General features: G+C 39.0%; 1 protein-coding gene and 1 long non-coding RNA gene across 2 annotated transcripts; both read right to left on the bottom strand.

Moving 5' to 3' along the window:
- Nucleotides 1–26,683: 26,683 nt before the first annotated feature.
- On the bottom strand, nucleotides 26,684–30,502 carry LOC108644351. The gene is made up of 3 exons (XR_001923218.2): nucleotides 30,360–30,502; nucleotides 29,815–29,954; nucleotides 26,684–27,753 (listed from the first exon to the last, which is right to left on the bottom strand). It is a non-coding gene; the product is annotated as an uncharacterized LOC108644351 (long non-coding RNA).
- A 24,802-nt stretch (nucleotides 30,503–55,304) lies between these two features.
- TMEM18 (transmembrane protein 18) lies at nucleotides 55,305–59,713 on the bottom strand. Its single transcript, XM_029965783.1, has 5 exons — nucleotides 59,368–59,713; nucleotides 58,978–59,214; nucleotides 56,841–56,895; nucleotides 55,835–55,928; nucleotides 55,305–55,760 (listed from the first exon to the last, which is right to left on the bottom strand). The coding sequence occupies exons 1-5, from the start codon at nucleotides 59,711–59,713 to the stop codon at nucleotides 55,671–55,673; spliced, it is 822 nt and encodes a 273-aa protein (XP_029821643.1). The 3' UTR covers nucleotides 55,305–55,670.
- Nucleotides 59,714–72,089: the final 12,376 nt, after the last annotated feature.

The raw sequence follows: 72,089 nt of genomic DNA, 5'->3' as shown, positions 1-72,089 counted from the left end.
AGGAAGGTAAAGGCAGGTTATGTACTCTCTTTGGGCTTATTTCCTCACTTATGACATAAGAAAAATTATGCTAATACTATCAGGAGTGACAGGAGGTTAAACTAATATTGCTAAACAAGATTGAATTGCAGTATGTAAATAAAAGTATTACTATCATTCCATAAACAGAAAATCTTCTGGGTTATGAAATATTTTTGTATGTTCCTCTCTCTTACGCCCTGCCAACTAGTACTTCATGACATTGTGAGAGTTCTAAGGTCACGCTATACTTCTTTGCTCCCCAGTGAGGAAGAGTGCAGTGAGCATAGGCTGGAAGTCATTTTATGATCTTGTAGGAACATTTATGGAAAAAGCCATTCTTAGTGCTCCAAAGAATTAAAAAAACCAAACACCAAACCCCAAAACCCGGCAGCCTAGAAATAGTCTACTGATACAAAGTAAATTAATAGTCTGACTTTTTAAAATTTATATTTTTAAGATAGTGATCCAAATGCAACCCTCCTGCTCAGAAAGTCTCTAAAACTGGGAGATGTATCAAGGAAAAATCAATCTATACTTGCTCTTATAATGCTTATTCCTTGAGCATTTCCTGTTGATCTGTATTAAAAAGTGGTCTTGTTGAGGATAAATGACCTCCTAGAGTCTGGAGAGGGAAGCACTAAAATCATATGACAAATTAATTTGGGATATAACCCATTACAAAAGTAATTAGCAAACCTTAGCTTTTAAATAAGGAATCCAAAATAGTCACTAGAGGTATTCAGGTAGTTGGTGTATACTCCCAGCATGTAACTATGGGAAACTTGACTGCTTACCTCATGGTGCTAACCTGTACCAGAAACAGGGTATTAGACCAGCTGGATCTTTGGATCATTTGCCATTAGAGCTTTTTTCCTGATTCAGGAAGAAACTGAACAAATCTGACCTCTGGTTGATCGATGACTCGGGGTAGCTGCCTGTGGCAGCGTGAGTCACATAAAGCCCCAGTGACAAATGTCAGAATGAAGAAGAACTTACCCCAAATGCATCTGGAGGCATGATATAGACCTGCTACCACTTACAAGTCATTTGGGTATTTTACTAGCCACAGTCCTACTCTCTTTCCTCTGGTGTGGAGAGAGTTTGTGTGGATGCCAGCTCTTCCCTGTGCAAGTCTGTCCTGGTCAGCCATCCTTTGCATGGTACAGTGCCAGTATCCACTATATACCCGAGACAGTCTGCATCTGATACAAGAGTGTTTCACCCATTATGAATCTATTAGATATTTCACCACCAGGTGTCATAAAAACTATGTAAAATATCACAATGGGTTGCAGATATTTTGATACATTTTTAAGAATATTCAAATACCTAGTGTTCCTAGTTATCAACTTTGCATATTATTTTTTTAAAAGTAGCTAATAGCTTTTAAAGTTCTTTAATTCACAATTTATCCCATAAGGAAGAGCCTAGAACAACATAAATTAATTAGCTTTCTTAATGACATTGTATCATATTCTTATTCAGGTTTTGTTCATGTCAAAACCAAATAACTTCATGGATGGAAAGGAAGAGATTATGTTATATTGATTTGCCTAGAAACACAAGCAACCATTTTAAGAAGTAAGTTAAAAATCAACTATTTTCCATAGTTGAAAACACATTTTATGAAACTATCTCTAAGCTATAATATAACTTCCAATGTAATGACAGAAATTTGCTCAATTTTGTGAAATCAGTTCCTGTATTCTTACACAGGAAAACAGCTTTTTGGTGCAACAGAAAGGCCAGTAACACTTGTATTGACAAATGTTATTGGCAAGAAAACAGAGGGCCTGAGATGGCAGACATAAATTCTGCTATGAATATAGAGATTTTCCTACAATGAGATTCTTGACATAATTCTTCCTTGTAGATTTGTGGGGTCTTTCCCACCTTGCTTTCGTGGGCTGGATGTAAGTATTGCATACAAATTACCACAATGACACTTATAGTAGGCCATACTGTATTATATTCTTTTTGCAGACTTCCCTAGCTTTTGCTCTTTTTCCTGCTTCTTCCTTTTTTCCACATCTGGGGGTCCCCTAAACTCTTATTTCATCATTTTGACTATAGGTTTAAATTATGCACTGAGAAGTCAGAACTTTTCTTTTTAACTTCCTTTTCTTCCTTGAATTCCTTCCATAACTTACTTCTTTTCCCTAGTTTTGAGCTTCCATTCTTTTCATGATCTTGTCCTGACACTGTGGCTATTCCTGTAGTATCTTATTTGGTGCTCTCTATTTTCCCCTACCTCTTTAGCACTCTTTTCCTTTAATTTCTTTTTAAAGTTCTTTTCTCTTTTATTTTCCAATATTAATTTTTTATTTATTTTATGCTCTTCTATCATTTCTGCTACAAGTTGTTTAATCCATTCAACTTTTGACTCACTTTCATATTCCTGTATAAACAACAACTGAACTTCTCACCTTCCCCCATGGCCCCCTCCTCATCCTCTCTTCTCTGTCACTATTAAGAATTTGTAACAGATTAGTTTAATCCATCCATGATTCATGTCTGATACACTGTTGGATTAATGTAAAAAAAGTATTTTATGAAAATTGCTTGCAACTTTATAAGTGGAATGAACTGTTTTGAGGCTGACACCTTCAGTCTAGACCAATAGCAGAGAAAAATACAATATATGGTTAATGATTTAGAATACGCTGGTTTTCCTAAGGTTAAGTTAATCCAAATGAAGATAGAAAGACATCCTGGGTGATATATATTGTCTATATTCAATTCCAGGAAAATCCATTTGCAGACTTTTCTGTCTGCAAGAACCAAAATAATAGTTCTGAAGGCATAGAGGTCTCAGAGAGCTCATAGTTCCTGCAAGACTCAAAAGGATTTAATGGGGCATCACAGAAGCAAGTGCGGTCACAAAGGTGCCTTACAACAGGGGAACATATCTCTACTTGTCTTGCTTCCAATGGAGCTGTCATAGTTTGAATATACAGAATGGGACATGCAAGGGAAATATGGTTCCTGTTATTGCTCTACTTTAATATAAAGTCCAGGAGGAGATCTCCTAACTCAGTTTTGAATAAGCACAAGATTAGGCATGTTCTCTTTTGATATATTTCTCCCAATAAGAGTTGTTTTACTCAGCTATTGGAGTTCTGTATTGATAGGAAAATTTTAGGTAGACAGAAAATGGAAATGAGCTTCAGTTCTTAAGAAGAGATGGTAAAAGAAAGGAGCTGATTGGAACTGCTCAAAGATAGGATTGCAACAAGTCCCAGTATAGGTGTACAGTGGACTCAGAGGTACTGGCTAGTTTCCATTGACAAGAACAACATTTTAACAGCCCTAAGAGATATAGCACCACTGCTTTCCATGCCTCTCTCTCTCAAAAAAAAAAAAAATAAATTATATCAATGACTTTTTTTTGGTCAGAAATAAAAGCAATGGAATATTCCTACTACCTGAGTGAATTAATTAATTGAATATCTGCATTAAGAGAACTCTTAAAATTCTAAGCCATATTTTGTAAGCAACATCAAAGGTTGATAAAATGGTGTATGACAAATTCCTTATGCATGAAAGGCCTTCACCTTTTCTGTGCTAAAGCATCTTCCAGCCAAAATCTTCCAAAGCTCAGTTCCTTGCATTTAATCAAAAAACAAAAATAAATTTACAATCTTATTTGATTAATTGATAAAAGTTGGGATTTTTTCACTTCAGAATTCCTTTGTTACATTTCCTTGCATTCTATGCAATTTCAAATGCTTGATGTAATGTTTTGAAATAATTTGAAAAAGCACTCAGGCAGGAGCTATTTTTTTTTCCGTAAGCTAATAAGACTATATTCATTTGTTATGCACAGAGTGCCTTCTCTTTCCACAGCTTATCTGACACCAATATAGTTCAATGTCAGTTCTCTCACTTTCGGCTAGATACTATAGGCAAAGTCAGATCATTTGCTGTTAACATTGTAAAACAGTGTGCACGCTTAAGACATTGTACAAATAACAATGTTGATTCATCAAGTATCTGGAAACACTCTCAGAAGTGATTCTTCTTTTTATTTGCTTATTCTTTTTATTTTATTAGATCATTGGGATCAATAAAAGCAAGTGCTTTGTCAGAGCTAAGCACACAAAAAAAATGACAATCATTTCTTTCATATTCCTTCATATTCAAACTTCAATGAGGAACTTGGACACACTAAAGGGACTGTCATCACATAAAACAGATCTGGTAAGACCTCCATACAATGTGCAGTCACATTTACATTACTCACTGATAACATTTTACTCATATCTCTATATGTCACAGCGTAAACAAGACTGCATGAAAGTATTGCATCAGAAAATCAGTTCTTCAGATTTCATGTTCTGAGCACTAAAAACGTAAAAGAAATGGGAATTGGAAGTTGTACTGTGTTACAGGTAGTTTTCCACAGTATACTACTATGATGTTCAGGACAGTTTTCCTCAGCCGATGGCAACAGGAGCATGACAAATAAGTTCATGCTGGAAGATTTAAGTCTGGTTGTATGTGAAGAAGATGTTAGCTCTAAATAAGCCAGCACTGACACTAGAAGCTGTGAAAGTGAGTCAGGGCAATAGGCATTAGCTCAAAGACAGGTCTAATATCTTCAGAACAGACCTGCATTGATGCACCTGCACCATCTAGAAAGTCTGAACTGCCACACAGGGAGTAGGTAGAAGGATAGCACTGCTTGCTGCTGGCTCAGGTACCTTCAATTCCAGGGCATTCAAAGACTCTAAAGAGCTGTTTTTGCCATTGTTATGCTATGCTCAAATCTTTTACCCCACTCTAACCCCAAACTTTTTACTAGACAACCTGCACTTTTACTATTCCTGTTTTACACATATTAAATATCAACCATTTGCATTAAAAAGCAGTTAAAGGCAGTTTAAACGTATTTTGGTCAGTTATGTTTTCTCCTTGGAGACAGGCCTCCTCTTCGCTTTTATGTGTCAAGTCTTTTTGTCTGCCTGTGTCGTATATTTGGTGAAAGAAAAGTCAGAATTTAAAATTTATGTCTCTTAGACCTTAACAGTGAAGAAAACGATATATTTAAAGAGTTTTGAAGAGAATTGCTTCCTAGTACTAATTTTTGTTTATGTACAAGCCAATGCTCAGCACAAAAATTTTTTTATCATATTTCATATTTTCTATGCATCTTTCACAAAGCCACTCAGCTGAGTGGTGAAACAGATGATGTAATAAAATTTTGAGGTATTACAGCTTTGTGAAACAAGTTGACACCTGATAGCTGAACAGCTATAACTTACTGTGTCCTCTTCCAGGTCTGTCTGTGGGCAGCTCACACCTTCAGACAGCTTAAGCTGCTGCCTGCACTTCACAGCTAGAGGAAGGTGAATAGGAATCCCTGCCTCGGACTCAGTTCCAGGCACAGGAACTCAGAATAAGATGTCTCAGCGGTCTTGAGCAGGTGCTAACAGCCAGGAAGTAGTTGTATCCACAACAGAGGCCATGTGACTGTACTTGTCTCTGTCAAAGCAGGGGTATTTTGCAACAATGATCCCTTTGCAAAAAAGGTTCGAAAGCAAAAATAGCCACAACTTTGAGAAGAGTGCCTGTTGTTAATAAGGGTTGAAAGAGAGATCAGAGGAGGGGGAACCAGAGAAGAATCTTCATTAAACTCCCTTCTGCCCACTAAAATGGGTGACATGAACTTCTCAAAATTGATATCCCTATTTACTGTGGATTTTCCTTTCTAGAAGGAAATAAGACAACTAAAACTTGTATTTTATCCCTTGCATCTTTGTTTTAGCTTCTGATGGTCTATTTTACTCTTATAGATACTTTTTCCCTTCACTCAGAATAATTTTGGTGTAGGTCCTACACTTCAATGGCATGGTGGTTTTTTCCATATCGTTAATAGTGTCCATCTAATTTCCAAGGAAGGGCTTCTTTCCATAGTTTCTAACAGCCAATATTTTTATAGTACAAGGAGCTTTGCTTACACTGACCCTTAGAAATGAATCCTTCTAAATATCTTATATACCAAGATTTGAAACAGCCAAGTTGTGTCAGTTACTTTGCTTCATGTAAAAGTGTTAGTATCTACAATGCATTTAGAAATTTTAAACTCGGTTCTAGAGAAAAAAGCTTTGCTTTTCTACTCTAACCTAATTTGGAAAAGTTCATAAAGCTTTTGAAAAAGTAACTTAAGTGCCAAGTCCTAAAAATTTTTATTAAGAATATAATACTGAATGGAATTCAAGTAAACATAGAAATATTTCTCTCAGTAAAATGTGAAAAATATTTTGGATGTATTTTAAGCAGTCATACAGGCACATATGACTGTAACACCAGAAGACACCATTGTAATCAGTCAGTCAACTTTGATGTAGAACATGTGGCAGTACTTTTCACAATATGTGCATAAAAGTCATAATTACTGTTTGACTTACTAACTTTTTAGCCAGAGCACTTCAGGTTTTTTATTTTTTGTTTAACATGGATCTCCAGTGTTGTAGTGGTTTGGACTTTGTTTTCCCCCAGAGGCTAAGAAAAGTGGTAGACCCCAAGGGGTGGAAACCCCTGGAAGTTTTGAAGTTCTGCCCAATGGGCGCTCCTGCAAAAATGTCAACATCCCACAAGCTCACCGGAAGAGATGAGTTGTAGTTTGGTTGTTGTAGGAGAGGTGGCCATGTTGTAGAGCCACGAGGTAGGGGCTCTGAGCCCCTTGGGGCCTCTGGGCCCCCCAGCCCCCGGCTGGGGGGGACTGCAAAGACTTGAAACAGTGCTAGACTGGACTAAGTGCCTGTAGTTATGCCGGGAGATGTTTTCTCCATGGGCGCAGAGCAGCAGCCGGCACTGACCAGAGAAACGGTGGCAGAGAGCCAGAGATAAGACCTGAACTGAAGGAGCAGCAGAAGCAACATGCAGCACCAGAGAAAGGACTCCTGGAAGGAGAGCCGAGGAAAAGAGAACCAGCAGCCTGAGAGACAGAGTTCTGGGGGTAAGACTGTACCAGCCCCCCAAAACTCCTTTGAGACCTCCTGGAAGGAGGAAGATGATGGACTCTTACTTGAAAGAGCCTTGAAGTGCGACATGCACTGCAGAAAGGAGCTAGAGAGCTCCGAGAGGAATGCAGAGGGGGTGACCTTGGCTCCCCCCTCGCACTGCTGCCACGGTGGTAGCCTGAAGACAGGGCACAGAGGCCCTGCAAGAAACTTGAGACTCCTGGAGATACCAGACCGTCACGAAGACCCCCCTGTGTCTTCGTGATATGACGTGGTGATACGACCTTGTCTGGGGTTACGAAGCCCACGGAAGACCCCTCGGTTGGAGACGATGGGGCCGAGAGAGAGGTTGGATACCTCCCTCGTGAGTGCTGGCAGAAATCCAGCTATCAGCTGCTGCATGTGAAGAAGATAGACTGCTGCCTCAGAAGATGCTGCTGCTTAAGGACTGGAAGGGATCTGTCCTTCTTTCCCTCCTGGACTTTTATTTGGAGGGGAGAAGAGATCTGATCTATTGTAAATACTGTATGTCATGGTAGAGATAGCTGTGATCATGTGTATAATGTGATATGGTATTTATTTGTACAGTCATTGTAATATATTCCCTTTCCCTCACTTTGGTGTGTTTTGTCTGGAAAAACCCATCTCACATTAGGTTGAGATGTGGGAGGGGGAATGGAGCTAGGGAATTGGATTTTGGGGCTATCTCAAACCATGACAAGTACTTAAATAATTACCAGTAAAAACTCTCATCCTGTCAATGAACAGTTGGTTTATTCTGACAGTTGCTGTTGAGCATCCTGCCTACTTGCTCATAGGGAAAATTCCCTACTATGATGACTATCAGTCATCAATCACTGCAAATTTTTTTCTTTCCTTCCCCCTTTTTGGTTTTTTTTTTTTTTTTTCCCTTGAGTTTGCTTTCTTTCACAAACTGTTATTTTAACTGAAGAAACTTCCCCATGTGATTGTCACCTTGCATCATCATCGGGCTGAGACAACTTTCTCTCTCAGACAGAAAGCAACGTACCATTCTGCCCCTGTCAAAAGCAACTCCGTCAGTGGTACGGCTCCTGCCTCCTCAGGGTCACCTAAGTGACCCCAGAGCTGCATCATGCCTTGGACAGCCTTCCATGGTTGGTTAGAGGAGTCCAGGCTGGTCACACTGCTCTTACAGTACACACCTGTTAGACACCCTATGTGGTGCAGGGAAGTGGCTGCATATTCAGAGTCATGTGCACTTGAGAAAAGAAGATTTGCGCATGGAAAAAGATGCTATCCATCCTGTCTCTTGAGATTGCTTTTCCACAACTGCTAAGCAAAATGGAGAATAACCACTGAGTCAGAGAATGATATCTGTTCTAGGAATTGCCTTCTAGAAATGCTTTTTGTCTTTCTATTAAGTCTCATTAGTGGTCTTGAACTACATCTTTTTCTTTAAGATGCTAAAAGTACAGGAAAAAAATGCCATCAAAATGTGTCATATTTCTGGCAGGGAAGGTGAACAAAAAAGCATTGTGATACACTATAAGAAAATATCCCTTGCTTTCCAGCTGTCAGGGGCAGATTATTTAACTGCAAGAAATTTTAATTTTAATTTTAATTGTTTGCTATAACTTCTTCAAGGAATGCATTCCCCAGGCTGACCAACTATATTTCAATTATCTGAAATGCATCCCAAATTTTGTAATTATTTACTCAATGTAATTAGCATTTGAAAAGAATTCATTGCTTTTGAAAACTGGAAGCAAAAATTAGAATATGAAAAAAATTTATGAAATACTATAGGACGAATCTCTGTAGAGCAGCATTACCCTCTGAAAAGCAAATAGTAAACAGAATTTCCCCTTAGAAGCATACATGCTTCAGAAAATACCTACCTACCTGATGAGAAAATTTCTTCATAACTTTCAAGTTACAAAATCTTTCAATATCACCTCTCAATAAAAAACACTGAAATTAAACCATTTTACAATTCTTCTAAAGTTTCTCAGCTGTATTTTGTAGTTGTAGCTGAAAATCTTCCAACAATTTCTGTAGTTTTCTATTAACGGGTCTCTCAGCATGTAATCATTTCATGGCCAGCTTTTCCTTAATTCTGCTGTTAAGCACAATAGAAGTGGACTTTTAATTGCTATAACGCAAAGAAAAAAATATTCTTTGAGCAGTCTGGTTATCACATAAACAAAAAAGAAGACGTATTTGGCTGGTACAATCAGGAGGAATGTAAAGATCCCACGCCTGCCTTCAGTAATTGATGAAGTGGGTCAGTGACATTTTACAGGGCTGTGATTGAATTGGACCCTTGAGGATAAATAGCACATAAACCTTTTCCATCAGCTCTTTGGTAAGTTAATATTGGCAATTCCAATTTAACGCTTATGAATGAAAGTATCGCAGGCTAAGAGAAATAAAGGAACAGCCACAACTATTGTCTAGGGCTGGTGTTCTTCCCTACAAGCACTACTTAATGCAATGAAAATCAGAGACCTCATCTGTCAAAGAAATACATGGGACTGGGCTGGTTCTGGGTAGAAGGGAGTGTTCTGGAAGACTTTAGAATTTGTTGTAGAACTAAAAATGCATATTTTTAGCAAAAATGTCTGTCATTAGCCCATTTGGGAAATAGACTTGTTGATTTCTTGGTGAGATGGTACATTGAATGGTTGTGAGGTTTCAGGTGCATGTTAGTGTTAAAAAATTCTATTAATAATTTACAGTAAAAGGAAATATTTTATTAATGTCATCTGAAATCAATGCACAAAATTAAAATGAAGCACTCCCAATTGCTTAACTAAGCTATGGGACATGGTTGGAGAAAACAGGTATTTAATTTTTAGAACACATTGGTCATTTATTTTTAAACATTTCATTTAGGCATAAAGGAAATTCTTTCATGCTGTCATCATGAATATTTAATGTCTTCAATGTCACATATAACTTTTATATAAACACACACATAATTAGCTTTTAGCTTCAACTGAATGAATCTGAAGCTTACTCACAAATCTGCATAGGTGTGTACAAGTAAACTGGGCATTCTTGGTGGTATTGGAGAACAGAGATGAAGCTTAAGCTCAGTTGCTGGGTCCTCTGGTTTAATGCTGGTGCACTACTTCATATAATTTTGTTCCATGGCAGGTATCATTTTCCCAGAGTGCTGGGGTTCAGCCTGTGGGTAGCCTGGTACTGTTCCAGCAGGGTGTGTGAACGGTGCTGCCCTGCTGTGGGGAAGATAAGGTTTTAGTTGTACGGATGCAAACTATACCATGTCACTTGTCCTCAGGGTCAGAGAACCCATTCTATTTACTAGCAAAAGTGTAGATGTATCCCTGTATCCTTGCAGCTTTAAGAGCTGCAGATTCATTTGCAAGAATGGCTATGCACCTGTGGCATGTCGTTAACCAGAGTGGAGCTCCATGGATCTCTGCTGATGGATGTCATGGTGAAGCTGCTGTCCCAAAACTCGGTTTAAGAAACACTGTAAGGTTTAATGCAAAGCTTTGGGGACATAAGACCAACTTCTATAAAAATAAATCAGGCAAAACCTCGACTGAATTCAAGAGAACTTTTGCCTCAGTAAGGTTTGGGGATTAGCTCTGTAGCCATTGAAAATATAAAGCTTAAAGTTTAGGGAATGGGGTATCCTCACAAATGACTGAACATCCACTTGCTTTCCCTGCAGCAAACCACTGTGCTTTGTGTGAACACCGAGGGGCCATTTCCACACTCCTCTGGGAGTGTCCCTCCACAAGGGCTTGAATATAATGATGGATTTACCAGAACAGTCACAATATATACCTTGTAGGCAGGGCATATGCTCAGTGTCACATTCAGATCTGCTGTCACCACCGTGGCTGCATCCAGCCTGGGGAGCCTGTGCCTTTCCTGCACATATGGTCAGAGCTGAATCCCAGGAGTTCATAATCATGGGATGTATGCTTTCTTAAAGGGATGAACAGTTTTACTGGGAAGCAGTTTAATCAGTCCGATGAAAACTTTCCTGACTGGAAAGCTTAAAACTTGATAATAAAACTGAAACTGTAAGTTCATTTGTGAAAAATGTTTTGTTTCTGTGGATGTTCGAAAATATAATAAATGGGAAAGAATCTTATTAGATTTTAAATTCACTGTGTGGGAGCAGACCCAGCTACCTAAGCCTTCTATGTGTAAGCATCTGGTATCACCCTTTATGTGATTGACATATTAATTAAGCTAGTTGGGACTTTAGGAAAATTACTGTGGGATTTCTAAATTTAAAAAGACTCATTCCATGCTCATCCATGCTTTGCACATGCTAATCCACTTCTATAAATCTTACAGCCTAGAGATTTTTTGAATTCAGCACAAGACAAGCAGTAGGTAAAGAAAGCCCCCCCATTATCACAGCGTTTGTTGATGGTATTGGAAGTATAGGAGGATCCATTACCATATGGGACTGTAGCTTCTTTTTTTTTTTTTTTTTTTTGCATTTTGAAGAAATTTTCACTCTGGGACACAATGAAAAATCACGTCAGAACCTTTGGGTTTTATGTGTGCTGGTTTGTGTGAAAAAAATCTTGGTTTTGCAGACAGTAAAACGGAATCTTTGTAATCCTGCTTTTGGAATGAGAGTCCTACCTGATACCACTACTTCAGGCCTGTCACCTTTCTGGAATGCTTTGCAGGGGCAGGAAAGATTGGCTGAAGGCAACTGTTCAGTAGTTCACTTACATAGCAAATGTTCTATAAAGAACCTTCTCAGATTTTCACCATTCCCCTTAAACTATGGGGTGCTATGAAGTCCTGCACTGTACTCTTTCTACACAATATTCCTTGTCTGAACTATACTGAAATTGATATTTATTTCATTTTAAAGGGAATTTGGATTTCATGTACTTTGAAACATTATGCACAGAAGTTATGAAACCTAAAATTTCCCAGGCATAGTTGATCACTATTTGGCAAAGAAATACCTTTGGGTATCTAAAACATCCCTGTTGTAAGAGCTAACTGAGCTGCTCTGAGTGCCTTTGACAGCCCTCTCAGATGCTTTTCCCAGTAAGGCTGATGGCAATATCTTCACCAAGCTCAACAGTTCAATTTGAATGGAGTCAATATCTTGATTGTTGCTAGCTGTGTTAGCTAACATTAAATTCTGTAACCTATAAAGAAAGACTTTTATACCTATGAAGTAACCCATACAGAATTCAGGGTAAGGCTGGAATTGTAGTCTGGCCAACAATACCTCTAGTATGGTGAGAAAATGAGTATCAGTTATTCTTTTATTTCCAGGAACGTGAAGTGACAATTCCTGTGCTTGAAAATCTTACACTATTATGTATAAGCAAAGTATAACTACTATTTAAAACTGTTTAAGTTAGGAATTCCACATGAATTATATTTATTTATATTTTTAAATTTTTGATGTGCAAAAGTGGAACAAGTTCAGACAGAGCTGATGCTGCCGGACAGCAGGAATATGGCATAGATGATTTCTTTGGGTCATTTCCACACTATGTTTTCTATATATTTGTGATTTCATAAGGTTATTCATTTATCTCCTTCCATCAAGTCTACTACCAGAATTAAATGGAGGTATATTAAGACAAGTAGACATAAGAATTGTAGTACTGAATATCTGTATAGACATCAGAGTGAGTCCCCAAGGAATGCAGCAGAGGTGAATATTTGAAAGATAAGTCTAGCAGATAGCAAGATGACAGCAAAGCACACTTTAATAAATACATAACAGCAAATTAATATGGTACAACTTCAAAATCCTAACAAGAAGTTGAGAATCTTGTGAAATTTAGCAGCAATTGAGCCCTATCATATCTGTGACACATACTGTGCTGCATTACCCATAGTGTGTCCTTTAAATGATGAATGTGTTTGTCCCTCACAGTCTCACAAGCATAATGATTTGTTTACTTTTCTTCACTTTCACTGCTAATCCATATTAGAAAGTTTAACCTAGTAAACAAAACAAAATCCAATCAAACAAAGAGGTAATAAGTGTCTAGAAGCCTGAAGCTAGGCTGGCTAACTAGACTGCTAAGCCAAACAAATTGTCAGAGGTGCAACTGTTGGTTAAAAGATTAGTATCACATGCAAAAAAATATAAAATTCCTCCAGTCAGTCATTCCACTTAATAAAAGATCATATTTCAATAACACTGTTGCTATAAACTGTTAAGGTGATACAAAATTTAGCAGAAAAATACCTTGAAATTGTTCTGATTTATCAGAGGCCTAATCAGTTTTGAAAACTGTTTAGTGATGTGTACTGCAGTGATTTAATCTTGAAAGGAAATGCTTTTGGTTTTCAAGTACTGGTAGTACATCTTCAGAATGCCTGATGTACTGAAATTCACTCAAGAAGAGGAGATGCAATGCACTAGTTCCCAAACTGAGTGGAAAGAAAGTTTGATTTATTAGCACTTGATCCTGTGAATCATGTACCCACCTACAGCTTCATAGATCAGGTGTTTGCAGCTCTAGGTTTGAGCTGTAAATTTAATGAAACAGGATTTGATGAATTCTATAATTTTTTTTTCTCTATCTGGAAATTAAGTTTCTATGCATACTTATGGGAATAAAAGGATTTAATTTCCAGTTAACTCTCTTGCCATTTTTCTTTGTAATGCTTAGATTCTAAAAAGTAAAGAGTGAAACAGAGACACCAAAATCTATGATAACACTAATTTTTAAAAAAAGCAAAGGACATAGGAATATTTTGTCCTTATGCTTGTCTCCATATCTTCAAGCAAGCTGAAGAAAAATGTGTTTATCTGTTTTCTTTTTTTCACTGTGATGGAACTACTGTTATATATACCATAAATAAAAGTTTAATGAGTGTGCTTGTATTTATTTATATTAGTAGTTTATTACATTTCATATTGAAATGTGTCCAAAAATGATATAATAAATCCTGTGATATTATTTTTGTATTTAATATTTCTACATTAATAATATAATAACACTTTAGTGATCTTCTAAGCACCCACTTCATTGGTCACACAGCAATTGTCATTTTTCTCATTAAAATAGAAAGAGAGAGTGTGTTACTTAGGTATGTATGGGGGATCAGGAACTTTTTTGCAATGGTACTTAAAAATATTTTTCAAGAAAGATGCAAACATTGTAGTATTCTGTTAAGGACATAAATAAAAGATTGACACACAAAATTTTTTAATTAGGACACTTAAATATGTGATAATAATTTCTCAGAGCTGGAAAACTTAAAGCTACACAAAATTTAAGAGGAAACTGCAGAACTGGGATTGAAAAGTATTGACAGAAAGGAGCAATGAGAATCAGGCAGGGTCTAAGAGTACAATATGTGAATTACTTCATGCTAAGTTAATAATTACTCCATTTGATTTGTTTACAGAAAAAGTGAGAAGAGTGAGAAATCAGATCAGACACATTTGTCTACTGACTAAGAGTGCAGGCTGCAGTAGACTCTGAGTGAAGACAATGTACTGTACATGTTTTTCATGACAGTTTATTCTAGATGCACTATTACACCATTACTGACATACACAACATCAGAGAATAACCTCAGCTATAATTTAGGATATACTAGCTATACAAAGGAATTCAATTCAATTGTATATACATGATAAATGTTCTAACCTGAGTTACTATTAAAAGCCAGATTTGTTTATCCCTTATGGCGTCAGGGTTGTTCTTATGTCAGTCTTTACAGAAAGAGCTCAATACATGCAGCATAAATCTACATTTTCTCTGTTTTTAATCTAATGAAAATATACATCTAGGAAATATGACTCAACCATATATAAGGACATAGAAAAGCAAAGTGTTATTAAATATGTATACTACTGACTTAATTATAGGAGTTAAGGGGAAACTTGAGAAAACTCGAATTTTTTGGTATGTTTTTCTTCTCCTTAATCTAATCAGACAACACTAAAAGCCCAAGAGGTATATAAACTTCAGTAACTAGTTATATTAAACCTGTGTTTACTTAGATGATTTGTATGAGATAAATAAGTAATTACCCAAAGGACATTAAAAAATGGAATATATGAGACTGCATGTGAGCAAGCTAACACAAGGCAGAAAGCTTGACTGGTGCATACTTAATAAGAAGAATTCCCAGTGCTTTTATATCCTGTTCCATTCTATAGAAGTCCTTATATCACCTTTATCACCATAGTAACTCAGCACTTTACAGTCCTCTCCTTCTATCCGTAATATTATTTTATAAGTTTAGTAAAGGATAAAGTGCTTCCCTGATCATCCACTGTTTGGTTCCCTGCCTTGTGGGCATCCTGCCAAGAAGTATTGTGAATAATGTAATAATTCAGCAATCTTCTAAAAACAAAAAGTAATCGCTGGCTTATACCACTGAACTATCAATTTCTCATTGTATTTCATCATAATATTTAAAAATTAACTAATTAATCGTGAGAGCTTAATATCTTTTAAATACTTCATAAAAATTTCTGTAGCCTTCTGAGGTGGAAGAATCAATTATTATGGTCATAAACCTTGTACAGGTTGAAGACTGGCCTTAAAGTGTCAAAACACGGCATTCAGGAGAGACAATATTATTTAGGTTTACTAGAGGGTATTTTTCCTATCTTTCTCTATTAGACTACTCCCAAAAGGAGGCAAGGTGCCAAGAAAGCAGGTTTTGTAGCCCCAGAGTGCTCTATTATTAAAATAGGAACAGTCATAACAGATTAAAAAGAATAAGGTATTTTCATTTGCATCCATATCTAATGCTTTGAACTGTAGCGTTTGAAATGGAATAAATATATATAAATATATAACTTAAAAGCATCATTTAAAAGGAAATAAAATTTGCAGTTAATTATTTCCATACAAATAGGAATGTCAAAGATTATATCGGTGAGTAATTTGGACTAAAAAATTTAGGATATTTGTCTTTTGCTTAATTTTTTTTCCAAGATACAACCTTCATAGCTTCTAAATATGCATTTGGCATACTTTTTTTTATTCATACTGAAGCACTGTGCTGAGAGGCTTTGTCAAAAAGCTTGAGTTTATCTGCCTGAATACAAACATTACTATTTTGAAACAAAGCTGACATTTCTAGTGTTTGATCCTTTAAGTGCAGACTGTCCTAGCTTTTATCTAACATTGCAAAACATCCTCCTCACGTGTTACAATACTTCAGTTTGATCCAGAGAAGCATTTTATTTTTTTATTTTGAATGTAAGTTTCCCAAGTCCACATTTTGATGTGTTTTTATTCTTAATAGAACTTACTCTTTTTTACACAGTTTTATTTAAGGTTACTGACAAAGCATCAGAAGGACAATTTTTTTTTTCAACTATAAAGTGCTATTGGTACATCCACAGATATCTGGTCCCACTAAACTCTCCCATAAGAAACATAATTTATATTACATACTAGCTTTAATCCGTTAAAATTATTGTCATGACTTGTGCAGCTTCATTAATTTCAATCGTGATCTTTGCTTTCTCAAAGGATTAAGGAAACATACAAATAAAAGAGCACAAAATTCATCCCATCATCCAAGAACTGCAGTAACTCATGAGAGTGACTATGTGTGACTCTCCGTGCTGATTAGCAGGTGAGGTGGGACCAGATCCTTTGGTTAATGCGGCCTGACAGAGCTTCAGGATGTGATTTGTGGATTTTAAAACACGAGATGAGGAGTAACTGGAGCAAGTTAAGTTGTTCAAACTATGCTTAAATATTTACTGTATATTTCCTGCAAATAAAGAGTTAAAGATTCCTGCTCTAGATAGATGAACCTAACATTTACAGAAGCCTATTTATCCAGCACTGCAGGCTCAGTGATTCTTTTTTCTGCCTTGCCTCAGAAGGCATTTATACGCTTTCTCCACTGTAGGGCCTTTTCCTAGTGAAGTTTTTCCATGAAGATTATGGATTTCCTTCTCCAAACTCCTCTGATTACTCTTTCCTTACTCACCTGACAGCCGAGCAAGATTAAGCACCAATGAAGAAAAGGAAAGGTTCCAACACAAGATTCTTGTAGAAAATTGACCTTTAGTTTTAACCTACAGAGAAAGCTTATCTAGCTAAAGGACAGAAAGACAGAAATAAACCCAAGATATATACCTGTAAACTTCCCGTTAACATATCCAAAGCTCTTTATTTATTAGTTAGTCCTGGGTTGACCCTGTTTTGACCTTGGTTCCACAAGTCCTCTCTTTCTGCAGAAGTTCTGATTCTATTTTAGCACAATGGCAATATTTGGGATGGACATAAGTGTTACAGAGCCAACAGTGATGAAATGACATTGGTTCCAATTCTCCCGAGCCACACAGGCTCGCAGTCCTTAACAAACCTCTCTAGAGCTTCTCCCCCAGTGCAGGTGCCAAATGTGAATGCAGTGTAGCCCTTCTGTTCCTAGCAGCAAATGAGAAAATTTCCCTTTCAGACCATGATTGAACAATACAGAAGCTAGAAAGTTACAGATATGTTGTCTTAAAAGAAAACTTTCCGAAGTAGTGCCAGAAGAGCTTCCTTTTTTTGGGTATGTTAATGTGAATTGCAATTATTTATAATTTTGTACAGAATGCAGTTTTTAAAAATCCCAAGTCTTAGTTGCTTATTTCAGGAAGTGAGTCAGTTTGGCTCTGCTTTGATTATTTGGCAAGCTCATATCCCCTTGCTGTTATGTACATTTTAGTCTGCATGTCCATCAAAGGAACTTGAATATGATTATGTTTGGCCCAGTAGGTTCATGTCTTTTAGAACTATAACATTACTTCACTTGAACAATTATTAGGGCTGCAGAGATGTAACTACAATTGCTAAATGGGATAATGCAAAATGAATGAAGCAAGAGAACCCCTGGAGGCTTCTTGATGTTTACTCTTTCAAGTAATGCACTCTTTTAAGCCTGTCAGGTCATCACAACAGAGAATTATTTAGGGAACTGTGTGAACAGTATTGCTTCACAAGTCTTACAGCCACTCAGAATATAAAGTGTGCGTTATACAATTCAAGTCATAAATAGAGATTTCCCTGTTTTCTGCAAACCAGTCTCACTACAATAGCTTGTCTCATTACAGCAGTGCAAATACGAAAGCAAAGACGTAAAGTAGCAACATATTGTTGTGCTTTATATGCTATTTGCAAACTCTATTTACTGCTATAAATAAAGCTAACCTACTAGGCTCATTATCTCTTATATTCTTCTGAGGATAAACTGAGACTGTGACGTTTCATTCTTACCCAGTATCTTTTAATAGGTCAGCTACAGTCATGCCATTGCTTAATGGTGCTACATGTTTTAACTCTGAATAAATATATGCAAAAATAATTAGCTTTACAGCATAATAGGTGTATGAGACATGTTACAGTCATTGAGACTGCATTCAGGAAGAATTGGTCAGACACCATTCTTTTGTGGAGTTTTTACACTATGCTTAAAATATGCATAAATAGTATTACCTGTCCAATAGTACTTATCACTAACAGAATAGGAAAATATATTTGAAGTGAAATATAATATATACAATTCAATGGCAATAGAGCTAATCTTTTTTGCATTAAAAGGGCTAATAGTCCCTCCAAAGCTGAGAAAGATCGAGGAGCATTTTCTAGAACTCTTTTAACCACTCCAAGGCTGGGTGGAACAAGAAGCAGCCATATCATCTCTGCCCTGAACAGGGAAGAACTTATTGATGCGCAGTCATTGGAGAAGGCAACAGGGGCTCATGGATCGTTCTGTGACCTTCGAGGGTGTAATGATATGACAGAACTGCTATGCCTGTGCCATGGAATAGTAAATTAAGCCAATAACATTTACCAGGATACACAGTGGCAGCTGTGCCCCTGATCTCTGGGCTAGCAGGAAGCAGAACTTCTTTTAATGGTTACCATCATACACTCCTAAGGATTGTCTGCTTCCAGTTACAACTATCAGCACTGAACATTAACATGTAGAATTTGGGCAACAAATATATTCCTATCAACAACGTTGATACGTGTTGATACGTGTTAAAACCTGTGCACTGTGAATAGGAACTGGGAAGAAAAGGTGACTTTTAGAACTGTGGCTTAAGTAGATGAAAGTCATAAAATTCTCTAATTTTTAAAAATTATTCCAAGTCTGTACATTGAGGACCTAATAAAGTATTGTAACAGGTTGCTTAGAGAGGTTATGTAGTCTCCTTCCTTGGAGATTTTCAATAGCTATCTGGACATTCTAGAGCAGCTCCAACTTATTGCTGACCTTACTCAAAGGAAATGAGCCTGGATGGTCTTACGAGTTCCCCTCCAACATAAATGGTTCAGTGATCTTATAATCTTTGGGGTCACACAGGCTGGCTGTAAGCCTATCTTTTACACTTGGCACCAATAATAGATGAAAAGAATCCAATCTCTCTCTCTTCTGCTGGATCAGACAATGGAAAATAAGAGGCTCAGGTAATAGCTTTTTGCTGAAAGATAGAAGTCCAAGCAGAGTTGTCTGCTGAAGTCCTGCAATGCAAGTTTTATCTTTGAAAATAAATTAACAGATTCCAGAATTATTTCACATTCAAAGTATATGAATCTGATGTGGAGTCTTAGAGCTCTGTTTCAAGAATATAATTGCTTCCATTTTCTCCTAAATCGTGGTATGGAAGGGACAAAATACAGTATAACTAGTTTTTCTCTCTTCTCTGAACACTCCAACATGCTTATTTTGAAACAACTGGATTCAAAGGCTTTGATGTCACTGTCACAGTGGCAAAATGTAGATTATTATTTCCTTACTCTTGTTTGATTGCTGTTGCTGTAATTCTTTCCTTTCACTTATATCTTATTCCACTGATGTGTTTCAGTGTTATGTACACTGTTAGTTTACTTACACGCTCTGGGCGACAAAGCACCATTGTGAAGCAGTCAGTTTGCTAGTCTATCTTTAGCATTGCTGTGGTTATTTATTATTTATTCCCATCTCATCACCTCATTAGAGGCAATAAATGTATAAAATTCCAGAGCCTGGTGTGTTCCTCGACTGTCCCCATAGTCAACACAGTCAAATACATATCCAGGTGAATGATGAAATATTAAAATAAATTGCAACAAGCATCCATAGAAAATGCTACCTCAGTCTTCATTCTTGTATTCAGAGAGAGAAGGTATCCCCTGATGAAAAAGCTTCTTAGCATCTAGCTTTGTCACTGTTGACATGTTCTGGGGGAATGAGGATATTTCAATGCAAATGTGTGGAGGAAACCATAATCTAAACATTTCAATCTTCCCACCTCAAAAGGAAACTGGAAAACTCTAATTACAAACTGCTTTCCCATGGAGAGAAATACATGCTTCCTTCATGTATGGAATTATTCCCCAGTCCCCTTTTCTTTCCTACCTTGGATGAAAGGAACTCGTGTCTTCTCTCTTTGCGTACTTTAATTTTCCAGGTCTATTATACATTTCCTAACTCTTGTGTATCTAGAAAACTTACATGAACTTCCTTAAATAAGACTAAATTTTTTCACGTCTTAGTATGTAATATGTTAATCTCACAATGACTCTGTGAAGTAAGAAATTACTATAATTCCTTTTCATTAAAAGGAAACTTGGGCACCAATCCTACAAAATAAAAAGGGTGCCTGGAGTGGGAGTTGGATATATAAGCCAATGATGGCACATCAACATCCCTTCTTTCACAGAAGACCTTAGTCATCAAGTAACAGACTATTCCATGGGGATATGAGTGAAAAAAGGAGGTACAATCCACACCTGCTCTAGAAGCTGTGAAACTACTTAGAAAATAATGTCACTGGATCATGAAAAGCACAACTAAGTCCTCTATGCTTAAGAAGCTCAGGCCTCTCACTTCAGTGTAGGTTTGTCTTATGAGGTGGACAGCTCCATTAGATGCATCATTTTTAATACATGGGACATTGGTTTCTCTCCCTTTGTAGATTCCTGTGGCTCCTTTCAGCTTCCTCTGGCTCCTGTTGCCCATCAATAATGTGATGGCACTACCTTATCCTTTGTTCCCCTTCTAGCTCAATGTCTGGAGTACCAGACAAATCTGTTAGAATAAATAATAATACACTCTACAGACTGTAGAGTTCATATCTGTTCTTGTCCTCTAGGCATTGTCCCCTGACACTTCAGTCTCTTGTTATGCGAATATGAGGAAAGGCAAAACCACAAAACTGAAAACAAACACCAAACAAACAAACCAAACCAAACCAATCTATAGAATGAGTAACATTGTGGTATTTATAATGAAGTCTCTATTTAACTTTGACACAAAACCAAAATTTGGATGACCTAGATGTTAGAAGTTTATTTAAGAGTTTGCATGCTGTTGCTTAAAGATTTAGAAGGGTCCTTCTGTAAATTAACTATATCAGTACAGTGTACAGGACATGAATGACAATCCACTGGTTTCCAGATTGCATAACAGTTGCTTTTATCCTCTGATAGAAAAACAGAGATTGCAAGGAGACATTCAAAAACATAATGTATCATATCAAGCCAAATTTTGCACATAAAGACACAGTTCAATCTAAGCAAGTAAAACCATCAAAACATCTCTGGCACCACCTACAGAAGTAATTCAGTATTAGCTTTAAAGGTTTTCTGTTGAGAAAAAAAATAATGAAAAAAAAGGAATAAAGGTAGGAAAATGAAGATGAGTGAAAAAATAAACAAATAAATAGATAATTTCAAGAACTAGAATTATGTGGATGCTCAGCTTCCTACTGATAAAGTGTTGCTTAGTAGTAGCTGCTATGCTTTCCATGCAACATATTCAAACTCCAAAGTGTGCTTACACGCATGTGAATGGTCTCCATGAAATGATTAAGTGACAAGATACAATCTGTAACGTGTGGAAATCAGTCTTTACTGTGAAGGATTTTCTTTCTAGTACTGGAAGCCCTAGTATATAGATTAATCACGTTTTCACAGCTGGATTTTGAATAGAGCCTCATTAAAGTGATATAAATATACACCATATTGTTGTGTCTTTTTTTTTTTTCTATCTGCATCAAGATCACTTTGGTACGGAAGAATGCTGTTTCATTACATCCACTCCAGCTGTGCTCGTCTTCCAAAGTCCTAACGCTTGCCAAATGTAAAACTTAGCACTTGCTCACAACAGCAGGTTAAATAAAGTTTGATTGAATAAAAGATAATATGGAGAATAGAGTAGATAAGGGAGGGGATAAAATGAACTTTATAATGAAGACAAAATTTTGGTTACAAATATTCTTCATTTCTTTGCTATTCACCAAGGGTGCTGTGGTTATTACCATAAACAAAACAGACACTTCTAAGTCTCATAAAAATGAAAGTAAAAAAAAAATGTTTTGACCCAAATGACAGATAGCAGCAGCAAATTCCATATAACGTATGGTTGTGTAAAAAGGTACAGAAACAGCATGCTTTATGGTTGATATTGTGCTCAGACCTCTATGAGAAAGTATTTCACAATAAGTGAGCTGAAAAACTCAGCTAGGGCTTGTGCTTAAGTATGAGTATAAATCTGAGTGAAAAAAAATCAAATAATGAGCTCAGTGATGTTAAAGACAAAATATCCCTTTGATTTCATCAGGGTCAGACTTCATTTGTGGATTCCTTGGAGGCAAAACAGGTATTCTGACATCATCCAAACACAGGGCCGTGGCACAGCTGTGAAAGCAGGAATCAGTGTAGACCCATAGTGGTCTGCAGTCCCAAAGGACCCAGTCACTGGGCTGGATGCCCCGGGGCAGCCAGGGCACTGCTGGCAGACAGACACCTGACTGGTGGATCTGTTTTATCCTTAGAACTGTTTATACTTAGCTATACCAAGTGTGCAGCATCTCTATGTCGAGTTCTGCACCTCACTTGGCACTTGATGAAAAGAAACAAGGTGTGAATATGTTTATGGAGTATCTTAGCCAAAATATCTATTTTCAAGATGCTTTATAATTTGCAAGCTAGCACTTTTATCCCAAAAGTTACTGTGTAGTCTCCTGGTAGGTGTAAGATTCAACAGTATTGCTGTCTATATTCATATTGCAATTTTTATGAGTATATAAAGTGTCTATAAACATTCTTTATTGATACTCTTTATTGAAAGTAGCTCCCTGATGAAATAATTTCAGTTGATTGCACTGATGTAGCTTAGAGGGAAATTAGACTTGAGATTGATTTTACATCATTGCATTTCCTCAAAGATTTCTCTTTCTTATCTAAAACAAATTGTATATTACCATTACATTTTGAAGTGAATGAGTAATTAATAAACTGGAAATTGTTATGATCACATTAAAAAAAGTCTATTCCTGTAATAAGAGCAATGATTCACTGTTCACGAGTGAGTTTAGGCCACTGACGTTAAACGCTAATTCTTCCGCAAAACCAGAGCAAGAATGATTTTCTTTGTGAACTGCAATATAAAATTCCAGTAAACAAACCATTTAAGTAGTGTAGGAGTCCCACAAATATAAATAATTAGTGAGCCCAAGTCCCATATTGTTACAGAGGGCATTGGAGGGTATATAATCCCACCCAGAGAGTGGGGAAGTAAAGGAGAGCTTTAACTGATGGACTGTAGAGTGCTATCCAGGGATCACCCCATTTCATGTGATGGAAACAAGAGTGGAGAAGGAGGGGGATTACAACCTCATTTGTCAGTGAGTTCTTCCAGGTGCAGCATTTAATATTTTTATCAAAAGCAACATGTTTTTATTCATGGGTGAACAGTTGAGCACCAGTGACATTATCTCCTGCTGCTACTAAAAAAAAACTAAAACAAAGAACCTCCAAAAAATCTATGAAATGACTATAAGTGGAAAAAGATTATGGAAAAAACAATCTCTTGTCTATTTTCAGCTCATTTTCTTGTTACATTTGATAGCACTTTTGGTATTGTCATTTTCACTTTCTCTAAATTAGTAAGTTTTCTCTCTTCTCCAGGAAAAGAAATTTATGCTGATCAGGCTCTAGTTACTTTTATCTAAGTTTTTTTAACTGATCATATTGCACACTCATGGTATCCTCACTAACAGATTACAGCTAAGAACAGGGAGGAAGAGCTGTATCTATTGTCTCTTATATAGGGAGCACTAATCTACTCTATTTTATCATTTCTATAGTAACTATTACTAGTTATTCTGGATATATCCAGTGTACATAAGGTCAAAACTAAAGGTTGCTAATGTAACTGCAATTTCTTTCATAACAATAAGTTTCTGTACAGAATAAATCAGTTTTGTGTGCTCTGGGTGGGTTTAATTCAATTAATTTGAGATGTCAATTAGTTTGGGCCACATAGGTTTTGTTATTGCAACAGTTTAATAGTGCTTTCCCTTGAGTGAGAAGATGATTTTAAATTGATCACTTAGCAGTTAAGAGGTCTGTCAGTTACAACTCTGCTTCCTGCCTTCTGCAGACTAGGTGTTTTTTGGGATGCTATGGAAAATAATTTTCACATAACTGTTTTCCTCTGAATTCATGGATTTGTTGTAAATGTCACTAGTAAGAGGGAAGTGTTCTTATACCATTGACTGAGTAGTTTCTTGGTGGACTTGTTAGCAACCCTGCATACTCTCAGTGACAGTGTTGCTTTTCAGTCTTCCTATGAGATCGGGTAGGGATGGAAAGAATTGTTTTCTTTTTCCCTTTTCTATTGTTTGGAAGCATATGTTTCCAACATTGCTGATGTCATATTGGCAATGAATATTATAATTTTGTTTTAGGAGGCAGATGGACTTCAGAAACTTTTTTACTAATTTATATAGTGAGGTTACATTGTGTTTTCTTCTATTTTTTGCTTTGGAATCCTTACAGTATAGTATGGTCCTCTAACAAAACATTACAATCAGATCACAACTTCACTCAATGGGGTTAAAGAATAAGCAATGAAAACTTTGTATGATGCCACAATCTGTGAGTGTGATGACCCATGCTCCAGTAAAGAAGCTGTATGATTTTAGTAATAATATCCAAGAGGAGTATTCCACTAAACTCATGCCACTGACTCACTGTTTGATTAGATATGGCACACAACAGCTCCAGTGAAAGAGAGGCAGCCTTCAAGGATAGATTACAAGACTCTTCTTATGACAGATGTTCAGAAATCTCTAGAAGGTAGCTGATCCTTTCTTGCAGTTCCCACTGTCATTTATACCTCATTTTTCACTGCATTGATATTTGCTAGATCTTCCAAAATATGTGTACAATAGGTAGATGTGTCAATACCTTTCTTAGGCACACAGGTTTAAGCTAGTCATTGTTGTGGTCAGCATTAGAAAGAGTTATGGTTTTCAGAAGTTACTTGTGGTTTACATACTTCTCTGAACTCTACATCCACACATATACATGTATGTAATCAAATATAAATACATTACAATGCATTTTGGATTTCAAAAAGAGTGGAAGTATTGTAAGTCTGCATCTTGAAGCTGAAAACAAGTAACATTTCAAACTGGGAGTTTTAAAGGAATATTTTCATCCTTTTTTATCACAAAGTTTGAAAAATTATATTGCTTTGTATAGAGTAGACAGTATATGTTAACTTACACAGTCTCACATAGCATATTGGTAATAAAAATAGAGTAATCAAAGTACTCACAGCCACTTAAGAGTGAAATGATATCTTGACACAGACTCTGAAAACAGATTTTATTTCAGAAATTAAAATAATAAAACGACGTTTATAATTATGAAGAGATATTACAGATTCTAATGAGTCATCTGGTAAAACTTGCCATAATAGCATCACTTTCCAGGAAGGTAAGATTTTAGGTAATATTTTTTTTGCTAGGCCTAACCTAGAAGGTATCGTAATTAAAGTGTGTTCTAAGTTCTAAGGGGGAAAACACCTTGCTCACTTCCTCTCCTCAGTATCCTTTCTGAAGAGATCCATGTCTTGTCTCAGAATTCTCTTTTTTCCACTCAGCAACTACTCCATATCTTTCATGATGAGCAGAACTTCAAACTTGCACACCACTTCAACTGAATTTTGAAGAGAAGGGAAGATTTTATGTTATGTAGACTATGACCCTCCTCATATGCTACAGGCTGTTCACCTGTAGCTCTGGAGCACAATACTACTGTGTTAAAATTCTTTTCATTGGCCATTATAATCCCAAAATATTTCACTTCTGACAGCTTTTCAATTCCCCATTCTGTACTACTGAAGTAGATTGTTGGAGTGGTTCTTCCATTTTACTTTGTTAAATATCGCAGTCTTTTAAGACTACTTTTTCCAGTTTGTCATGATCATTTTGCATTCTGTTAGTCTTTCAACATGTGCAGTCCTTCCCTTATTGAACATCGTCTGCAGTTTTCTTGACACTTATTTGCAAGTCTTCCAATTCTCTGATTTACTAATACTGTTTCTTACAACTGTAAAGTGAATATGACAAACTGATCTTGCTTCTGCTGACTACTAAGCAATTCTTTAAGTCTGAACTACAAAGTTAAAGTATTAACAAAAAAAAAAAAAAGAATATATTCTTAATCAACCCAGAACATATACACTCTTGGACACAGAAGGCAACACAGTTTTTCTTTGAGTAATATATAAGTAGCATCAAAATAGTCTAGATGATTGCATCAATAACTGGTTTTTAATTTTGGTTAAATATTTTTTTTCTTACAGCAAAAAAACATAAACTTTTTTTGCAATCAAATAAAATACCTGCTAGAATGATCCAGAACATTTAATTCGGGCATTTGGTTTGTTTATTATTCTTGTGTTTTTTTGGCTTTCCTTTAATTCAAAAATGAACAGTGAGAAAATGTATAACTGAAATACTTGTTTTAATTAATAATTTTTCCCAGTTTTTTTCCAGTTTTCTTTTTCATTACCTTTTGAAATCATCCCATTTTGAAACTGCATTACTTTAAAAAAAGAAATCTTACAATGAGAGAGTTAAATACTGAAATAAGATCATCAAAAGGATTGTGAAATCTCCAACCTTAGAAACTTTCAAAACTCAGCTAGACAAGGTCCAGCACAGATGGATCCAATTTTCATCTAACCCTGCTTTGAGTAGCAGGTTGAACTATATGAATGCGGTAATTTTATCTAAATTTAAGACAGGACATGCATATTAAAGATGAAAAAAAAGCAATAATTTGTCTACTTCATAAATATCAGTATCCATTGTTGCAAAATTAATAAGCTACTATTTTTTTGCCTGGTGTGCTTGTTAAACACTCAAACAGGTATGTTTATTAGCTGAAGGCAGGATGGATACATTTCTTGAATATCTTGCACAATGAAACAACATTGCTCGGGCAGGGCCTGATGTTCCCTGGGGCAGACACAGAGCCCTGGACTATGGGCAGGATGAGGGGAAGCCATGCCGGGGGCACAGTCTTATCATAGCATTTCTTCTACCAAAGTGTCCTGGCATGCAGTTATTTTTTAATGGTTTCAGAAACTGCTATTCTCAGCTCACATAGTATGATAGATGTTGCCACTAAGGTTTTATTCTTCACTAAGACTTTATTCTACATCTGCTCATCCTAGGAAGCCTCTGTGTGCCATAGTGTGAAAATCCACACCAACGAAGGATACAACTCTTTGAACTCACCTGTCTTTTTTTTTATTATTATCCAAAGCTCTTTCCCTTTTTAATGACTTCACTGTTCACCCACTTGGCTGTGTCCAGCAGGGGATTGACACTACATTCTTAGAACAAGATACTGAATCGCACATGAGTTGTCTCATCCAAGTCAGTGTTCCTGGGGTTTACTGGAATCAGTTGAAAATAATCTGGCAAAGCTCTCCTTGTAGAAAATAGTTCAAATTCCTACCTTCCACCTTTCTTCTGCAACCAACCGTCCTGTTTGAGAGATGAGCAACAACAGATGGGAAAAATATCAGTAAATTCACTTCTGACAAATAATCTGTGAGGAAGTGTCTGTGGAACAATCTGCTTTCAAACTCCAAAATTTCTTTGAAATGTACTTCATAGTCTATCTGAGCCTGAATTCACTGAGTTAAACAGCTTTTCTTTTGCTCAGGGACAGTGTCATGGTTAACTCATGATCAGCCACATTTTCTGAAGTGAAAAGCCTTAGAGTTAAAATTTATGAAGAAAAAAAAGACATCAACACGTAAACTATAAGCCCGAGTTTGCAGTTATATTGACACTCAATAATTCCAGTCCACCAGCTGTTCACTTTTTTTTTCAAAGTGTGTCAGCATCTCCTGATAGGGGCTGTCTCTCAGTACACATTGTGGCCTCTCTGCTTTTCCACCTTTGTTAGCTAGAAGTGACTACGGCATGTTATCCCCTGGACCTCAGTCGAGGTGATACTTCCACAGATTTACCACCTGCAAGAGTGATTTGATTACCTTCTAGTGACTCCAGTTGCTACAGGAAATGATTTTGTTAGACACAGATTGCAACAGTATTAATGGTTCATTCATTTACTATATTGGTCATGTCTGAATACAGTTTTCTTTAAAATTTCCATGCCTCCAAAACAACACCTCTTTCAGGATGATCCAAGGTACAAGCAGAATGTGTTTACAACTTGCATGTGTTGTTTCATGCTCTAATTCTACACAAGAAGAGAGAGGTTGCCTGTATTAGATCCTGTTTTCTATATGGCATTGCTGATAATGCCGTGAAATAAATTAGCTTAAATTAGCCTAGTTTGCCTATACTGTTCATACTCTTCCCACTTGGCACATTTTGCTTTCACTCAGAAAATCTGCATAATTACAAACCTTTAGCTGATCCCCACTATATTGTGAGAATTGTTGAAACCTTACTGCACATTTTGTAGCTCTAGTAAATGCAGTAAGTAGAAGCGTAGATCCACTAAAGCCAGGGGAAACACTGCCACAAGGTCAATAAGACCAGATTACCTTAAATGAAAGAGTTCTTTCCCTTCTCTTATGCATCCTCAAATCATTATCTCTGCACAGTTATTTTGGGAAGATGAACAAGTTGCTTCATAGCAAGAGCATAATTCTGAAATTATGCTCACTAGATCCATTAGGTTGCTGTGTTTAATTCTAGGTCTTGGTATCTGATTGTGTGCAAGGTTCAAGATACATGCAAGGTTCCATCCAGGTTCCAATCAGGTACTTGCCTTTTCAAGAAAATCTGGACACCACTGAGAGAGGAGTTTGTTCCAGTGTCCATTTGCTACAGCCCACACGAATACCAGCAAGTCTGAACTGATTAACTGATGGAAAATGCTCCGTCCCCACCATGGCATAGCAAAGGTGCTACAGAAGCAGCTACCATGTACTCTCTGGCTAAGAAGGCAACAAGCTATTTTTCAGGAAGGGTGTTTCAATGAAATTTTGTGATTATTTCAGTAATTTTCATAATTTCACTCTTATCCAAAAATAATTCCCAAAGAATTTGAGGTCAGCTTCAACAAAATAGAAAGAAGAAATTGTGATTGCAATTACAATAAGATATGTTGTTTGAATCAGTAAGATATGACATGACAATTTACTCTCAAAAATATGAAATAGAATTGCTCATGAAGAGACACAGACACATTGAATAAAAAACCCCTGAACCAACAGAGGCAAAATCACAAGATTTTTCTCCCCACTCTTTTTAGTGAAGTTAGAAGGGAATTTTTGCTTTCCTACAGGATCACTATGAGTTTCAGATTCTAGAATCTTTTTTTTCCTCCCAATATTATACTCTATACAGGAATAAAATATTCAATATAAGAAGTAATAGCGTGCTTAGTGCAATAGCAGTAGAGTAATAGCTTCTTTAAAAGGAGAGGAGTAGAGGATTTCTAGAAGAACAGAAAAAGTTTGACAAGGAAATAGTAAGAAAATTATAACTTTTTATTTTATAGTATCAGGAGCTAACAGGTAAAAATACAAAATTACACAGATAGGAAACATTATAAAAGGTAATTACCTCTGCTGTTAACAAAACAGCTGTTGTCCAGCTATCTCCTTTGTGTGAACCTGCAGGCTAGCCAGATCAGATCAATGACTCTCAGCAGGGTTAAAGGAGCTGTGTAGCTTCATTAACTCTTTGGAAGAAGAATCTGAACACTGAAAAAGAGATATATTAAGTGAGATACTCTTCTTTCCATCTTTTTTGGTTCCTTTGAGCTCTTAGGACCAATCCCTGTACTTAAGCCAGAAGAAATGTAAGATTTCAAGTAAATTATATTAATGTAATGTCTTTAAAACAACAGAAAGCAGGGTATTTGTTTATAAATGTAGAATCTCTAGTGTCTAATGGAATACACATACACATATCTTAATGTGGTTTTGATAAAGAGAAATCCAGACACTGGATCAGTAATAACTATGTCAAATCAGAATCTACCACAAACTCATTTTATCCTATTAGAAATCTTGATTTACGACCAACTCACAAACATATAATTTTAGTATTCACTCAGTGCTTCATTTCAGAAAGGCTCATTTGCTATTTTTGAGCAATTGTCCTACCTCCTGTTTCTTCTTTAGCCTCAGGAATTTTAGAAATATGTAAAGGCAAACTCAGGAAATCCAGTACACATCTGATCAATAACAATTTTACCCACTTTTACCCAAGCTGCCATCTGTTAGATAGGATGCAGTAACAAAAAAAAAAAAAAAAAAGAGAGAGAGAGAGAGAAGAAATTAAACATTTCACTGGTAGAATTGCAATGTTGTCTTGAATAATTAAAATAAAATATCTCAGAAGGCAAAGGTTTCCTAGAACTGGCACAGACTTATTTGAATAATGCCCTGGAATAAAAAGGTTAAATGTACATCAGTGATATGTAATGAATATCATATAATACTGATCATGCTGCTTTTCCTGTCTCTCTCTCTAAAAGATTATGACATGTTGAAGTTATCAAAATAGATGTGTTTATATAAAACTGACAGTGATATGTAGTAGAGGTTAAAGCTCTCTGAAGATCATATAAAAATAGAAGAGGAGGTATCCTTCACAGAGTCCCAGAAGGATCATGGCTTTTTTTAATTAAAAAAAAAAAAAAAAGAAGAAAGAAAAAATCGAGACCATTGTAAACAAGATTTCCCCATGAAATGAAATTAAGTATGGCAAAGTGGTTCTCCAATAACTGTGCAAATAAAATTAAATTAAATTAGCATTGTTAACTCTACCAATTCTTAAAGAATAAGCAGTTAGAAGTCAAGATCTAAAATGCATCTTTTGTCTATTAAACTTTAACATTTACATACTCAATATGAAAATATCAAATGTGAGTGATATATATTTAATTAATCATGTATGTTTAAACTTACAGTTGAAAGTAACCTACCACCAATGACTAACCAGAAATATAACTCAGATGAAGCTTTTTTTGCAGTCATGTTTAGCACCTTTGTAACATATGTTTTCAGTGACTTAGAATTCATTTAATTACATAGTGTAGTGTGTTTCTTTGCTCCAAGATAGATTTAAAGTTAACTCAGAAAAAAGAGTAAGTGATCCTTTGCTTCCCATGCTAATGGTCACCTGCAAGTGGGGAGTAACAGCTTTCTGGTAACTGCAAAAAGCAACTTCCTCACCTCTCTCTCTCTCGCCCTGAACAGAACCTGTACATCCTAAAAGTTGGTATGTGATTTTTTTGTGTATAAAAGATAATAATGTTTACTAATCTTTCTGAGATATTTTCGAGGTTAATGGAAGAAAAATCATGTCCAAGATCAAAGCTTTAGGATTTAATAAAGTTTATGACAAATAAAGAACAAACAATTGTACAGAAATATTATTCAGGCAGCCCATCAGTCAGTTTTACAGCTGTCTTAAGTAAGGATGGATGGCATATTGGCAGTGCTGAGGTATTTTAGTACCCTTTTCCTCTGTGGACTCTTCCAGCACTTTCTCTCCACCAGGTATCCAAACACTGTATCCAACTTCTCCCAGCTAGCAGGAAGGGCAAGAGCAGTGTCTGATAGGGCCTGAAGACACCTCCTTCTATGCTGCACCCACTTAGAGGGTACCCTGCAGCAAGTGTCTTTCTCACTCTGCCTTCGATGGTGCTGTATTTAATAGTGTGGCTGTGACCTTCTCTGTCATCACATTTCAAATATTTGTGTTTCTAACATGACAATGTGAAACTTCAGTTAACTATTTTCTATAATTTTGTTATCTGATTCCTTTCAATTTTCAAAGAACAAATAAAACTGGTTATTGCTAGAAGTTGTTAAGATGAAGGCCACTTCAATTTTATTGTCAGAATTTTGGCGGTGGAAGGAGACTGGGACACACACACATTCACATTCACATTCACAAGGGAAATGCATTTACAGTCAGGGAACAGATGGGGGAAATCTTATGCTTCATTGAGGCTGGTGCTCCCTGCACTACTTAAAGAATGTTCCTCCTGAGAATCACAGCTAAAGTTTGTTTCAGGTTTTGTCCTCAAACTGTAACAGAATTTAAGGTATAGTTTTGACCTAAAAGTTGTGAGCTGAATTGTCATAATTTTTATACTAAAGGAAATTCTTGTGTTGATTTTACAATTTTTGATGCATGCTATACAGCTTTACTTTCATGCTTCTGGAAATAACAAAAGTTTGTGCAATGCTAAGAGCCAAAATATTGCACAAAATCCCAATTAAACTTTTCTTGTTTTCCAGAAAAATAATCTGGCTAATTTCAAACATAATTTTGGTTGGGAAAAGCAGCTCAGAATTTGTCATAAATGTCATATACTTGTTCAGACCAAAATTACAAACCTTTAAAATTCATTTTTTTAACACTTTTACTGTCAATATCTTTGCTAGAGTTTCAGGCAAAATTTCACAGTGAGACTTAAGTGAAACAGCAACACAGCAATACATACAATGTTGATGGACATTCAGAAATGACTGTGCATTAAGACATAATGTATGTTCTCATAGTAAAAACTTCAGATATCAAGAATATTGAAACTGACCAGCAGTGGACCTTTTAATAGTACAGAGGAAATAATGTGTTGGAACATGATGATATTGTCTCATATTCTGTATATTTTAAGGCTGCAGCTTTCTCATGTGGTAAAGTAATCAATCCCACATGCACTATAAATGTCAATTACTATATATGAAAGTTAATGTAAATTTTCCCTCTTGAAACAAGAAAACAATATTCTGTAAACCTGGAGAAAGGCCACCATACTGTACGAAAATGTTTTCAACAGTTAAGCAGGAAAAAGCTATCAACAAAAGCAAGAATTATGATCATTTAAGCTGTTACAAAAAGATTAGCAACAGTCCTTCCTTGCCATATGCATGTAGTTAAAAGTTATTTTTACTGTACATATTGACATTCATCACCTTACAATTTCCCATGTACATGAATAATTATAATCAGGGAAGAACTAAGAGTATTTAAAAAATTATGCATATACCTAAGATTTTGCAGCACATTATTTTTTCACCTGAAGTTGTACAGCAACATTTTGAAAAAATAATAGAGCTTTAACTCTGAATTGTTGATACTATATCTTTTGACAACTTGTTTCAAAGGTTTCTTGGTTTTATTATGAATATTTAAGCTAATGCTACTAATTTTTAAGCATTAAGGGAGGGTAAGAAATGGATGTCTTGTTGGCATCTTTGATAGGGTTTCCTATTCTTTCTTACACTGGGATAGATTCTAATAAACTTTTCAAACTGTAGTCAAAATGGAAATCCAAAATAAGATAGCACTTTATCAGTATTTATCACAGAAAATAAAGTGTGAGGGAAATGTCTCTAGAAGGAACAAAAATGAGGACTTAGTGTATATCCTGAGTATATGCAGTATGTCTGGAAATCTTAAATGCAGAATCTGGTAAACATGCAGTATACTTCAGTTCCCAGCTTTTAGCAAAGAAAATAGAACTGTTTTACATTAAAACTGTCAGTATCTCTGAGGGTTTGAGTTCGTTGCTTATTTGAAAACAGAAAAATTCTTGAATACATCACGGGCTGAAAGTTCAGACATGTCTGAAGTATTTTAATCTGAAAGCACTTGTCCTTTTTTTTTATGTCTTCTAGTATCAAATTAAAAAATAATTTAAGTGGAGAAAGCAATTACTGAGAAACATAAATTCAATCTCGTGGACACTAAATGGCTTCTGCTATTTTTTTCTGTGACAACCCAGAGCTCAGCATTTGCCACCCACGTGGTGTTAATTAACACGCTTGTGTGTTTCCTCCACTATCATAGAATCATAGAATCATTAAGGTTGGAAAAGACCTAGCAGAGGTAGCAAAGAGACCCAGCTGAGAATGACATGTGAATTGTGATTATTGCACTGGATTGCACAGATGTGCTTAAAAAATAGAATCTCTGCAGGTGTTTCATTTAAGAACCTAAAACTAAGAATTTATGTTTCACAAATTAAAAGAGGGAGATTTAAAATGAAAGAGGGTTTATAATTTCTCTCTTCCAATTCCTGCTTTGTTAGGAGGGTTAGGCTACCCTTCTGCCTTTTGTTTCATAGAAGTCTGTGTTTGTCTAATTGTATTTGTCTAGTAGCCTTTTTAATAGAAAATCAGAAAGTTACAACCACAAATGTATTTTGTGACATTATTTATCATTATTTTTTATTTTGTGTTTTTAATACATTTTAATAAATAGTTTAAATGGTACATTTTAGAGAGGGCGACCGGATTTCAGACATTCCACAGGCTATAAAAAGGACATAAGGTATAATTGCAAATGAGGTACACTTGAGACTGCAGTCTTAGAAACAAACATTGCAAACATTATCTTGGTATTGAAGTGTTGAAACAGATGCTATTTTAATAGTCATATTCTTTGAGAATGAGGATTATAGCCTTTTCTGTGTATTGATATATGAAATTCAAAGGTTTGCAAAGTAAAGCAGGTCAGATCATAGAACCATTTGGGTTGGAACATCAACTAGATCAGGTTCTTCAGAGCCTGTCCAACCTGAGCCTGAATGTTTCCAGGGAAGGGGCATCTACCAGCTCTCTGGACAACCTGTTCTAGTGTTTCATCACCCTCATTGTAAAAAATTTTTTCCTTTTATCAATTCTGAATTGACCCTCTTTTAATTTAAAACCATTACTCCATCACAACAGGCCCTGCTAAATAGTCTATCTCCATCTTTTCTGTAAGCCCCCTTTAGGTACTGGAAGGCTGCTCTAAAGTCTCCCCAGAGCCCACTCTTCTCCAGGCTGAACAGTCCAAACTCTCAGTCTCTTTACAGTAGAGACGCTCCAACCCTGATCATTTTTGTGATCCTCCTCTGTACCCACTCCAACAGGTCTAATTTTATTACCTATAATCAATGTCTTATTTTTTTTTTCCATTATTTGGAATATTAGCCACATAGATTTGTTCTCTATTTCCTCACACTTTACCATTTATAGTTCCATCCCAACCACTAAGAGTGTACTATCATATTGCAGCTAGGCTACAACTGTTCTCACACTATTTGGGAACCTTTCATCTTTTGTTCCCACACTACAGTTTGGGAAATCGTAACTTAAGTTCACAGGTTGCATAATGTGCAATGTTTAAAAGACATGAGATGTCCTGAAATCTTGCTGTAGTGCAACATTGATCAATACTTTCAAGCTGCAAATCTCATGTCAGAGGAAAATATTAAGTTTTCAGAAAAGTCAGAGAAAAAAGGGAATATTCCCAGTGGCTGCCCTCTGGTTTCTACTGTCTTCTGTATCTTCTCAGTGTCCATCCTTTCCTTATAGATATCTGTACCAATGCTGTGGCAAATTATTTCTGTATATGGTTATTTTTTCACATTAGAATTATAATATTGTTCTAATAACTTACTGCTAGTTCTTTGCAGACAGTTTCCAAGGTTAACTGAAGTGCTGCTTGAGGAAGGGAACTGCTGGCATCACTTTAAGGTAGGTGTAATCAATACAAACTTGCAAAGTGAAATACATTTGATACATTACCCCTCTGCCTAACTAAGAGAGAACTAAAAAAAAATTAGTGTGGGAGATCACACTAAGACTAATACAAACAAAAGAAAGTTACAAATGGTTTTAAAAAGTACTGGTCCATACTGTCAGCCTATGGCCTATACTCCTTTACTATCCAAACTGCTTATATGTTGGCTCTCACACTGCCTAACAGGAATGAATTTAGGCCCAGCAAGAGACCAGCTTAAATTCAAATCCTTCTAGTTAAGAAATTTGAGCCAAAGGGTATAAAGAACTGAGACAAACCTAATGAGCTAAACCATGCCATAAATACCTGCTTTAAAGTAATTAGGGCAAAACTCATCCACTATGATTAAATAGGTCCATGAAAAAACATTCTTGCAGTAGCATGGCTGCTACTGCAGCTATTTGTTAGCCCATACCATCTGCTCCTTTATATCCTTCTTTATAGCTCTGACTTTCAGTGAGATGTGATTACCTCACATCTTTATTATATAAAAAGAACTGTTTGCTAGTTCAGTGTTCAGGGGAAAAAAAAAGTTTTTGTCAGTTACTCATCAATTTGCTCATCTGTTTGTCCTATGCAACATGATGATTTCAAGTCTGCTGACACTGTTACCCAAGGGAGTATGATTCATGCAATAATTTTCCTTCCTTCCTGCCTATTTTTTTTAAATTTACTGGAACTTTGATATATCCCGTATATATTTTTCACGTTAAACTATTCTGTCCCTACTAGCACTACAGGCATTCATTTCACTTTTAAAATCTTTCTTTTTTAATTTATTTTAGATAGGAGGCTTATGAGTATTAGAAAAATACTTTCAATTAAGATGGCATACAATTTTGGTTTCATACTCTTAACATCCCATTCTTGCCTATTTTCTTTTTCTCTTCTCTTGGAAAATGAACTCTTTCAAGAATAGAAACTAATATTCATAAAAATACCTTTTTGTTTATAGATTCTATTATTACCAAGATTATGAAAGAATCTTAGCAAGGTGGGTAGTTTCCTCTTTTTCTGTAGCATGTTCCAGGATACATGGTCAACCAGTGACCTTCTGAAGTAGTCTCCTGATACTGAATCCTGTAGTGATTAGAGCACAGCTTGTTGAAGGAAACCCATCAGCAACTTCTGCGTGGAGCGAGACAGGACTTCCTGCTTCCATGGCAAAGGAAAGGCAGCTGAGGAAGAGACTATGCTAGCAGTGGTTTTACTTTAGTGAGCTCAAATCATGCGAGTCTGAAAATGCACAGCAAAGTATTGAACCTGGCAAAGACAATTCTTCATGGCTGCCTGATTTGTGTGCTAAAATGGTCATAGCTAATTTCTTCATGCTTTAGATGAACTGAGCTGAGACTTAAAGCACAGCCTAATCCAAAGAGTAATGGAACGGGGAGTAAGATGTTGTGGTCAGTCCTCATCTTCAGCAGAGTGCTGGAGGCAATGCATGAGGTTAAGTGGTGTTTAACTCTAAGCACTGACCTATTTATTAAGCCTTCATTTGTTATTTCTGAAAAAGAGTTTTCATCCTCATGATTTGATGGGTTTAGAAGAGTTTCCAGATTACAAGTGCAACGTCATTTTGGTCTCTCTCATAGGAGCCCTTGTGCAGGATTTTTATGCAACGAATGTGCCATTTTTCCCAGAGAAAGCTGGCAAGTTGTGTGAAACATTTCTTTTTACTTTATTGTCCATTTCTCTTTTCCTTCATATAGCTTGTCTTCTCCTTTCCCGGTCCCAGATGGCTGCTCTCTTATATTCACCACTTGCCACAAAAACTTCCACCTTTGTGCATTCTTTTCCATGCACTTTTTTCTCTTCTTATTGGTTTGGTGTCCTTCTGAACTTTTGGTTTCCTTCTTAACTTTTCCTTCACAATATTAGATTTTTTAAAAAAAACTGCTTTAAACAAACAAGCATAACTGACTTCAATGCCCCACTTCCCCCAGATCTGTTTCTATGCCTGCCTCACTTCCAGTTCCATTCGAAACCCCTTCCCATTTGCTGCACATATGACATCCTAAGGGAACAGTTGGCGAAGCTGAAACTGTCCTTCAAGGACTCTTATGTCTCAGATAATGTGGTAATCCTTACTTTGGCCTTTAAAACAGCATCTTCTAGACAGTCAGAATGTGGATGCAAGTTGACTGTTACCACATCCATGCTCTTTCTCCTCTTTCATATCAAAGACTTCTTGTGATGCTAGCCTTTTGCTAGAGATATTGTTATTTTTGGCTGTTTCTGTGCCTCTAGAAAGGAGCTGAGTCACACCTGAATCCCCTGGAAGGAAGAAAAGGAAGTACTCTTACACCTGTAAGAGATTTGTTGTTTGGAGGCAACACCCTGCCTCAACCTGTTTAAGAGAAAATGCTGCACTGCAATGTTGTAAGTTACACACAGACACTCCGGATAGACAGTGAAGCATTCAGAAAATCATGGGAAACTATTAAGTCATGATTTAATTGTTTTGCCTCTAGACCAGTCCTCATGCTTTTGAAATTTGGGAACTGAGAATTCTGTCACATTTTTGATACTAATTCCATTAAATTTATACATAACAGCATTGCAGACATTCTCCATCATCTCACAATCCTAAATCTACATCATCAGACATTTTAACCAGCTTGGAAGGTTCTGTACACAGTTAAAACCATGTAAACAGAGTTAACAGAAGGCCTAAATTAAATTAGAGTAGATGTCAGAATACGTTAAGATGTCAAATTAGCCTATTTTCCAGTACTACACAGCAGTGGAGCCCTCTAAAGGTTACAAAAAAACCAGATTGCTTTCTAGCTAAGCTATAATATGGTCAATTATGTACTTAATTGAAACAATAATCTATATTCTCCTGTTTATCTTTTTTTTTTGATGAGTTAATACAACAGTACTGTATCACATGCTACTGTGTTAAATTTAAATGACATGTCTGCTCTAAAAGGGTATCTTCTACCGTACCTATCTGAGTTAATGATATTGAATGATAATGGTTGTTGCCAATTGGAATTGAATTAATATGTGTCTACATAATGAGCATATATACAAGAAAGTCAGAAGGTTTTGGTGCACTTTTAGCATTTTCACTCAATATTTTGTGTGAAGATTCAGCTACACTTTTATAAGAAGGTTGCTTTTATTTGAGAGGGCATATTCTCCATTCTTCAATTGAAAGGATTTTCAAGTGACATTTCTGAGCTCTAGGAGGCTGGAATTGTCAATATTGATATGTATTAGCATCCATAAGAATTTGAGAAGCAGTCAGTTGAAAAATGCAATAATAATATCCATTTTTTTTCTGCAATTTAACTTGGCATTTATTTTATATTTCTTGATCATGATTCAACCACAAAAAGTTGTCTTTAAGTGCATTTATGTTACTATTCCCTTTATAAATACGATATGATTCGAAATTCATACTACAAAAAAATTCTGAAAGACTCCAGTGTATTTCACTCCACTGAAAGTGTCAAAATTGTGTGTCTTTTTGGATGATTTCTGTTAATGTTGAAGTCTTGAAAGTCATAAAATCAAAACAGGTTGAGAGAGTTGGGGTCAATCAGCCTGGAGAAGAGAAGGCTCTGGAGACACCTCCAGTACCTAAAGGCATCTTACAAGAGAGTTGGAGAGGGATTTTGACAAGGGCCCGTAGTGACAGGAAAATGGGGAATGGCTTCAATGGCTTCAAACTGAGAGTGGGTTTAAGTTAGGAAGTAATTCTTCACTTTGAGGGTGGTGAGACAGTGGAACAGGTTGTCCAGAAAAGCTGTGGATGTCCTAGCTTTGGAAGTGTTCAAGGCCAGGTGGAACAGGGCTCTGAGCAACCTCGTCTTAGTGGGTGGCATCCCTGACCATGGAAGGGGCCTGATCTTCAAGGACCATTCCAATCCAAACATTCTATAATTCTCTGAAATATCAGTGGACTTGATGATCCTTGTGAGTCCCTTACAACTCAGAATATTCTGTCATTCTGTGAGTTTCTTCAGAGCTTGGAGAAGAATGTGCTTTTTCTTTTCTGACATAAATATATAAATCAATCTCTTCAGTGTTTTTCATTCAAATATAAAATTTGCCAAACTTTTTATAAACTTTATGCAAGGTAATGGTTTAGGGAATCATAGTTCATTTATAAGCTATGTGTTCTGAACATTTTCAAGTTCTTTTTTGTAAGTATCAGTTACTGACAAATCAGTTTCTGAAAGAGTTTTATTTAATAATATTTTGGAATATTTTTACAAAAACTTCAAAGAGAATTCCATAGAAATCATATACCATTATAATTGTCATTGCTCACATATAAATCCAGTCAGCTAATGTTATATTTGTTCTTTCTACAACATGAAGGAAGCAGAAAACTTGGATAACATACACTATATACTAATTTATTTGAATTTTTGATTGTAAAAATCAATAAAACAATTTGCTAGAAAGAAATCAGTCTCATGAGTTTTTTTTAATAAATTAGCTCTTGTTAATCAGAGGGATGTTGTGTCCCAGTCTGCTAATATTGTAGAATGATTAGGCTAATTTAGGATTTAGGGGCATTGAAACAATAAAAAAAAGATAAAATTGAACTGTTTTGTTTGTGTTGACCCTGCGACTTAAACTAAAACAAAACAAAACAGACTCTGATTACTTACAAAAGCTGTCACTATCAACATAAAAATCCAACATATTTAAGTAATGCCATCAAATCTAACCCCATTTTAAAAACACTGCTGTGGAACAAACGTATTTAAACAACCAAAAAGCTTGCAGTGTCCTGGGTTCTGCTAGAAAATCCTTTGCCATGAAGAGCCAAAGGCTTCCATATTATTTGTTTAGTACATCAGTTTCCTGATTCTTGTGATGCTTTTGCTTAAGTACACACCTTACAAATCACATTCTCTCCAGGATGGCTATAGGAAGCTGATCACTCTCACCAATCCCTAAATCAAGGTGAAGAGTATTGTATCAGAAACTCTTACAGTTACAGACCTAAAATGGTTCACATCTTTTAGATCCTACCAAATTAAACCCCTTCCAAGCTTAGTGTTCTTTAAGATCAAGGGATACTGGTCCTAACTATATGAAGAACTTCATGTCCTGCTCTGTTGATTAGAACTACTTAGGTGTATTTATTACACGATTCCAATACTGACAGATAAGTGTGATTTCAGTGAAGGGTCGTAGCCTAGATAACTCTTTGTCCAGCTGAACTTCATTCTGCATCCTCTTGGGTCACTGCGCAAACTCTTTTTGCTCAATCAGAAGGGAGGAAGGGTATACAAGATTATATTTCTTTGATTCAGGGTTGGATTAACAAGTGTGTTACAAATGACACTTGGAACTTGTCCATGTGTCTTGTTTCAATCAGTTCTCCTGAATGCCTTGTTAATTATTGTAACGTTTTCAGATGAAAAAGGCAATATATTTGATCCTGTCCTGTTAGTTTCAACTGGTTCTAACTCTGAATAGTGCCAAAGAAAACAGGACGATGATTTCAGTGGGACCACTTAAAATCAGCGCTTGTAACAGTGTAACATATTACCAGTTACAGCTCTTTTCCTGGTTTTATTTATGCCTGTGAAAGTATATGAGAAACGTTCCTACAGATCATAATTACATGAAACAATAAACACAAATATAGGAAATGTACAGGCCTTCCTTTTGAGCCCCCTGAGGTATTTTCTATTCAACACAATGCTGTTCTGGTGTTGCAGCAAAACAGTGGTGTAAGTATGGCCACAATTTGGAGGACCTAGTTAGAAGAAGGTAGGTTACAGAACAGAGGTTCCTAAAGCACATCGGTTTTGAGTTACAAGGCTGGCATTTCTCAAGCATGTTGTGGGTTATAAGTGCCTAATCTTTTTGGAGTCGTTATGTGTATGTGCAAGCATGTAACTCATAGGAAGGGGGCCAAAGACCATTCAAAATGTAAGTCTATATTCGTCAAGAAGTGGTGTGTGGAAACAGAACTTGGATGAATTCCAAAGGTAAATAAAAACAGAGTTAAAACCCAGTACACAAAGGAGAACATCAAATGGAGAACACCGCATATATACCTTCCCAAATGAAGTCATAAAGCCTCTGAACACTCCAAAGCACTGTTTGCCAGGTGGTGGAGAAAGTGACTTCTGAAAATCTCAATCATGACTGTAAGTGACTGCTAGTTATGTCACGTATCAAGGACAGACCTGGTAATAATGTATTATGCAAGGGTAAATCACAAAGAAATAGAAGACACACATTAGTTCATGAACCAGACTGCTTCAGTGAACTTCCCTGCATATTGTTCACACAATAATATAATTATTTTTCATTGTTATATTTCTTCTTAATTGGTTGAAGACCAGCTCCTCCATATGAAATGCAACTATGAGCAAGCAGAGTATTTATTCCCTCGCCACATTAAGAAACTTTAAACACAAAACACCTCCACAGTTCTGACTCGAAGTATATATGCACATCATCACTGTGCATTTATGCAAAAGAAGTACTTTTTAATGTAAAATGCAAGAGTGTCAACAAACACTTGAAAGCGACTGCAGATGCATCTTGGAGCTCAGACAACAGTTTATGCTTTCAGAGGCTACAGTCCAAGGCTTCCTGGCCATTTCAAAATGCTGCTGGCAGTATTTATGAGCATGGTGAAAAGCTCTACAGAACCATTTCAAAAGGAAAGCTTTGAATCAGCTTTTGCATGAGATAGTGACATCCAGTGGTGAGTTTGGTCACCTGTAGCGATCTCTTCCTGATGCACAGAAAAACATCAATACTTGTGTTTGTTGAGACACATTATTTAAAACATATTTTAAAATATTAAAAAACATTTAAATAGAAAAATATACACAGTATGTGAGTTTCCTAAACAAAGAAATATACTTTGATACATTAATAATAAAAATGGTACGTCCATCCAAAGTGAAAAATAACAGAATCACAGAATGGGTTAGAAGGGACCACAGTGGTCATCTGGTCAGACCTCCCTGCTTAAGCAGCATTGTCCTAGAGCATATTGACACAGAATTGTGTCCAGATGGTTTAATCAAGCTTACAATAAAAGCAAACAAAAATGTCTAGCTGTATTTGAAGAAACAGAACATTCTCTACATTATAGCTGTATTCTTTCCTACCTTGTTCAGACAAAAAATCACTACTTCCCTTTTTCCTGACATTTCCAATTCCTATAAAAGAGTTCAAGATCTGAGATGATGATTCTCAACATCCACAAAGCAATTCTTCATAGACTCTTCCTCCATTTAAGATTCACAGCCACAGCTTATCATCATCTAACTCTAACACAGCTTTTCTAGAATAGATCCCTCCTTTCAAAATGCAGCTGTTGAAAAGCAGGAAGACTGTCCTTCAAAGTTCTTTGTTTAGAATACATGCAAGACTGCAGGAGAGCTCAATTTACTGTCCTGTGCCTTTCGGAAATAGGTGGGGTTTTTTAATGTGAGATGGAGATACACATATTTACTAAACTAGAAAATACTGCTGAGGAACAGAAATTTTAAGTCCTTATTGCATCTGTTACATTTTGTCTAGAATCATGAAACTCACTGGACCAAAAAGTAGTGAAAAAACATCCAGGTTAAGGATATCGCATTTTAGTGGATGTGGCAAAAGAGAGCATGCTAGGTTCTCATTTTTGGAAACTCACATAAGCTATTACTTTTTCATAGGGAACGAGGCCAACCTCAACCTCCAGTCAAGTTTATCAACTAAATTCTGATAATCTATCTTTTCACAGATTTATATGCAACAAAACTGCTTTCTCCTATGATAAAGTTGCCAGGTTAATATTACTTTCTCCCTTGTAATGTTTTCCCACACTGGCTGAGACCATGTGCTGTTGTGGACAGATACATTAAGGAAGACTGAAGATGTAAGTAACTGCCTGCAAAATACACAGACCAGTAACAAATCATCTCTGTCTCATCTTACTCTCCATTGGATCCAACTGAGCAGCTACCAGCTTTTCTGTATTCACATTTGAAAATGAAATAAACAGGCTCCTTCTCAAGCAACCCAAATTCAGGTTTCCCAATTAAAAGCAAAGGTATTCCACCAACCTTAAACATTTGGCCCTCATTTACTCATAAATTCTAAGTAGGCAAAACAGTCTCTAAATTCATGATCTAATTATTTTGGTTTGTCAGCAAGTAGGCCCATACTTCATGTTATTGCAGTATCACTTCATAAATCCAGACTGATGATGAAGAAAAGTCACACTTCACCTACTGAGGGTTTCTGTTATGGTTTAAGACACCTACTTTTTTAACCCCCCCCCCCCCAAAAAAAAAAAACCAACACCAAAACAAACAAACAACAAAAAAACCCAAAACAAAACAAAAAAACCCCCCACAAACAAAAAAACCCCACAACCCCCACAAAAACTTAGCTCTTGAACTTAGTGTTTCTTAGGCAGGGTTAGCTAAGCTTTAGTCTTTCCAAAATGTAGAAAATGGGAATATTTTTCTGGCAAACATAAATGCACGTGCAAGACAAGGTCATCCAAGACAGCCATCAAGAACAAATTATACCTGACCCATCTGGTGGCTTTCTATGATGGAGTGACTGCAACAGTCAACAGGGGAAGACTGACAGATATCATCTACACAGACATCTGTAAGGGTTTCGACATTGTCCAACACATCCTTATCACTAAACAGCAGAGACATGGATTCGAAGGATGGATTATTTGGTGGAAAAGAAATTGCCTGGATGGAGACAGCCAGAGAACTGTGGTCAATGGCTTATGTCCAGGTGGAGGCTGGTGATGAGTGGTGTTTCTCAAGGCCCTTGCCTTGGAACTGGTGCTCTTTAATGTCTATCAATGACATAGTGAGATTGAGTGCTGCACACTCAGCAAGTCTGCAGATGACACAAAGCTGAGTGGTGCAGCTGACACAAAAGAAGGAAGTGATGTTATCCAGAGAGACCCGGACAAACCTGAGAAGTGGGCCCAGAACAACCTCACAAGTTTCAATGGGTTCAAGTGAAAGGTGCTGCACCTGGGTCAGGGCATTCCCAGATATGACTTCAAACTGGGAGATAACTCATTGAGAGCAGCACTGCCAAGAAGGTTATGGGGGTTCTTGTGGTAGAAAAGCTGGAGATGAGCTGACAACATGCAGTTGCAGCAGAAAGCCAATTGTATCCTGGGCTGCATCAAAAGCTGCGTGGCCAGGTAGAGGGAGGTGATTCTGCCCCTCTGCTCTACCCTTGTGAGACCACATCTGGAGCACTGCATCCAGCTCTGGGGTCCTCACCACAACAAAGACGTGGACCTGTTAAAGTGGATCCAAAGGAGGCCACAAAGGTAATCAGAAGGCTCCAGGGAGACCTATTTGCAGCTTTTCAGTAGTTAAAGGGGGCTTACAAAAAAGAGGGAGTGCAACTTTTTACAAGGACAAGGGGGATCAACTTTAAACTAAAAGAGGGCAGGTTTACACTAGACATTAGGAGGAAAGTTTTTACTCAGAAAATGGTGAGACACTGGAAAACGTTGCCCAGATAAACTGTGGATGCCCTTCCCTGGAAGTATTCAAAGACAGGTGGGATGGGGCCCTGAGCTGCCCACTCTAGTGGGTGGCATCCCTACCCACAGCAGGGGGGTTGGAACTGGATGATTTTCAAGGTCCCTTTCAATCCAAGACTTTCTGTGATATATGGAAACTACATTTTTATGTTTGTGAAAATTTATCTCATATAACTGTCACATTTACTTTATACAGTTTCAGCAGTGAAGAAAGGTTTAAAAACACCAACCTCACACACAAGAAAGACAAAATACCAAACTATTTGGGGAAAGACTGCCTTGGATGTTACAAAATAAGGCACATTGTTTTCGATTGCAAGAGACTTGTTGCTTAGCTGCTCTGAACCACCTCACTTACTGTGAATCAAATTCATACACTTCACACTGTAAAGTCAAAGGTTACTGATAGCAGGTGGTTATCAGTAACACATGATGAGGTACTACAGCTCCAAGTGTGTGACACTAAAACAGTTGTGCCTTGGTATTCTTTCAGAACAGTTCACAACAGGAGCACAACATTTGTGTGGTCATGCTTAGGATCATGTGTGAAAATTGCCCCTCTCCCAGTCAAATCCTAAAAGCAAGGCTGAACTTTTTCTAAATCAGTCTGGGAGGACATCTTATCTATATAAATCAAAAAGATCTATTCCTTGGTCCTGAAGACAAGTGCCAAAGCCTGTCTTGCAGTCACATTTGGACAGATTCTATTAATTCCTTCCCAAAAGGCACATGCTGTCTTACCAGACCATGGTAAGACAGGTGTAACAACAGGTGTTCTCCATGCAGTTGCCACTACTCAACACTGCACCAAAAGAGAATGGTCAGAATGGGACAACATATAAACCTGTATCTATTTAGTTTGCTAATATAAAGTAGTCTTGTCAGTAGTTCTCAATGGAGCAATGAATGAGAAAAATGCTGAAGAGTCACGGGAAAGTTAAAGAAATGGATCCAAGACTAACACTTCACTACCCTTCCACAATGCTGTGAAGCCCTCAAGTAACAGTTTCACTTCCTTCCTCTCTAGGAGACTCATAAACTGTGTGAGTCTCCTAGATAGCATATCTCCCTTGAGTTTGTTTTTCCACTGCTGTGAACACTATTCAAGTAATTAAAATTAATTTCAGAAATACTTACTTAGCTTATAAACTTACCAATGGTCTGGGATTTTGTACCCAAGTGTTTTTCACATTAGTCTAAGTTCAGTTTTGTAGATCATTTGTAGATCATTTCCCCTATGTCTTAAATGAAACCTGCTTTAGATAGAACTGTACATCTCCAAACAAAGACACAACTTTTACTAAATACAGACAGTTTGCCCTGTATTCACACCCCCCTTCAAATTTCCTTAATTCAATAAAAACAGGCTACTTGAAACAAAACTGGTCTTCTTCTTTTTACCAGTTAATTTTTCATTTTCAGTTATTTATTAAAAAAAATTATAGTTTCTTCCGTTTCTTTATGTTCTATAAACAAGCAAAAAACTATAAAAATTTCATCCAGTTTTAAGAAAAGATGTTTACCTATAAGCCTTAAAACCATGAACTGTAAATTGAAAAAAAGGTAGTGATCATTTTGAATTACTTATGTAAATTAAGTACAAGATTTTGCTAAACTAGGAATTTTTATAAAAAAAAGGGAAAAGTCTGATAAAAAATTAATACAAATTATTGTAAGACACAGTGGATAGTTTTATCTATAAAATGCCACTGGCACACAATACACATTTGTTGGAGAACATAAAGCTGAGTGGGAACAATTTCAAGCATGGTGCAGAATTTACAACCCAGAATGAGACATTCTACACCTGAATGGACACTACTTCACTGGACTTTACCTTATTATACTGGATATGACATCACCCTGGATTGGACAGTTCATCCCCAGTTATCCCCAGTTGTCCCCGGTTTATTATTGTACTGTTATACTGTTGTCTGTACCCCAGTTATTGTTTTTAAATTATCCACCATATTGTCTCCCTCATCCCCTCACAGTTTTCCCCTGTTTTCCTGGTCCCCTGCACCTGATTGGCCACTAAGTGCTGTAGTGCAGGGAGAGCTGCCATTGGCCCGTTTCCCCAGTTACATCAAAACTCCTCCCCTCCTTGCCCGGTTACTTAATCACATTCATCCCTAAGATGAGTTGTCAGTCTTATGCTCCTCCCTAGTCCAAACTCCACCCTTGAACCTACCCTATATAAGTTACTGTTACTCCTAATAAAATCGGTATTACTTCACGAGACCTCTGCTGTGTCCCGAACCCTTTTTGCAGTGCCGCGTCCCCATTCCTTTTCCCCGCGGGTCGTGGCAAGTGGCGCCCAACGTGGGGCACAGTAGAGGTCTCCTGTATCAGGAGAACTCCTGTGCAGCTACTGGGTTTCAGGCGGCTCCAGGAGCGGAGCTCGTCCCGCCGGCCCTCCTCTGCATAGCTGATGGCTGTGGACTTTGATCGAGTCGCACGGGTCGCATGCCTGGAAAGGTGAGCTGCAGGGGACATTCCTGACACCCTCACCCAACACCTCATCTCCGTAACTTAAACTAAGAAGGGAGGAATAACATCTGGAAGTGTTGAGAAACCCAATTAACATCATGGGACTCACACTCTCTACCTCCCAGAAATTCGTTTACCGCCGCCTCAAAGACTTTGCAATAGAGCACGGTCACCCGCTTGATAAGAAATCAGCGAAAGCTCTCGCCAGATGGCTTGACCGCAATGGTCACCAAGTTAGCGATAATACGTCATTTGATAAGTGGCAAGCCATCAGGTTCCAGCTATGGTGGGAGAGTGGCAAGGGTGACCGGCTCGCTAAGGAGGCGCTTATAGCCTGGAGGCTTGTTCTGATGGTGCTTCAGCACCATATGATGAGCAAGAACATCAGCAGTAACATCCAAGGTGCTGAATCCTCCAAGCTGATAGAAGAAAATAAACCAAGTGCAGAGAAGGACATAGAAAACATGGACAAGGACACTAAGAGTACTGGCACTGACACCTTCCACTCAGACAAGGACACTGCAAGTTTCCATCAAAATGGAGGGAGGGAAAAGAAGGACATCGGCTCTATTACACAAGATGGTGGGCGGGAGACAGACAGCGAGTCCCAAGATGGCGGGAGGGCGCGAAGAAGAGGATCGCGGCAATTTCGAAATGGCGTCAAGAAGGCAGGGCCCCGGGTTTTGCAGGAAAAATCAATGCGGGAAAAGCGGAGGCGGGCTCTTGTAGTTCCAGCCACAGCGGCGCCCCCGTATACGCGCACACGGAGCCCCTCCCCAGACACGCCTTCTTCTACACCCACTTCCGCCACTCCAGTCTCTTCCCCAGAGCCATCTCCCTCCCGGAAACCACGGGGTGTAGTGGGCGGGGCAAGGGCAAGGGCCCAGGTCAACATCCGCCAAGATGGCCACGCACATAAGGCCCAGGCCACCGAGGCCTACCCCGCCTGCCGGTACCCTCACTCCAATTGTCACTGGGCGCTGTACTCCCCGGAAGAGCCATCTACCGCTCCGGATATCTGGAGAGCCTTCCGGGAAGAGGCGGCATGCGCCAAAGACACGGAGTTTTTACGGGTTTTTCCCGTATACTATGACGAGGGTAAAGCACCCGAATGGCGTCCAATTTCGTACCCCATGTTAAAAGATATAAAGAAAGCCATTGTGGAATACGGGTTGGGTGCCCCCTTTACCCTCGGGCTGCTTGAATCCTTTTTCTTGGCCTACACGTTAATTCCATTTGACATAAGGGCAGTGATGGGAGGACTGTTAACAACTGTACAAGCCTCGGTTTTTGAGGCGGAGTGGAGAAAGCAAGTAGTAACCTTTGTGAACGACTGAATGGAGAGGCGAGGTATCCCCCCACGGCAAGCCATAGACATGCTTTATGGTGAGGGAGATTATGCTCATAGAGGGGATCAAGCACGATTGGATCCTAAATTGCTAGACGTATCTAAAGAATTGGCATTAGAGGCCGTAAAGAAGGTGGTCGACGCTTATGTGCCGACCCCCTCCTTTACAATGATTAATCAGGGCCCGAAAGAACAATTTACAGATTTCATAACTCGGTTGAAAGAGGCTATTGCCCGGCAAGTTCCTCAAAAAGAATGCCAAGAAATTCTATTTAATAAATTGGTCATTGAAAAGGCTAACGAGGACTGCCAGAAAGCACTTAAGCTTTTGAAAGATCCCACTCTACTAGAAATGATAGAAGTGTGCAAAAATATAGGATCGAACTACCATAAAGCACGTCTATTGGCTGCCGCATTTTCTGGTCCTAACCATTGCTTTGAGCGTGGGGAGAAGGGACACTTTAAAAAACATTGTCCCCAGTTGTCTCAATCCACACCCGACTTACCCAAAACCTTGTGTCGTGGGTGCGGGAAGGGACGGCACTAGACCTCCAGCTGCCAATCCCTCACGAACATCAATGGTGAGCCGTTCCCTCTGTGCCGATCACCCAGGTTACGAAAGCGAGTAACCTTTTCGTCACTACCGGACCTTCGGTCATGTGAGTGCAGGCCATCGGGAAACGGGGAGCTGAGCGCTCGGGGGAGCGCGATGAAAGAAGTTGCCCCCCACGTGCGCTTGATTCTGCGCCAACCATCGCGCCCAGCTACCCCGTAGTTCGGCGGCCGCTCCCTGACCCGGTCCCGGTGGTGAACCAGTGTTCTCCACTCCCCTGGGTCATCTTGTCGGTTGTTCACCCCTCCCTTCACCTTAGCTCATATGAGAAACTCGCCAGGGTTCAATCATCAACAACGGTCAACCCTGATGCCACTTATTTGATTACCTCACACTTTTCAGCAGTGGATAAAGGCATTATGGTAGTGCCTACCCTTCTGACTGGGCTTACAGATACTAACATCGCTGTCTGTTTATATGTTCATACCCCCCCTGTGCAGCTGGAGGACCGCTTTCCCGTGGCCAAGATGATATCTATGGATGACTTGCTGTGCATACTGTCCTTCGACGAGGAGCAGTGGAGGAAGGACGAGAAGAAAGTCCTATGGTCAACAACTGCCAAATCCTCTCGCCCTCTATTAACATGTCAAATCTATTATTCACAGCCCAGACATCCGCAGCGAGTCAAAGTAGAAGGACTCTTGGACACGGGAGGAGACGTTACCATCGTCGCCTCCAAGGACTGGCCGCATGGGTGGCCCGCACAGACGGCATACGTGCAAGTTAGCGGCGTGGGGGGAACACAATACCCAGTCAGAAGCAAGGAGGTACTTACTGTTTATGGGCCGGAGGGCAGACCAGTATCCCTCCAACCATATATCTTGAACATACCAATCACACTTTGGGGACGGGACGCTATGGAGCAGTGGGAGCTCTCTCTGAGAACCCTGTCTCCTGAAGAAAATTTTTAGGTGGGGTCACTGAAGTGATGCAGCTCCCCAAACTGAGCTGGAAAACTGATGTGCCAGTTTGGGTTGATCAGTGGCCCCTACCAAGAAAAAAGCTGCAGATTTTAAATGATTTAGTGAATCAGGAATTGGCCAAAGGACACCTGGAGTCTTCCACCAGTCCCTGGAACACTCCAGTGTTTGTCATTCAAAAGTCCTCAGTTTCCTGGAGATTTCTCCAGGACCTGCGCAAAGTTAATGAGGTCCTGGAACCAATGGGAGCCCTCCAGCAGGGAATGCCGTCACCATCTATGCTCCCTGCTGAATGGCCCCTAGTGGTCATTGACATAAAGGACTGCTTCTTCCAAATATACTTAAATTCGGCTGATTCGGTCCGATTTGCATTTTCTGTCCCTGCCATCAATGCCTGTGAACCTCACCGCAGGTTCCAGTGGAAGGTGCTTCCCCACGGGATGAAAAATTCCCCAACGCTCTGTCAGATGTACGTGGTAGAAGTGTTGCATCCAATTTGGCAGAAATACCCACAATCAATCATCTTCCATTATATAGATGATGTATTGATTTGTGCCAAATCTCAGTTGGCTGTGAATAAAACGTTAAATTCAACTATTTCAGCTCTAAAAGATAAAGGATTGGAAATATCCCCTGAAAAGGTTCAAAGGGAAGCACCCTGGAGGTATCTTGGACTCAAAATTACAGAAAAAGCCATCAGGCCTCAAGCAATCGAAATTGACAAGCGAGTCCAGACATTAAACGACCTCCAAAAACTACTGGGAGCGATCAATTGGATCAGACCTGTGCTGGGGATCACAACCGATGATCTGCACCCACTGTTCGAGCTGCTCCGAGGAGATGCTGATCTGTCCTCCCCTCGTCACTTAACATCAGACGCAATAAAGGCCCTATCCACTGTTGAAAAGAAAGTGTCCGAAAGACAATCGTGTAGGAGGATGGAGGGACTGCCATCCTCCTTGGTAATCATAAGGGAAGAGAGACAGCCTTTCGGCCTTCTAGGCCAGTTTACCGGCGACAAAAAGGACTTCTGTTTGTGGGAGTGGATATTCCTCCCGCACCAATTTGGCAAGACGATCACCACCGTCTCAGAAATGATTGGTAAGATAATATTCAAAGGTCGCACTAGGTGTTTAGAACTCAGCGGTGAGGAACTGGATTTTATCTACCTCCCACTGACTTCTGAACACCTAGAACAACTGTTGCAAACTTCCATTGATTTTCAAATCGCCATCGGAGGCTACCCGGGAGAAATTCGGCTACACCTCCCGGCGTGCCCATTTATTCAGAGATTAATCAAAATCCCGCTGAAACTAAAAATTGTTCAATCGGATTTACCCATAAAGAACACTAAAACCATATTTACTGATGGCTCTGGGAGAACTGGCAATGCGGTTGTAATTTGGCGAGAAAAAGACAACTGGCTACACGATATACATAAAGTACAAGGTTCTCCCCAAATCGTGGAACTTTCGGCAGTTGTGCGAGCTTTCCAAATTTTTAGTGGTGAGCCAATTAACATAGTTTCAGATTCGGTCTATGTTGTTGGTGTGGTCAAACATATTGAAAATTCATATCTAAAAGATGTGTCCAATCGGAGTTTATTTGAATTGCTGACTAAATTGCTATTTTTAATTCAGAATAGACAATTCAGCTTTTTTATTGTCCACACCAGGTCACACACCGCTCTACCAGGTCCTGTGGCGGAGGGAAACCAGCTTGCCGACCATCTGGCAGGTATGGTGGTTACTCCCAATTTATACCAACAAGCTAAGATTTCTCTTGAGTTCTTCCACCAAAATGCACGGTCACTACAGAAACAATATGGCCTCAAACTATCGCAAGTAAAGGAAATTTTGAAAACGTGCCCTGATTGTCAGATTATCACGCCAGTCATCCCGGAAGGAATCAATCCGAGAGGTCTTTCGGCATTAGAAATCTGGCAATCAGATGTCACACACATCCCTGAATTTGGCAGACTAAAATATGTGCATGTGTCCGTTGACACCTTCTCAAAAATGATTGTGGTCACCGCGCATTTTGGTGAGAAGAGCCGTGATGTAAAAAGACACTTCCTGTCCGCATTCGCGAGGATGGGTGTCCCAAAGCAAATAAAAACAGACAACGGGCCCTCCTACGTGTCTGCGGACATGAAGCGGTTTTTTGAACAATGGGGAGTACACCATACCACCGGGATCCCTCACAATCCCACAGGACAGGGTATAGTGGAGCATGCCCACCAAAACATCAAAAATTTGCTGAAAAAACAAAAAAGGGGGAGTATTGGCCTGTCCCCCCAAGAGAAATTAGATAAAATTATGTATGTTTTAAATTTTTTGAGTCTGCTGGAGGAATCAGACACTCACGCAAACAGAAGTCCAGCAGATCGCCATTTCGGGTCCAGCTCCACCACTGTAACCTCTTTAAAAGCTAAGATCATGTACCGGGACCCACTAACCGAAACATGGACGGGCCCTTTCCCCTTGATCACCTGGGGGAAGGGCTACGCCTGTATTTCAGGTCCGGATGGGCCAAAGTGGGTCCCAGCCAAGAGAGTTAAAATACATCACGAGTGAACTGCGCAGGAACCACAATGTGTCAACTTCGCGCTACTGCGATCTTCAGCATTGTCATCCTCGGACTCGTCCCTCTCTGCGGCATGATACCTCTGCAGGAGCGGATGAGTCAGCCCGGAGAAAACTTGTGGGTAACGCTGGCCAAGACTACACGGACACCTTGTGCCTGGCCTCGGCTAGTGCAGGGAGTCCATTCCGCACATGCCTCGTGGGGATTCCCATCACCCCTGTGGAGTGGAACTCCTTTGTATCCCAAACCCGCAACAAAGGAGCCATCCCACTTAATTTTCCAAATCTCGCCCAAACCATTGCAGCACTTAATTTTATTGACATTGCTTTTCAAGAGATTGATTTGTTAGGTTTGCTCCCCGCCACTGCCTGTGTTATTTTTCACCGGTATACTCAACCCATTCTGTTTACGCCCCACAACGTTACTGTAAACAAACCGCTTTACCGCGGGACCTCTTCGCCGTGGTGCAATGATTCAATTGCAACCACCATCCCTACAGAACACATCCCAAGAAACATGAGATTTCTGAAGGGATATTTCCTATTGTGCGGGGATCGGGCATGGCCAGGTATTAGGGCCTACCCTGAGGGAGGTCCGTGCACAATAGGAAAACTGGCCTTATTTAACCCGGCGAAGTTCCAATTGGTTAATGAATTTGTGTTATCTAAAAGTTATGAGAAAAGGTCCCTTCGGGTAAAGCGGGATTGGAGATTCCCTCCAAAGTCCCCCAAACCTCAACCCGGACCAAAGGTCACACCCCCACAGATTAAGCTCCAAAACTCCCTTCCTGAGCCACATGTGAATGTTGGAAGGCCCACACCTCTGCCCTTCCCAGAGGATTGTGACTCCAGCATTCATATCTGGTCAAGGGTAAAGAACTTTTGGGCGTCCTTCCCTATCTCTGGGATAGGAACCGCGCATGCTCTCTCTCTCGATGCACTTAGGTTGCTGGTTGACTAAGGAAGCGAATGCCACCACTCAAGCGATTGAGGGCCTGCTGGAGGACACCCAAAAGCTTAAAGAGGTTAGCTTGCAAAATCGAGCAGCCATTGATTTCCTTCTCCTGGCACACGGTCATGGGTGCCAGGAATTTGAAGGAATGTGTTGTATGAATTTCTCTGACCATGCCGAGTCGATTCATCAGAGTATTAACCAGCTAAAAGGTCTGGTCAGAGAAATTCACCAAGAGAAAAGTGAAGGGTTCGATAACCTCTTTGATTGGCTCCAGTTACCAAATTTTCCAAATTGGTCCAAGAAGCTTATTATGTTGTGCGTTTTATCCCTTTTTGGTTTAGTTTCTGTCTGTACTATTTTACCATGTCTGATTCTATGTTTGTGCAAGTTGCTGCTGAGCTCCATCGAGGCAAACATCGCCCGCGTTTCAGAAAACAAAGAAGGGGGAGATGTTGGAGAACATAAAGCTGAGTGGGAACAATTTCAAGCATGGCGCAGAATTTACAACCCAGAATGAGACATTCTACACCTGAATGGACACTACTTCACTGGACTTTACCTTATTATACTGGATATGACATCACCCTGGATTGGACAGTTCATCCCCAGTTATCCCCAGTTGTCCCCGGTTTATTATTGTACTGTTATACTGTTGTCTGTACCCCAGTTGTTGTTTTTAAATTATCCACCATATTGTCTCCCTCATCCCCTCACAGTTTTCCCCTGTTTTCCTGGTCCCCTGCACCTGATTGGCCACTAAGTGCTGTAGTGCAGGAAGAGCTGCCATTGGCCTGTTTCCCAGTTACATCAAAACTCCTCCCCTCCTTGCCCGGTTACTTAATCACATTCATCCCTGAGTTGTCAGTCTTATGCTCCTCCCTAGTCCAAACTCCACCCTTGAACCTACCCTATATAAGTTACTGTTACTCCTAATAAAATCAGCATTGCTCCACGAGACCTCTGCTGTGTCCCGAACCCTTTTTGCAGTGCCGCGTTCCCATTCCTTTTCCCCGCGGGTCGTGGCACACATTGAAAGTATGAAACTTGACTTATAAAGAAGTGAAATGCTTCACAGAAGCATGGATTCCTGAGTTATTCTGAATACAATCTCTCATTTACTGTAATTCAGAACACTTCTCCAATTGGCTTAAGCAGCAGAAGAATGGATACTTCATAAACACAGAGTTAAGATACAGTTAAAAATCACAAACGCAAATCACCTCGGTCTTAGTAGAAAAGTATCTTACAATGAGGGGCACAAAAACCAGTTGATTGGTTTCTCAAGTTCACAGTCAATTCAAATGTATTGTAGGTACCTGCTTTCACCTTGTCCACAGGCACATGTTATAAAGTCCTCTTGACATCAGACCTAAAAGTATCTCTGTTTCTGAATAATCATACAGAAGGACTGATTACCCAGACAAGCACTGTTATAACTGAAAAAAATAGCGTAAGGTGCTTTCACTTCTTTTTCTCTTTTTCCGCTTTCCTTCTCTGTTGTAGCATCTTTAGTTCAGTCATTACATTCAAAGTTCTGTAAACCCAGCTGACCTGAAAAGTAAGTATATTATGAAATCCACTTATCAATTTAATGAAAGCATCCATATAAATGAACATATACATACCACAATTATAACTGTATTCACCAGCAGTGGCGCTGAAAATACAAGCGAAATAAACATTCCTCTTGAATCAAAGTATTGGTATTTAGAAAACAATCTGAAAGAAATACAGTAAAAACGAGAGAGGAAGCTTTATTCAGTGTAGTTCATATATTAGACTTTCACAGTAGTTATTTAACATGGACATTGTACAAATCATCCTACTTCTCAGGATCCCCAAGCATAGGCCAGCATTCTACTGTATTAAGTCAGAAAAAAGAGGTAGTTGATATCTCATCAATGATGAATATTTATTACAATACCAGCATTTCTCTTCTTTAAAGTTTTATTGCAAAACACTAAATAAAACAACTATAAATTAAGAAACTTAGCAATGTGACTACAAGAGTACGTATATTTGTACCTCAGAAATCATTTTTATCCTAAAGTGCCTGCAATTACCTTCTTAGGTATTTTGTTTACTTATATTAGAAAAGATAACAGAAATAGTAAATGTAATAAAGCCGTAATTTAAATCATGTATGCCTGAAGTGAAACATAAAAGACTTACAGTTATCTGCCTGCATAAAGTAGTTTTAAATGCATAATTTGTAGTTTTGTCAGGGAAAGATTAGTTCAATTTTATCAAAGTAAGGTATCAGTTTAACTCTGGTATACAGGTTTAATAAAACAGACAAATTTTAATGCTTTTTATGCATACAAGTAAGTATATAAAGCAGCAGTGATATTTTTAAGAAGGAGTTCTTCAGCTTATTAAATGTGAATAACTACCAAAGAAAACCCAGCAAAAACAAAACCCAAAGTTTGCACCCTTTTCCTCTTAACCATAGCACTCTGCTTTTCTCTTAGTTCTGTGACCAGTTAGTTTACCACCATACCTATAGACACAGATTTTAAGCAGTAAAATAAAGGCATGCTAGCTACAAAAAATTATCATTTCTTATAACCTAAGTGATATTTATATTGTATTGTATAGTTTTATTTAAAAAATGAAAGTGAAAGCAGTTACCTCCAATTCATGGCTGCTAATTCATTGATATATTCAGCACAGTACACTAAGCCCACTGTACAACAAAAGAAAACTATTAGATTCCGTATTTCTTTAAAAATAGTGCCATCAGTTCTGTGATGTATACTAAAGATGTGTACATACCAGATATTAGAATCCCTTGATCCTCAGAAGATCCTTCAATATTTAACTGCACAAAACCAATTCTGATTTAAATGTCTCATATAGTTACTAAAAAGTATTAAGCGATCACAAAACATACCCCCTATATTACAAACAAACAAACAAATGTAAAATCCTAGTCATCTTAGCTTACAGAAAAAGCTCACCATACAAATGAATACTAATGAAAAGACTCAAACACCAAACTGCTTTTTTTCCCAACAATCCTCTTAGTGACTGCTTCCAAGTTACATCTGTAAAAAGAAATGCAAGTGCTCCCCAAAGTTAGTATAGAATTAAGTTATTATTATACATTTTATGGTGTCACACTGTTTTATCTAACATTATTATCTCATGTTTGGGTACTAATAATATACAAGCACTTTGGTAAAATACAAACTGTTTCAACAGGTATACAGTAGAGTAGTCTACTGTAATCAGGTGCAAACCAGCATGTTCTTACTTGAGTTCAGCATATTCTTACTTGAATTACATTCAATATGAAGCCATCAAGACATTAAGAAAATGGCAATTTTCAGTACAATCACATTTAACAGAAAAGCAACACACAAAAATTTTAAACCTGAAACAAAGAGAACCCCCCAGATTCAATGGCTAAAGATGACCTGCACAAGGTCATAACTAGTCTGGTGGTTGAAGGAGTGCTATCTTGATGTGCCATCAACTGGATTACCTGTGCTTGGTACTGTACAGTATAAACATACCTATGGCTGCTTGGTTGCCAAGGCAGACCAATGTGATAATTTCATAATTTCCTCAGCTATTTCTAATTATCTACAATACAAAATAATTTCTATTGCAGATATATAAAAAATGGTTCAGTTTCTCAGGTACAAACAAGGCTTGTACTCAATATGGCTAGTTTTATGCACTCTGTATTATCAGTAAGTTTACATCATTCCTAGGAGTCTAAAGTAAACAGCATGCCATTGGAAATTCTGAATGTCTAATACTAACACAGAAAAGGCTGTATTCTTATAGGGAACTTCAGGCCTGATGTGTCAAGAACAGGCCATTGTTAGTTTGCCCTCTATAGATCATTTAATAAATCCAGGTACAACTGGATGTAGAGACATTACATATAAGTGGAAGTACAGAAAGGTTTCTAGATTCCCTTTTTGGGAGTATTACATATTATTAAAACCTTAGCTTTAGCTGAGTTATTTGCCGTTTTGAAGAAGCTATAATTCCTCTACCAACAGGACTAACAAATAAATGGTATTTTTAAAGTCAACATAGTCTTCCAGTGGCTTTTTTTGCCTGCAAATCTCTTTCAATTGCTCATTCTTCTACCTCCACGCTGCAACCATGACAGAGTTGTGGTACTGTATAAGGAAGCACAACTCAGTAGAAAATCCAACACATGGCACAAGGTAGTGCTCATAATATATGGATCCAATCCAAATCTATGTGATCTTAATTAAACCAAAGCTAGTAGGTCTTCTGTCAGTCAGCTGTGAAGATATAGCTTTGATACAGCAAGGCCACTGTGGATTCTCAGGCTGAAGGCTGTCAAACCCTGAGATAATACAAGTTGTTACTCCTCATGCCATTATCATGGCTGTCAGTAGGGTACATGGTGAAGTTGCTGTGGAAACTAAAGATGACCATATTCACTGAACTGCAGCACTAGAACAAGACAGAGTAGAAAGCAACTGCACTCAGTCGATTTCTTTTCTGCTTCTCCAGCACAGCAACAATTTACTGGGAAGCTGTGATACACGCGGCAATGACCCTGTAGAAACCTTACTCATCCCAGATCCTCACTAACGCCAGAATTTTAAGTCACTACTTCATACGTTTTCTTGGAAAGAAAATAAATACACATTTACAGGTCACGGCAGATTCTACAGCACATCATCACCTACAGGCGCATGCATTGCAACCAGAGAAATACGAATTTGCGAGGACTTCATCTGCTCCCAAGCAGAGCACGGTGTGCCCGTGCACTCACCCATGCAGAGGAAGTGCCCGACCTGCACCCGGCGGTGCTGCAGGGACGCGCACGTCAGGAGGAAGCACAAGAGGTGGAAGGCGGCCAGCCCCAGCAGCCAGGGCTCGGACCAGTCCGTGCTCTGCGGGCAGAACGAAAGCGCATCAGGCAGCGGCCGCAAAAGAGGCGTCGCCGGGAGCCACCGCGACCGGAGCTCCTTCGCTCCTTCTCCCTCACCGAACGCGGCCGTTCTCGGTCACTGACCGCGCCCCGCAGCCCTCCCGCGCCGTGCTCGGGAAGGAGCGCGCACACAGCAAGGGCTCTTTCCCCCCCGCCGGACGGCCCCGCTCCCTTCCCTAGGGGCCCCGCAGCCCCGCGCCCTCGGCAGCCCCGCGGCCCCGCTCCCCCCACCGCCAGCACGGGCGACAGCCCCGGGCGGCCCTGCAGCGCGGCTCCATGGCGGCGGCGGCGCGGCGCGGCGCTTCTCGCGAGACTCGGGGCTTGCCGGCTGCGGGCTGCCGGCTGCGGGGCTGCGGCTGCCGGGGCTGCGGCTGCGGGGCTGCCGGGCTGCGGGGCTGGCCGGCTGCGGGGCTGGCGGCTGCGGGGCTGCCGCTGCGGGGCGTTGCCGGCTGCGGGGCTTGCCCGGCTGCGGGGCTGCGGCTGCGGGGCTGCCGGGCTGTTCCCCTGGGGGGCGGTGGCGGCTCCTGGCGCGGCCCCGCATCTCGCGGGAGGGAAGGGGCGGCGGCTCGTCCCGCATTTTGGGGGACGAGCAGAAGTGGTTTCTCACACCTCCTCCTTAGGGTGGCACTAGGCCAGAACTGCCTCTCCTGGTTGTGTGTCTGACAGAAACGGCGCTGGCTTTTCCGAGCGGGGAGGGAGCTCTGGTCTTGTGTCCGGCGTTTGATGCTGCCGTTGGGAAGCCACCAGTGTCACTTGCTGGTGTTTGGGGCCAACCTGGTCCCAGGGTCCGTGGTCCAGCACTGGTGTTGGCTTTTTGGTCTCCTCTCAGCAACACCTACTGTTGCCTGTAGCAGTGGAAGGGCAGATAAAAAAGGAGTTTTAATCCCGGCTGGAAATTTGCTAACAAACACAGATGAGCACTCCAGGCAGGAACTTAAGTCAAATGAAAAAATAACACTTGTTTTCAAGTTAAAAAAAAATAAAAATCATTACGATGGAAGGTCAACAACACATTTAAAGGCTAAACCTCCTAATTTATAATCCCTTTTGCCAAGTGTACATTGGTCTGGAAGAACTGGCCATTCTTAAGACCTACCACTTAAAAAGAATTTCAAACTCAGATTCCTATCAAGTAAGTCCAGAGATTTCGTGAAATCTAAAAGGATTAGCTTTGTCGAACAAACCATATGTCATATATACCTCCACGTTCTGCTTTCATTAAATTATTTTTTTTCTGACAGTTTGGCTTATCAGATGTAAAGCTTTGGCTTTTTTTCCCAAATGTTTTTTTTTTTTAAATCTTACTGTATAAGTAAATATTATATACACTCTTCATTTAGTCTACCACAGAGTCAAATGCAGGTCATCACTGTGCACTGCTCTGTCTTCACTGTCAGACTTCTGCAATTTAGTGTGAGATAGTTGAAACTGAGGTTGTGTTTCTTTTTTGCTTTAGGTTTTTGTTAATCTTTTCCCCAACAACAATAGTATCTGGAGGCTAATAAAGACTTTCACTTAAAAACATTGTAAAATTAAGTAAGGTCATATAATGGTGGTTATTTTTACTACCATTATGCTCTTAAAATTAAGACTGGGGGGAAAAGATGTTTTGATTCCACGTTGTAGATAGGGAAGTAAGACCAGAATAAACACTAGCATTAGTACAGGCTGGGTCTGACCTGCTGGAAAGCAGCTCTGCAGAGAAGGACCTGGGGGTCTTGGTGGGCTACAAACTGTCCATGAGCCCTTGTGACCAAGAAAGCCATTGGTTTCCTGGGGTACATTGGGAAGAGCACTGCCAGCAGGTCGAGGGAGGTGATCCTGCCCCTCTACTCAGCCCTACTGAGGCCACATCTGGACTGTTGTGTCCAGTTCTGGGTTCCTCAGTACAAGAGAGACATGGAGCTCCTGGAGCCAGTGCAGCAGAGGGCAACAAAGAAGACTAGGGGACTGGAGAATCTCTCTTATGAGAAAGGCTGAGGGAGCTGGGCCTGTTCAGCCTCGAGAAGAGACACCTTGAGAAGAGACACCTGAGAGGAGACCTCATCAATTGTCTGTATCTGAAGGGAGAGTGTCAAGAGGATGGAGCCAGTCTCTTCTTGGTGGTGTCAAGCGACAGGACAAGAGGCAATGGGCAGAAATGGATGCACAGGAAGTTCCACCTGAATAGGAGGAAAAACTTTACTGTGCAGGTGATCACACACTGGAACTGGTTACCCAGAGAGGTTGTGGACCCTCCCTCACCAGAGATATTCAAGAACCATCTGGACACAATCCTGTGCAATGTGCTCTAGGATGACCCTGCTTGAGCAGGGAGGTTGGACCAGATGACCCACAGTGGTCCCTTCCAACCTGACCCATTCTGTCATTCTGTGATTCTGTGACTTGTTGTTTGGAAAGTCTCACAGCTAATAACAAATCAAATGGTTTTGTGTTTCGTAAATAAGGAATGAGTTTCTTGTAATTGCTCAGTAATTGACTACAGAAACTGTCTGCAACAGCTGAAGGTCTCCAACAAATGCAGGATACAGCCACTGCTACATGACTGGAATATACTGGTCAGTAGTTAATCTGTGGTGCAGACAAACTGGATGGATAAAAAAATATTGGCTTACTATGGCTACAACACGCTGAATTAAAACTTCATGTAGCTTTTACTATCAGCCACATCAGTGGAAACTTTCTTATAGGGAAGTAGAAGTTCCTTCTTTGGCTAGGATAAAGTTAATAATGCTGTTTGTCAGCAGATGGTAGCAGATACATAAGTATTACCAGATCCTTTGTGTGGTATATGTTCTCTTTCATTTATTTTTAGTGGAGAATGAAATGTGAACAGAAGATACTTAGAAGGCAATAAACAGGTACCTTACTCTTTTATATGGAAAAACCTGTTTATTTTTCCTTTTATAGTTTCTTTGTAGAGCTAGCATGCTACAGTTAGATCATAAGTTTTAAAATACTCTAACTATAAATATACTGTACCAATAATAATATATAAATATTACTGTTCATGTTATTATAAGTAACTTAAGTAGTTTCTAAAGCTCAGTCTCAGTTTTTCTATTGTAAGATTCAGATTCCTGTGTACTTTATTTCCTCACTACAATATTATCCAAGTAGATTGGATGAAAAATTAAAAAAAAAAAAGAGTTGATTAGTAAAATGAATATTTTTCCCTTTTTACAACAGAAAAACTTCATCTACTTTACCTAGGAAAGGATCTAAAATCAGAAATCTTAAGTTTAGATTGCTGAAAAAACAAACTGGATTGTAAAAACCTGCATATGATGGGGAATCCCAAACAAATGCTAAATTAGGTTTCTTGTGGTAGTCCTACATGCACGTTTGCTAGCAGATCATATGGCGCTGTACTAGAAACCATTTGGAAGTGCCTTTTATACTTCCTGCTGAGGGAATACAGCTCTGAGTCTCTGTGAGAAGATGTAAGAAGATGTGCAAGCAAGTGAATGGGGCAGCACCCTTCCAGAGCATCAATCAAGGCAAAGATAGAAGGCAGTTAGTCACAGGTACACCCAATTTCTGTGCTTTGCAAAGATCCCACTGCTGAGTTCTGCTGTGAGGACAGTGACTGCTCATCTCTGCATCTCCTGCCTGTCTCACAGCCTTGCTCCTGGGGAGTCGAATGTTGTACTGACTGTCTTGGATAGTCTTTTCAGAGCTCTGAGAGGCGTGAGCAGTTTCACTATGAAAATAGCCTGAGCCTGGGAGAGGAGTCTGGAGGATCATTGTTGCTGTGGTCACTTCCAGGCCATCATTTTTATCTGTCCTGAAGATTTTCCTTATATACATGGTTGTGCTCAAAAGCTATCTTAAATTTGCATTTGCTTCCCAATGCAACTGAAGTAAACCTGGATCTGGTATTCATTCTAATACAGGTTTCACTGAAATCCTTCACTTTCCCTGTCCTTGCCATTATCAAAAGATTATTTTTGAGTGCCTCCATTATTTTTGCAGCTTCTGTCATCTCTTTACCTTTCTATAGTAGCAGCTTTTATTGATTATGAGGTGCTTGGAAAAAAGAATAATACTCATAGTATTCTAAAGATTTCTTTAGAAATAGAATTTAAAACTTACTCTGGATAGTTTTTTGTATATCATTTGTGGGTTTCAGGTTTAGATGATGGATGCTACTTCTAAGCTTGAGATTAGTTCTGCTTTGAGAATGAGAGTTGGACTGGATGACCTGCAGAGGTCTGACCTACATTGCTCTATAATTTTTAATTTCCAGTGATATAGACTGGGACCGATTGGCTGGGTGGTACCACTGCTGAGCCTAGGGGGGGCAAAAAGCTGAACATAAACCAGCTGTGTAACCTGGCAGCAAACAGTGCCAACAGTTTCCTTTGCTATGTTAACAGCATACTCAGGAGGTTAATGGATTCACCATTCATTAGAACACATCTACATCTACCTTTGGATACTTCAAATACAAGAACAATAATGATAAACTGCGAAAATTCAGCAGAGGGCTGTCAAAATATTCAGGGAGTTGAAACCTTTGTCCTGCAGCGGGGGCTGGGGGAGTTGGGCTTGTTTGGCCTGAACAAGAGGTGGCTCTAGGGGAAACTTGCTGGCAACCTGCCAGGCTCTTCTGGTGGTGTGCTGTGAGAATGAGATGCAGTGCACATAAATTGAAACTAGAAGTTTGGGCTGGATATAAGGAAAAGCTTTTTCCTCATGAGGACAATCAAATAATGGAAAAGGTATCCAAAGAGGTTGTGGATTTTTTTGAGATTTTCAGGACCCAGATTGATAAAGCCCTGACCAACCCAGTCTGGCTTCATAGTGAATTTTGCATTGAGCAGGAGATTGAAATGAGTTTCTAAGGTCTCTTCCAGTCTGAATTATTCTGATTCCATGATTCCACAATTTAAAGTGAGAAAAATCAACTGTCTAGCTGTGTTCACTAAACAAGTATCGCTTTAGTCTGAAAGTTAAATAAATGCTTCTGTATGTTTTTTTCAGAATCTTTTTCCCTTAACATCATCTCTTTCATCCAGTTTCTGCAAGGGCTTTTTTTCCTCATTTCAGAGCAGTTTCAGGCATCTTCAGGCTTATTTTTATTCCTCTGCTATTCCCAAACTTTACAGGCAGTCTGAAATGCAAATGTCTTTTTTTCCTCTACCTACTAACAAGACTGCCTATTAAATTGTTCCACTAATCCCACCAAAGATCTCAGAATTATTTCAAAGCCCTGCTGTGTTCTGGCAAAGCAACCAGATTTTATTTCTGTTGGGATCATTGTCCAGTCAGGGTGGAAGAGGCCAAATCCTGTTCTTAATTATACACTTTACTTTCTCTTTGACTCCCTCTGAAGTTTTCTTCTCATAGAATTGCTGTATTGACTGGTTTTGATCTTAGAAGTACCACCTTTTGTCATTCCATGGGATGGTATGGAAATTAAGCACCTTTACGTTTCTTTGATGTGTGGGCATTGAACTGGGCACACAATACAGTGCATTTAAGTTGCAACACAACTATTGCAAGGGGGAAAAGAAATATTTAGGATGTGTAGGACAATTTTCATGATTGTATCTGATCTGACTGAGGAGCTTGATGTCAGCATTGTATTTTCTGCTTAAGGGCATGCCCCTAAGGCACATCCTAGCTGCTTCTGCCTGTCATTCTTAACATGCAGGGGAAGTACCAGCTGCAGGGAACAGCAGGAACAGGACTGGCAACTGGAAGAGACGTTTGTTTGAACAAATTGTTGTTCTGAGGGATCTCAGCCTTCTCATCTCTGAGACTGAACACTTGATATAAATCTGGTACTTTGGGGCTCCTGCTGCTTCTTGTTTATCATCTTCCTCTAATGAATGAAGAGTGAAGGGTAGAAAAATGGTGGTAATTAAGCAACAAATACAGCCAAGAGCTAGAAAGCCAGCACATCCAACCATTGATCCTGGAGCTATCCATGGTCGTTGCTTTCTGATGTTTGTCTATTACATATATTCAGCAGTCCATAGCTCTGTTGGTATAGTTTGACCACATGGCTCAGATTGAGCTCGTTAGTTAAGATTTGATCTCTGGAAATAGAAATGAAGACATACATTATAAGCCCTTATATAAGATACTTTCAAATACAGTGATAATTGCAAAGCTATAAAAATTTGTACATTTAACACATCACAGTACTGAGATAGCACCTATCAGCGCCTTTTTACTATCTGTGAGCTAAAAGCATATGACCTGAGAGTATTCACACTGCAATTTTCTGGCATGGGTGTGGTAGCTCTGTTGCAACATCTTGCATCAGAAGTGTTGAGAAGCAGTCAGTTTGTCTTCCTCCAGCTTTTTTCAGTTTGAGGTTTTGCAGATTCATGGGTTGTTCCACAGTGTCATTCCCTCATGATTGGTGGGATATGTCTCTATCTTTTGCTGGTCTATTCCTGACTGGCTGGGGGTGTTGCTGTGGTGATGTTTTGACTTGTTCACACACCACTCTTCAATGTGTGATATATGTATTTTAATTCAAGGTTGTCTCTCACAGAACTGCAGAACTGTTAAATGCAGCATTTAACATTCTGCTTCACAGACCCTGCTGACCTCTTTGGGCTGGAAGTCAGTTTAAAGAAAACAGAAGTTCTCTATCAACCGACACCTCAGGAAGTCTTCCATTATCCCCACATCACCACTGGTGAATCAGAGCTCAAATCAGTCCAGCAGTTTAATTACCTAGGTAACCTCATCTCCTCGGATGGTAAGATTGACGGAGAGATAGACAACAGGTTAGCAAAGGCATACAGTGCCTTTGGAAAGCTTCATAAAAGAGTTTGGCAAAATAAACACTTGAAGAAAAGTACCAAGATCAGTGTTTACAGAGCCATTGTGCTGTCTACTCTCTTATATGGGTCTGAATCATGAGTCATCTACTGCCACCACCTGTGACTCCAAGAACGCTTCCATCAATGCTGTCTCCGTACAATCCTAAACATCACTGGTCAGATTATGTAACCAATACATCTGTTCTAGAACAAGCAGCAATCACAAGTATTGAGAACATGTTGATAAGAACACAACTGCACTGGGCAGGGCACGTCTCAAGGATGAAGGACCACCGCCTCCCTAAGATCTTGCTTTATGGTGAACTTGCCACCGGTTGCTGCATGAGAGGAGCCCCAAAGAGAAGATACAAGGACTCCCTGAAGCAACATCTCAGCCTTGGCCATATTGATCAACATAACTGGTCTACTCTGGCCTCCAATCGGTAGGACTGGAGACACACCATCTATAATGCTGCTGCTTCCTTTGAGAACACACACAGGATCACTCTCGAGGAGAAAAGGCAACACAGAAAGAATCGTGCCTTGCAGAATTTACCACCTAAGGAGTCTTTCTGCTGTGCCTTTTGCAATCAGACATGCCTGTCTCGTATTGACCTTTTTAGCCACCAGCACGTTTGTGACAAATGTGGGTAGAGACCTTTCCCTAATCTTCGTTCACGAAGCCCAGCCATGATGATGATGTCTCTCACTATAGCCCACCAATGCTGACAAGTCCACTGTTGGGAAGATTATGACAGAGGTTTTAGATACTGTTCTGTACGTGGATTTTATATGACACTTCTGTGTCAGAAATTTCCATGAAATCATCAGAGATTTTGAGTTACTAGTATTCCCCAACTTTGTAGGTGTCTATGTGTTACAGTTTGCTTAAAAGTTGCAGAAAGAACTTCAGATTCGAATATTCCCCTGAGCAAAATTAAAACTCACACAAGTTATCTGTTGATACCAAAACCTGATATTTTTATTAATTGTAAGAGATGCGAAAAGAAAGAGGAAAAAATAAGAAAAAGTTGGAAAGAGCTAAGATTACTTTTAGAAGCATAGGAAAGATACCACCAAAACTACCTTTCCGCTGAGCTGGGGTGTGTGTGGGGGGAGAAGCAGTTTCTGCTTTTTTTTTCTCTGTCTCTGCCACTTTTCGATGTTATCTTCTTTAGCTGTGGGGAGTCTTAGCAGCTTTAGTTCTCTGGAATGCAGCCAGGATATGTGGCTTCCCCGCTCACGTTGAGCTGTGTTCCAGGCCATGCAGGGTCCTGATTCAGCAGCACCTTTCGACTCTCAGAAATATGGTCAGGGTAGAAGGAGAAGATATAACTCATTCATGTGGCACGGTGGGTTTCAGTTCTTCTCTGGGCCGGCAGAGTTTCAGTCGCCAGTGGCAGGCAGGTATCATGTGGTGGTAGAGGAAAGGGGAGAATAGATTCTTGGCTACAGTAAAGAGTTCTCTCTCCCTTTCCTCTCTCTGATTTTCCAAAATTTTTCCTCAACTCTTATAGTGTTCAAAGGAGGTTGTACGTGGTTTCTTGGCATGTAGCCCTATTCAGGCGTTCAAAGAGATATAACTATAAACAATAGCAGGATGTTTTGGCAGGAAAACTCCAGCAGTAAGCTCTGGTGAGGACTTTCGGCAAAAAGCTGACAGAATTTTTGGTAGGAAGTTATGACATGGAGAAACAATGGTGAAACATTATTTTTGGCATTTCTATATTGTCTGTGGTAGGGACAGAGACTTGCCACTCCCCTAAAAGCTGAAACATCATCCTTCTACAAGGAATTAATATGGGTGGAAGCAGTGGAAAAGGAACTGTATGAGAGTTAAATCAGAAAAAAGGTTTAGGAAGCTAACACATGGCATACCTGAAAAACCTGTGGGAAAAGTCATGTTGCAAAATTCCAAGTCCATGATGAATGGAAGGAAGAGACTGCATAGAATATTTTGGGCAAAGACTAATTTTTAGAGCTGCAGACCAAAGAATTGCAGACTTAACTGTAAAATTCTTAGTTGCAGACTTAATATTTGCAGTTGCGGGATTGTGTGATATTTGGGACAGTGAAACACATATGTAGGAGCCCAAACCCAGCTGTCAGCAGAAAGGAGCTTAGAGGGCTTGAGCCGTAAACCTTGGAAAACAGGGTCTGAGAGGAATCCTGTGACCTGAAGGACTGGACCTTCCTCACAAGACCTGTAAAGTTCAACCATATGGATTAACCTGGCTCCTGCAGCAAAATAGGAAAGGACTTTAAGATGATTTTATCAGACCGTGTTTAAACCCCTTAATCCTTTTCCCCCTCCAATGTAATTTTGGTTGAGGAAAATATTAATCCATTGGGTAACTGTAGTAAAACTTGTGTAATTCCCTAATTAACACAGCTCATCCTCCTCATTGACATGTCCAACCCCCAAGACCCTTAAGTTGTGTTTGAGTGTTCAATAAAGTATTCCAGTTTTTACCCCATACCTGGAATTGCTTAGTTATTGACTCCCCACTTCCATACAACTATATCTGTTTTAAAATTGCCATTGGCAAAGAAAGGCTACCATGGGAGTGATTGTACATAGGACATGTTGAAGAGCTGTACAATGCAAAAGGTAGCCAGTTACAAAATCAGACCTGTGGAGCTTAGATGGGAAAAGCTCATGTTCCCTTGAAATAGAGGAATTCAGCAAAAAATATATCTCTCTAGTAACTATATCCTATACTTCCTTCCCGGAAAAGTATTCTACTCCTGGAGATCCCCTCCTCCAGCTCCCTCCTCCCATTTTTACTTTTTGTGTCCAGTCCTTCCATGCCCTGCTTTTACCATAAACGGTACTGCCAGAAAGTAAGGTAGTAGCCATTTTTTAAAGAAAAATAATTATCCTCTGAAGTGCCTTTTGGTGGCATACTGGAAAATACAGAATAAGAAAGAAAAATCACATCAGAGGAAGGACAATGACAAAATTTGGTGGCATACTGGAAAATACAGAATAAGAAAGAAAAATCACATCAGAGGAAGGACAATGACAAAATATGGTGCCACCTGGGGCACCACTAAAAATCTATTCTAGAGCCTTCATTATCAATTAAAGGATAGTGCTTCTCTGTGTGCTTGACCCAACACAAGGCAAGCAGTGTGTGGAACAGTCTTCCTTGTAGCATTTTTTCCTTATTACTTCTGTTTTGTCTGGAGTGGAATTAAATTTTACGCAGCTTAACAGCTTGACAGCACTGTGTGTCTCTGGTTTCAGAACAGACTATCGCAATGTATTGCCAGATGCTGCATTTAAATGAGTATGAATAACACATTCACATAGGGACAGGGAGACAAACTGTTTCACTATTGTCCTAATGAAAAATAATTAAATGTCTGATCATATGGAAATAGCTACTCTGCCTTCCTTGATCCCTATTCCCGAAATCAAACTATTGCAGCTATATGGAAACATGGCTTCCCTGTGTCATGAGCTGTTGATAGGGAAAAGATGTAGGCAGAGATCTTTCCCTTAAAGATTGTCTAAGCTTTCACTACTAGCAGTAGATAGGCAATCTTCCAGACATCATGAACCATAGGAATTAACCGTATCCGACCAGTACAATATTGAGTCACAGAGCTCTAACATTATCACATCTCTTTTGCTTCAGAAATGCCTGTGCTGAGACTCCAGAGTATTAGGATGTTGTCATTGGGCGGAGTGGTTAATCTCCTTTTTACAAAACTTTTGAATATCTCTGAAGAAGGTCCTTAGTCTCTTCCAGGCTTCAGAGACTGCAGGTTGAGTAGTGCAGTAGCCTTGATTTCCTTCTCGCAGACAAAATTCTTCAATTCTTTGTAATAGAGATGGATTTGTCTGAGTTTAGCAGACTTAATTTCTGTCCCTATTTTTCAAATGTTTTCTTCATTTTAATTTTAACTTCATGGAACATTGATTCTGTAGGGTGGAACTCTGCAATGCCCTTCCTTGTGACCTGTGCAGGCTGCTATCTGATTGTTCAACCTCCCAATGAAATTTTTGGCCCTTTCCATGACTGAATTCACCAGAGTAATAATCTCTTGACAGAATGAGGGTGAAATACCTCAAATACCCTCAGATAGCTACCCTCGTTTTGGTTCTCCTGAACTGAAGATGTAAAACCACTTACACTGGTGGGATAAATACTGTGTTAAAGTTCTCCTCTTTGAAAGTGGAAAGGCCAGGTTTTTGTCTCAGCTAGCAGCTTGCAGTGCTGATCCCACCAAGATGCTGCTCTGGCTTTTTTTTTTATTATTTTTTTGGAAGATCCATAAGCTTGTGACTGATCTCCCATTACCTTTCTGATCATTTTGGATTACCTTCAGCTACAGAGGAAGGACAAGATATAAATGTTTTGAGAACTGTTGCTTGCATATAACAGGAGGACTCCAGAGTTGCTGAGTTATTGTTTTAAGGGCTGTACCTTGTGTCCTCGCTAACCTTGGGCACTCTGGATTGCATCTCAGTGTGAAGTTTTCTGCTTAGATCAGGAGAGAAACCACAGTGTGTGCACAGGCTGTGTACCCAAAGTATGCTCCCTGTAACTCCAAGCGTGGATGCTAAGCACATTCATACCTAGGAGACATGATGTTGCTCAATAAACCACTAATGCAGATTCACCTTAACTGTTCAAGTTAAGTATGTTATGCTTAGTTAATTAACTGAGAAGTTCATCCTTACTGGGGAAAATAAGATTCCTAAAGGCAGTCCGAGGAAGAAGACTTAATGCAGAAAAATTGAAGAAATCTGCAAGAATTTTCTTCCATGGAAACATTCAGAGAAATATGTACTTTAGCTTGTTTCTTTTAAAATTGAGGGAATTAAATGCTTGTCTCTGTGTTTGGTAGTTTATTTTATTTGATGTGTTAAATATATAAAAGAAAAATCAAAATACTGGCTTTAGTACCTATTAACTACTAATCATTGCTTTTTTCTCACAGATATCCAGAGTATTTTTGAGGGCTTACCTCTTATTATTTTGTCATACTGTTTTCAGGCTAAGGTTATTAGAGGAAAGCCTTCCTTTTATGGACTATCGACTTTTATGGACTAACTGGTACAACATTAGGATGCACTTGTCAATGTCCAGTAGCAGATTCCTAGGGAAGAACATAAGAACTGGACAATCAGATAGCATTATTTTCCCAGTTAATTCTCTCTGTGTCTTGCAGCTTTTTGCTTTTGCATATTGAGGGATGAGAGAAATTTTCTGTGACCGAGTTAAACTGAAGTTGCTAAAGGCTCAGTGCAAAACATTAACCAATTCCTGGTGAACGACAGATTCAGGTTTTTGTTGGTGTCCAACTACACGTGCAAGAAACCCGGTATCACTCAGCTGATTGTGAGTCCAGGTGTACTTCAGTGCGCAGCGAAAGGTGAGGAGTAGAAACTGGCATCCAGCACCTCCGTGCTGCTAAACAGCAGCGGTAGGTGGCGCTCTGACTTTGTTTTTCCTCAGGACATCGCTTTTTCGGGAGCACCGGAGCAGTGTTCACAAACCAGGTTTTGAGATACACGCACATGAAGGAAGTTTTGTGCTATAGATCCTCACCCTTTTAAGTTTGTGGAAAAGCACCTATGCTTCCCGCAGGCGTTAATAATTGCTCTTTTAGTCCCTACTGCTAAATATATTCTGTGGGTACAAAGACACTGCAGACTTCTGTTGGACCCTCCTTGTTGATCTGAAGGCACAGGCAGAGGCCTTTTCGCATAAGGATTAGGAAAGCGAAATAAATGCCACCAGTAAGACTTAAAGAACTGTGTTGGGCATCTCAGTTGGAAACACTGAAAACTGTTACTGTTTTTTCTGAGTGTCTTCTGTAAGCCAACAGCTACTGCAAGTGTATCTGCCCTGTGCACAATTTACCCCGTGCTCAATGCTGTGCATGAGAAGCAGCATCTGCTTTGGTTCAGTTATGTTGTGTCCTACAGCTCTTGCTGCTACCAGTATGAAAGGTAAGTCTGAATTTTAACTACGGGAGAGCTGGTGAACAGGAGGGCAATAGCCAAAGCGATTCTGAGCTTTCTAGCCATGCCATGCACACAAAGCCTAAGCACTAACTATATTTAGCTGGTAGTGCCCTGTGACATGTTTTACTGAGCAGAATTTCTTTGTGCTGTACTTGGTCACTGCTGCCTTCTAAGTGCTCATATTA

The sequence above is a fragment of the Manacus vitellinus genome, unplaced genomic scaffold, assembly GCF_001715985.3.
Source record: "Manacus vitellinus isolate BGI_N305 unplaced genomic scaffold, ASM171598v3 scaffold_11_pilon, whole genome shotgun sequence".
NCBI lineage: Eukaryota > Metazoa > Chordata > Aves > Passeriformes > Pipridae > Manacus > Manacus vitellinus.
This window is presented reverse-complemented; position numbering and strand designations above follow the sequence as displayed.

Bases quoted from the DNA above. Each gene is read 5' to 3' on its own strand.
- TMEM18 (XM_029965783.1), bottom strand. From the start codon at position 59,713: ATGCGGGACGAGCCGCCGCCCCTTCCCTCCCGCGAGATGCGGGGCCGC. The intron at 59,215-59,367 runs GTGGGGGGAGCG...GGCGCGGTCAGT, and splicing joins GGCTGTCGCCCGTGCTGGCG to GACCGAGAACGGCCGCGTTC. The intron at 56,896-58,977 runs GTGAGTGCACGG...TTTGTTGTACAG, and splicing joins CGGGCACTTCCTCTGCATGG to TGGGCTTAGTGTACTGTGCT.